General features: G+C 35.3%; 1 protein-coding gene across 1 annotated transcript; it reads right to left on the reverse strand.

Moving 5' to 3' along the window:
• Nucleotides 1–11,787: 11,787 nt before the first annotated feature.
• LOC143258153 (ileal sodium/bile acid cotransporter-like) lies at nt 11,788–40,166 on the reverse strand. Its single transcript, XM_076517167.1, has 6 exons — nt 39,933–40,166; nt 28,362–28,567; nt 22,405–22,609; nt 16,742–17,002; nt 13,178–13,334; nt 11,788–12,120 (listed from the first exon to the last, which is right to left on the reverse strand). Exons 1-6 carry the CDS (start codon nt 40,101–40,103, stop codon nt 12,059–12,061), a joined length of 1,062 nt encoding a protein of 353 aa, XP_076373282.1. The 5' UTR covers nt 40,104–40,166; the 3' UTR covers nt 11,788–12,058.
• Between the last annotated feature and the right edge of the window lie 31,923 nt (nt 40,167–72,089).

Below are 72,089 nucleotides of genomic sequence, written 5' to 3' on the forward strand. Positions count from 1 at the left end.
ACAATAAAGCTAACAATGTACTTACTCTTTAACATAATATTGCATAAATATATCTGTTGAATATTTAGTGTGCGGAGCATACTGGGTATTTCTTTTTAATTTAATTCAAACGTAGGAAGTTTGATTTTTGAGAGCTGATTTAGGTACAGGACCAACTTGCTCGTATTCTGGTTATCTGTTGTATTTAGGTATTCTCTTTCTGTGTCACTTGACCATCTCTTCAGTTGCTATAGCGATTTCATCTGTATGGTGGGTTTTCGTGAAACCTGAAATATTGCCCTTCCTTTTTTTATTTTTATTGAATGACCAGGAAAGATGGCACTGTTGTTTTCTGTACACTGTCATTAGCTCATGATGAAAGAAATCAAGTTCTGATTATGGCGATCTGTCCGTGAATTAAAGCAATTCTTTGATCAGGAAGACATACGTGCTTTGTAAAGCTAAGCTAAGCAGTAGGAATTACTTATAGAAATAAATATCGATGGACAGTAATGAAAGTCCCACATTTTTACCTTGTCGGTCCGTTCATTTCCAGGTATACAGACGAATAGTATCATTCCATCAGTTCGACAAAATCAATAGATAACACTGTATTCTACAACAAACCATAATAGTTACAGACCCCACGCGTATGTAACGAGGAGGAACCAGTTAATGAACCAGAAAAAAATAATGACTTGATAAAACGAAGAAAAAATATCAACTAACCAAGGTTATGCCAAAAAATGCTTACGAATAAAATATTAAAATGAACTCTGTTTTTGTTGTCTTTTGACATTTCTTTGAGGCGTACAGAGTAAAACTTTTTTTTATTTTGTTCACAACATTTCACAGGATTTATTTGGCATCATGAGGTGAAATACAAAAAAAATATTTTAAAGAAGCATTTCATTTACTATCAGAACTTGTAATGTGAGCTGCGCAATGAAAGAAAAAAAATTTTCTAAAAGCACTTTTTACGTTCACCATAATGTGTTAAAACACAGAAACGAGGCTTACCGAAGCACTAGCTAAGAGTACACGATACTCCAAGTTATTGTTCTCTTTATTTCTTAGGGTAAAGAAAACATAAAACACGATAGTAGAAAGTCATTGAGAGAAGCCATAAGTTGGTACACTTCAGAAGTATGTAGCTAACACTTTAACTTTTAAATTTATGACAACATCTTAAAGTTGAAAAAAAAAAAAAGATTATGAACAGACCTTGATGTCCCTTTATTTTGATCTTTATTTCATCATTTAACGTCACAAATGTAAATACAGCACTCATTAAAGCATAAATTTATGGATTTATCTGCCAAAACGTTGAATACGTGTGATTTGTATTTGTTTTCATTACGATAAACCTTAAAGAAATTTTGCGCACATCATTGGGGGAAGGATATAGACTTCAAATTGGCAATTGTCCCAAAACCTGGACTTCACTTAGTAAGCATTAAACCATAAACAAATTTCTTAGCTAAACTATAGGACATGTTATAAAAGATAATAGCATGTCACACTGAGAAAATTACGTTTAAAGTTTATTATTAAGTACAACACTACACAAGAGCGATCTGTGCTCTGCCCATCACGGGTATCAAAACCCAATGCTGGGTATAAAGACCCCTTCATGATTCAGAGACGTCCCATTGAACTAATCGAACGCCTCCATAATACCCATTACTTCTGTGGCTACACCAAAGAGAGGCCTGTATCCAAAAACAAACCCCAATAAGACTCCAGCCTCTGCTACCTCAGCGCAAACTCCATGTTTTGTCTTGCTAGGTTGTGAATGGAAACATGAGCGTAATTTCAAAGATGGCGTCCCTAGAATCTTACTTGGGTGTCAAGCACACAAAACTTAATTTAGTATTATTGTTTACAACCCTGAATGCCATTCCTTAGGTTCTATCATGTCTGCATGATATTTACGGACGCGTTGTAGCCTTCCACCTTTTACCATGAGGAGATAACTTTCCATGCGAACCTGAATTTACTTGTTGTGTTTGATGCTGCTATGTAACTCTGAAAGGAGCTCGCGGACATAAAGAAAAGACTTAAAGATGAGAGATAGACTCCTTTGAGAGCTGTATTTATATAATCGTTCTTGAATATTTCACACGTTTCTGAAACGTTTCTCTTTTTCTTTTAAAATAAATGTCCTGCTTTTGAATGGCATTTACCGAAGATTCATATGTATACTAATAAACCAGTATAATGATAATAATTGTATTTTCCTTAAATGTTTCTGATGTCTCTCAGATTAATAACCTCGATTAAACATTTTTTTCACGATTAACTAGCATCAAAAGACGTGTTAGACATATTTCAAAACAACACAACTAAGAAAAAGAATTATATTTAAAAATTGATTTTAATATAATGCAGATGAGTTCAACTAATTTCTAGGTTAATTGCAATTTATATCACGAAATGATGATTGCATATCAGATAAAGGTTTGTTTGTTTTGAATTTCGTACAAAGCTTCTCGAAGGCTATCTGCGCTAGCTGTCCCTAATTTACCAGTGTAAGACTAGAGGGAAGGCAGCTAGTCATCACCACCCACCGCCAACTCTTGGGCTACTCTTTTACCAACGAATAGTGGCATTGACCGTCACATTATAACGCCCATACGGCTGAAATGGCGAAAATTTGTTTTGTTTGACGGGGATTTGAACCCGCAACTTTCAGATGACAAGTTGAGCACTCTAACCACCTGGCAATGCCTGGACAGCTGTAAATGAAATGGAGCCAATGTGTATCGTAAAATCAACCGTAACAATAAATTACCACGAATATCAAAGATACAAATAATAATTGAATTACACCGACTACCGCAAAAAGAAGTATTTTACTAAAAATGTTAAGTACAGATTTGTTAATTATGTGCAATACACAAAATAACGCTGACTGACGAGTCGACGAGCTATGATAAGAACCACAGTTCGAACTGCTTACTGACAGAACGACGCCTGAGAAACTCAGACTGCAAATATAGATTAAAACTTCAATTAAAATTATTCACTCATAAAAAGCTGTTAGCTCAACGGAATATCAAAGAAACCTGAACATGAAAATCTGAAAGGAGTTGAATATAAAGTAAACTGTAAACCAAACATTTAGTTTCACTTCATACTGACGAGAGACGTAGAATATCACATTCGAATAAAAATCGAACCCTGTCTTAGGGAGTATTTTCATACATTTTTGTTTTTGTATTTGGAAAAGTGGATGTTATTTCTGCGATTTTTCCAAAAATATAAAAACACATAAACATTTCTGTATGTCATAATTAAAAGTATCCTGAGATTTATTAAACATTATCTGGATGATAAATTAATGTTTACGTCATTTCTGAGCGCAGTTTTGGTGATATCTTTATTTTTGTATTTTATAAATATATTTTTGGATACTACATCATGATTTTCTATTCACCAGTTTAAACTAAACAAAATAAATTGTCACAGTAAAAAAGAAAGAGTTATTTTAGCTTATTGTTGTAAATTTAGCAAATTAAAATATTCATCGGTATTTGTCTGATGATAGTGAATACGAAAAGTACATTTTCAAATTCTTTACACTGTACAAATGAACCTTTATAGTAATATCTTATACCCCAGTGTCACCGCTGTATGTCTGCAGACTTACAATGCCAGAAACTGGGTTTCAATATCCTTTGTGGCTACATCACAGATAGCTAGCTCGTTATGTAGGTTTGTACGAAACAACGAATAAATTTAAACGGAGGCCATTTGGAAAAACAAAGAGCACCGAGCGCTTAATTAGTTACTTGTTGTTGTATTAAATATTTTTCCTAAAGTATATTTGTAACAACACTTACAATTTGTAGTCAGAAGAAGTTACGATGAAGTACAGTTGCATATTCGTGTGGGTCTGAAGCTGACAACGATATTAGCAGCATAGCGCATATTTTCATTTTATTACTGACGGCTTTTTTCTTTCATCTTCATGCTGTTAAACACGTAATCTCCAACTTTTTATACGCCCCCCCTTGGCTCAGGGGTATGTCTGCGGACGTACAATGTTAAAAACCGGGTTTCGATACCCGTAGAGGGCAGAGCACAGATTGCCCATCGTGTAGCTTTGTGCTTAATTCAAAACAACAACCACCAACTTTTATTTCTATGGAACACATATTATATGAGAATTGTCATAAAAACAGCTGTTGGACCAACATTAAGGAGTTTTTTATTATTTTAAAAACTGTTCGTAACTAACTAGCATGCTTTTCTTGTGCCACTGATTCATCAAAATGTATGTGTGTTTTCTTATAGCAAAGCCACATCGGGCTGCCCGCTGAGCCCACCGAGGGGAATCGAACCCCTGATTTTAGCATTGTAGTTCCATAGATTTACTGATGAATCAAAAGGCAGTTCTATGAAATAAAACTGGTTGTATTTATTTTAGTATGGGAGTAATTAGAACCGTCTTAAATTGTTTGTTTGTTTTTGTATTTCGCGCAAAGCTAGTAGAGGGTTATCTGCGCTAGCCGTCCCTAATTTACCAATGTAAGACTAGAGGGAAGGCAGCTAGTTATTACCACCCACCGTCAATTCTTGAGCTACTCTTTTGCCAACAAATAGTGGGATTGACCGTCACATTATAACGCTCCCACGGTTGAAAAGGCGAACATGTTTGGTGTGACAGGGATGCGAACCCGCGACCCTCGGATTACAAGTCGCACGTCTTAACCTACCTGGCCATGCCGTGCCAACGTCTTAAATAAGCCACGATGTCACTACTCCATTTCCATATATCTTTATAGAAATTTCGGTTTGTTTTGAATTTCGTGCAAAGCTACACGAAGGCTATCTGAGCTAGCTTTCCCTAGTTTAACAGTGTAAGACTACCCACCGCCAACTCTTGAGCTACTCTTTTACCAACAAATTGTGGGATTGTGTGTGTGTGTGTTTTTCGTATAGCAAAACCACAAAGGGCTATCTGCTCAGCCCACCGAGGGGTATCGAACCCCTGATTTTAGCGTTGTATTGTGGGATTGACCGGACATTATCACCGCAGCTGAAAGGGCGAGCATGTTTGGTGTGACGGCGATTCGAACCCGCGACCCTCGGATAACGAGTCGAATGCCTTAATCACCTGGTCATGCCGAGCTAGACTTATTATGGAAATAACAAACACTTTGCGAAACAGGTGAACGTAAACCCACAGTAAAAACAAAGTATAAGTTGAAAAAGGGCTGATATTAAGAAACACATATTTTAAGTATGGCTCCCCGCTAGTACAGCGGTAAGTCAACGGATTTACAACGCTAAAATCAGGGGCTCCATTTTTCTTGCTGGGCTTAGAAGATAGCCCGATGTGACTTTGCTAAAAGAAAAAAAACACACACATTTTAATTATGCCCCACCCAAAGTGGCTTAGCAATAGGTATAGAGGCTTTTATAGTGCTAAAATTCGAGTTTCGAGTTTCGTAGTGAGCACAACACAAATAGCTCATGGTTTAGGTTTCTGTTTATCAACGAGAAGCAAACAATATCAACTTAAGAAAGAGTGCATGGAAGTAATTAGTACTACATATCTATAATACAGAGCTCAAGGGATGAAGCGCTTGGAGACATAAACTTCTTATAAAAATGTGAATTTGAGGTAGTGCTGAGGGTGTAAAATAGGTCGAAGGTAATGTAGATGTATAAGTCTATATCTGGTTTTAACTCTTACTACTTATTATTTGATGCACACACGTAAATATCTTATCAACACAACAGATAGAGCAACGTATTAATGGACACGTATTGTTTGTTTGTTTGTGAATTACTCGCAAAGCTACACGAGAGCTATTTGTGCTAGCTCTCCCTAATTTATCAGCGTAACTCAAGAGGGAAGGCAGCTAGTCATTACCACCCACCGCCAATTCTTGGGCTACTCTTTTATCAACGAATAGTGGAATTGACCGTAACATTATAACGCTCCCACGGCTGAAAGGGCGATCATGTTTGGTGCGGTGGGGATTCAAACACGAGACCCTCAGATTACGAGTCAAGCGCCCTAACCACCTGGCCAATTGGATAAAGACTCATTATTATTATTATTTTTGTTATATTTTGAAAATAATGGGACAAGAGGACACAAGATTAAGACTGGAAAATAAAAGACAGGTTGAACTGTAGTTAAAACTATTTTATTTTATTTTTTACAGGATTGTAGGCTAATGAAATACGATCCAGTCGGTAGTAGTGAAAACCATCAGTTTTCCACCTTAAATTACTAATACAAGTTTTGAACACATATCAGAACTTTTATTAATGAAAAGAAAAAGAAACGAGTTCTCTTAAATTGCGTTGGAACGTTTAAAATAACATTATAACGCCCCAATGCTGAAAGGGCGAGCATGTTTGGTGTGACAAGGATTTGAACCCGCGCCCTCATATTACGAGTCGAATGCCTTAACCTACCTGGAAATGAGGGTCGCAGGATCGAATCCCCGTCATACACACATAAACATATTCGCCCTTTCATCTGTGCGAGAATTATAATGTGACTCACATTACCACTATTCGTTGATAAATAAACAGCCCAAGAACTGGCGGTGGGTGGTAATGACTAGCTGCCTTCTCTTTAGTCATACGCTGCTAAATGAGGGACGCCTAACGTAAATAGTTCTCGTGTAGCTTTGCGCGAAATTAAAAACCACAAACCAACAAGAGAAGTATAATAAAAAGCTGTCCATCTATTTCATTATGTTACTTTTTACGAAATATTTTTGATAAAATAAATGAAGACAATGTGTAATATTCAATACTCATCTTCCTTTGTCGAATCATTAATTAAAAAAATACTTTCTTAGAAATTCTGATTTTTCTGTACAGAAGACTTATAACGTGTACTAAAAGCTTATCAAATTGCGTGTAGATACATGTATCGTATGGAATTGTATGAAAAATATATCGATACAATGGTATTACGCCTTCATGTTACGACAATCGTTTCGTACCGCTGAATCGCTACACCTTTAATATTTACAATGTTCGATATTTTAATATTTAACAGTTTGTACTTTCTTCACTAGATAGCACTAAAATGAGCAAAATATATAATTCAATTATTTGGAAACAATTATTGACCGATTTTCTTATGCACACGTACACTAATAGAAGTATTTGGATAACAGTGTGCAGACGAATTTGTTTCTAAAGCCAAACACATTGTTCAATAAAAATGTCTGAAGAAATAAGATATAGTACACATTTCATCCCAACATACCTTTTTCTATAAACTCACACTCAAATATATAGAGATATACAAACACATACACATATAGAGGTGAAAATGCATTGTCTTTTTATTTTAAAAATATAAACTTTAAGTATTCGATAAGTGAATCTTCAAAACATAAATACTGGTAATACGCTTTACTTGCTATAAGTGTATTTCTCTCCAAAGCTACTCACGTAATCTGTCTTCAAAGTATTCTTAAAAACGATTGGTGTGTGGTATCATTAATTTGTTTCATACTAGGAAAGCATGTTTAATACCTCTTTCATTATTTATACTTTGAACTATAAGGTACATCTTTCAAGCTTCGTTTATAATTGAAATTGTGCGCCTTATAGTCACTGTATCGTACTAACCAAGCAAGAAGCATAATACATAACACACGTGTTTTGTGGTTAATATTTGAGTTGCACTTTAGTTAGTTTCAATACCGGAACTACTACAGTTTGCTGAACACATTTCTCTGTTAGGGTAAAAGTAATCACAAAGACAGCCGATACTGTTAAAGGTTGTGTACCAGCTAAAGGTGTGGCAATACAGCAATACGTAAAGCCGTGACAAGATTGTATCGATACATCGTCCGATACAATACGAAATGATTTATCTACACGAAATTTGGCAGACTTTCAGAACATATTATAAATCTTTTGTACAGAAAGAAAGCAAGATTTCTAATAAGATATGTTTGCTAAATATTAATGATTTAATGAACAAAGACGAGTATTGAGTGTTACATGTTTTCGTATATTTTGTCAAAAAACATTACATGCAAAGTAACATAAATTAACATCAACAAGACAGATATTAACTATTTTACTTTCCCTGTCAGATGCTGTTTAGTTGATCAAGTCCGAGAATTTGAAAAAAACAACTGTAAAGTGTTACGTACTTAAGCAAGACAATGTTGTTAACATAGTTAAAATATTACAGACAAGACTGTAAAACTTCGTAACGAACAGTTTGTTTTAATTTCGCGCAAAGCTACACGAGGACTATCTGAGCTCGCCATCCCTGACTTTGTGGTGTCATATACCAACGAATAGGTGTATTGACCGTCACATTATAACACCCCAATGGCTAAAAGAAGCGATCATGTTTTATGCGACGGGGATTCGAACCCGCGACCCTCAGATTAAAAGTCGAGCTCCCTAATCACCTGGCCATACCGGGCCACATAACGAATACTTCCTAAAACTTCGATATCTAGATATACATGGTATCGACTACTAGGATACACACCACCAATGTGAACGTTTTGAATATCTGGCCTGGATCGAGGGCAAAGTCTCTCCGGACATGTCTCACTGTAGCAAAAAATTACAGAAATACATTAAATATTTGCTTGGGCGTTGGCCACGGCTCTCGTGCACAACTAGGGTTGATAGTACTGTCTCATCCCTTCTCAAACTCTCTACCGTCTTCCAAAATGATGAATGCTTGTAGCCAACAAATGCTCTGAAACCATTACTCCAGGTATCGCTGAAGTTGTTTGTGCAGTTTTCCCAGACAGTGTGACTGCATTAACATTCCATAGAGCATTATGGCAGGTACTTTGTTACAAAACTTTGACGTTACTTTGATAAAGCCTAAGAGGTTAAGCACTTGAAGTCTAATTATTAATTCGTCACTAGTGATGGAAAAACCACTAACCAGTTCAAGAAATGTAAGGAATAGCAAAAATATCTTCACAGTTTCTATTTCACTTGCATGCTAATCAGCTTATTTATATATGAAAGATAAACAAAGAACTACGTAATTATATAATCAAGCTACGTAAAGGAAATATAATTAGAAAACTAACGTAGTACTTCGTGCACTGTTTTACAATATTTAATTTTAAGATATATACTTTGCAATATAATTATAATCCCTCATAACATTATTTATAAATATACAGAACAAACCAAGAGATTAAAAAAAAAATTTATAGGCTCTAATGTACCGTTTAACGTTAACATTCTACTGGATGGATAAAAAAGGGAAAAAATATTTCCACTTGTCTAAGTTATTCTTAACATTTCCTTGTTTTAGTAATACAATTATAGCTTGTGTAACTTATAAACGAGGAATGAAATCAATTGCTGTGATAAAATCTATGAAAATTGTCAACAACATTACCCTTTTTAACTCACGTATCTCTCTTAAAACGTCTATAAAATTAAAACTACATCAAATTTTTAAATCGCTGGTTATACTTTACTTTCCCTTTTAAAAACGGAGGTTTTGTTAAGTTGTATCATTCAGTTCTGTCATTTAATATTTTAACCCATACAATCATTGGCTAATACTAATATTTTTACAACCAAAGGGTTTTTATGGCGTTGTAATAAAAAGTAGCTTATCATGAAAAAAAAACCTTCTCTTCTTCGAATAATAAAGTTAAAAAATTACTCAACAGAACATTAAATTATATATATATATATACATATATATATGTATACATACATACAGGGGTGTACATGTGTATTCTAAACAGTGTATGAAATTACTTAGAGAAAAGACTTTGCAGTTTTAGCACTTTTACTTTTGTATCAGTTCATTCAATAATGGAAATAGTATTTTATTAATAGACACTGCTTATTAATAAGAACATTATTTGAGCGATAATAGAATTTAACATATCTATGTTTATTGTATCACCTCTAATGAATGATCATACACAGCTGTTGCTGAACTGGTAATTAATAAACATACAATGAATGTTTAGATGATGAAAAAGGTATTTCATTCCATGTAGAAAAACCATTCAATAAAAATAGAACACAATAATAATTTTAACAATGAAACCATAATTCAGAACATCTACTGACAACAAATAGATATTCGTCAAAATTGTAAAAATCAATTTACTAACATCCAGAGCAGAAGAGGAAAATTTTCTTTTATTTCTAAATACAATCCTGCATTTTGTAGCCAAGTTAACAAAAATAACTTTATATCTTAGACACAGTACGTCATATTATCTTTCATTACACAGTAAATCATCAGAACATTAGGGACAAAACTTCAAGAACAGAGTATAGACTAAAGTAGCTCTATCCCTGCAGACTTATTTCTTTGGAACAGAATAAAGTTATTTTGTTGTTGTGTATCACAATTTGTATTCCATTACTTACATTGGCAACCACCAGCAACCGCTGGTGCTATACATTACCACATCTTTTCAAAGCTGTTATAAATGCAGTGAGATTTGTCGAGATCCGTCATTTGCATCTTTCAAGCTTTGTTGAACACGTTTTAAAACAGATTGCATTCACTTCAAAGTTATGGATTGCCTAAGTTTTCGAACTACTGCGAAACGTGGTGTAAAACCACATTTAAAAAGGTAGGGTCTGCTTTAAAAATCTGTCAATGTAAACAGAATGAACAGAATGTCAAAAATATTTCATGACATTTTAATGCTATTACAATTAAACCAACACAGTTAAAATAAGCCCATAGTATGGTATTGTTCAACCTGTATTCACACTAGGTCAGAAACACAAGTACCTAAAATGCTGTAACAGGTTCAAATTCAATCTATCCATTCAAAGCGACATTTGTTGTTCTGAGCGATGTTTAGTTTGTTGTTTTACGTCTAGCGCATCGTGAAAGTTAACGCGTTCCATGAAAGTCCAGAATGATAGATTTAAATCTAGCTCTACTGTTTAGATTCACTACACATTTCAAGATCGTATCATTGAAGAGAAACCAATTTTAGACGATTAAGTTGATAATCTGTATTGACCGATTCAGAGGCCTAAATTCCTAGGCATATTACCCAAGATAAGTCTTGGTATGAGTAACTGGTTTGAAATATCGTAGATAATCATATCAGTGTAATATCTAATAACCCTTCATATTTGAATGTTTAAAACGTCGACTGAAGCCCAAATGGTTGTCTGCGGCAGCTACTACCCTTTATAAGCTCTTCAATGTAGTACTTCGATGGATCTTTAGATTCCGAACATGTTTTTGGATTAACTGATGCAAGCCAGACATTGAAAAGATTCATTTGTTTCGATGCTGTGTTAACAATCCGTTCTCGCCCTATCTTCTACACTCCAACCTGCCTCGACTTTTCGTCTCTGCTTTTGCGTGCACCTACCTGCCTCAATATTTAAAAAAAGAAACAGCCTAATTAGGATCAGCCCACTTGGTTCGAATAGACCCTAATAACTCTCAGAAATCTCTAATAGTGTCGAGCAAATAAGATTGTTTAATCTTCGAACACCCTTTATAATTAATTATTTCTTTCGAATTAACTAATTTTACATCAGAACAACTGCCAGACGACGAAGAAGGTCATAATATTTCATGGAATTCAAATGCACATTCATTCCTAGATGAGGCTATCATATCCAATTACCCTTTAGTAACAACATATAAAACAGTCATGTTTGTGTTTAACACGAGAGCATTGTTTAAAAACGCCTAATTTCAAAGCATATATCGCTATTATACTTCCTAAATTCAAAAACTATATATTTTGCTTTTAATAAATCCTAGATAATTATATTGTAATGATAAGAGGAAGTGACAGTTTTAATAATATTCCTAAAATTCCTTAGAGTTGAATGGTGTGAAAAATGTTTAGATTTATTGAACTTGGAACTTTGAATATATTCTATAAATTCTTGCTGTTGCTTAATGCTAATGAATTTTAAGAAGTTCTATTCTCATGTTCTATTCTAAACTAAAGTTTAGTTTCCTAAACTAATAGGATAGTTGGTCGTCCCGCTTTATGTTCAATTTTTATTTTTATTTTTACACAACATATATATAACAACTACAACTAAAGTTGTTTGAATAATTATCAACGGATGGTGGTTACTTTAGTTCCTAAAGCATTTTTGATTCAACATTACAGTCTTCAATGTTGTTTTCTGTCTTTTCTGTAGTTTCTGAAAAAAAAGAGATAAAAAGATCTTAGTCGTGTAACATCGGAAACTTATCTCAGAGTTTTGAACGAGCTTTCTCAATGACTCAGCGGTAAGCTTGAAGGTTTATAACGCTAAAATTTGCGATTCGATCCAGGGATGGGAACAGCAGAGATTGTGCAGCTTTTTCCCTGAAACTAACAAATTTTCCTATAACCCATACTTGACAATACCTTTATTGATGAAACCGTGATCGTAGGTAAACGAACAGTTCTCTTGTTTTCCCTCAGTTCTGTAAACGAGCTTGCAGTGAAAGGAAAATGTAAACATCTTATTTAATTCTAACTTCCGATAGTTTCAACCTAATGAGGCCCGGCACAGCCAAGTGTGTTAAGGCGTTCGACTCATAATCCGAAGGTCGCGGATTCGAATCCCGGTCGCACCAAACATGCTCGCACTTTCAGCCGTGGGGGCATTATAATGTAACGGTCAATCCCACTATTCGTTGGTAAAAGAGTAGCCCAAGAGTTGGCGGTGAGTGGTGAAAACTAGCTGCCTTCCCTCTAGTCTTACACTGCTAAATTAGGGACGGCTAGCGCATATAGCCCTCGAGTAGCTTTGCGCAAAATTCAAAAAACAAACAATTCAACCTAATGTTTTTTCAGAAACATTTCTACAAAATAACCCTTATATTCAACTTCGGAATGATGAATATTCATCTTGTCATGAATAAAAACTGTTCCTTCGTTCCTAATTCCAACTGGAACACAACAAACAAAGTGGGGCACAAAGAGACAAAATATACACGTTAATATAAAACAATTTAACTTCCAACAACCTGGTGTGTAAATACATCGACTGTTTGTTTTATTTACTTGAAAATCAAAGCCGCACTGGGCAATCTGGTGAATACACCGCGAGGATTCGAACCACAGATTTTAACATTGTAATTTCGTAAAATTATCGCTGTCCCTTTCAAAAACACTTAAATATAACATAACAACCTGTAATAATTTATGAAAAACAGAACATTTCCTATTCCATTCTATTCTCATGATAATAATTTGTAGTGCACGCTCACCTAAATTCAATGTTTCTTCTAATGCTTCATCAGTAACATTTTTAGACTTCCGACGGGAGAATCGCTTATACATCTGAAAGAGTGCAACCATGAGGAAACCAACGAACGTCATGGAAAATCCGTATAATGCTGGAAATAGAAGGATGTCTCTTTGTAACTGTAAAAATTCAAATATGTGCTAATTAAATATAAGTTACAAGTAATAATTTCATCAGTGAAACAGTTTGTAGGCATTTTTCTGACAGAACTATGAAAATATCCATTTTAATTTCTCTTATTTTATTCATTTTATTAAATATAAATTATTTTTGTAAACATGTTAAAAATTACAAAATAATGGATAATTCAAAACCTGGTGTTCAGTCATGTCATCAAACGTTACATGAACTTTAGGTCCTTTTCACTAAAGAAGCACTAAATAAATAGCGAGAAAATAAGTTCATGATGGTCATGAAATTATATTCAGTCATGTCATTACGATAACCTCTCTCTAATGTTAGAGCTGCCATGGCCAGATGGTTAAGGCACTCGACTCATAATCCAAGAGTTGCAGGTTCGAATCCCCTGTTACACCAAACATGCTCGCACTTTCAGCCGTGGGAGCATTATAATGTGACAGTCAAGCCCACTATTCATTGGTAAAAATATAGCCTAAGAGTTGGCGGTGAGTGATGATGACTAGCTGCCTTCCCTCTCGTCTTACACTGCTAAATTAGGGACAGCTAACGCAGATTTCAACTTTACGCGAAATTCAAAAAACAAACAAAACAATCACAATTTTGCCGATATTGCTATCAGCGTTTATGAGCAAAAATGTAATATAAGACATCTTTAGGAGCACATAAATTACAATGACGTTTGTATCCTTAAGGCAAAGCTATATTGGGCTATCTGATGTGTGCACCGCGGAGATCCGAAACCCTAATGTTCCGTAGAATTAACGCTGCCCCACGTGAAGACATAATCTTACAAATAAGTGAAACTTGCAAAAATATCGCAATGTTTGATTTTTGTTTGTTTATTTTTTTTAATTGTCTAGCCATCCCTAATTTAGCAGTGTACGACTAGAAGGAAGGCCGCTAGTCAACACCACCTACTGCCAATTCTTGAGATATTCTTTTACCAATGGACATTGAGATTGACTGTCACATTATAACGCCCCCATGGCTAAAAGAGCGAATCCGTTTCGTGTGACGGGGATTCGAACTCGCAACCCTGAGATGACGGGTCGAGTGCTCTAACCACCTCGTTATGCCGGGCTGCGGCATTTGTGGGAATACAAGATTTGTTCTGCTGTGGCTCACAGATGTTCACTGGTCTCATTTGTCTAAATGATGCACGAAATCCAGTCTTTAATCAACTGAAACACCTGACATGGACTTCGATCCAAACTCCTTGCATAGACTCCGACCCAAACGTTTTTCGACAATCATAGCTGTACACTTTTGATTCCTGAACGTGTCGGATCTTCGAAAAACTTGGTTTCCGATTTTCAGCATTTGTTTCAACAGCTTAATACAGTTATTTCTTCTTGAATTTAGTGATTAACCGTTTAATTAAATTTTCTTCTTGAAGATATTTACACATTCCTCTAATACTCAATCCACACACCCAATACTATGATAAACCAGTACAGAACAGTGATTGGATAGTATAGTGTAGCTAAGATTGCAGCAGAGTGCAAAATCCTTCACATAATATAATCTACTACACTTTCTATTTCTTCTTCACCCCATCATGGCTAGGTGGTTAAGGCACTCAACTCATAATTTTATTAAAGGGTTATTTCGTTACGGCGGTATTTGAGTGACAAAGTTACGCTTGATTTCTCGGAGAGGGTGGTCGGGTGTTAACGTTAAGATTCACATATGCGAATTTGTTCTTCAAATTGTCATCTGTTTATGACTTTCCATTAGATGATTGTTCGGATGCCTGTAATGTGCTTTATTAAGATAAAATGTGTTGTTTTCTACAATTCAGTTTTCTTTTTTATCACAAGTGTTCCATTGTTTTCTTTGTTTTATTAATGTTTTTGGTGTATTTTGATTTTATACTTACCGCTAATTATTACTTCTATATTTTCTAACACATTTTATACCTTTTGTTGTAATTTTTTAACAAGGTGGTATCTTGTGATGTTTTCTTTCCATATGTTAATTATTTAACTAGTGTTTTATTTCATGTATTTTTGTTTATACCCCATCTTTGAGATGGGATGAATAAAGAGAAAAAAAAACAAACTCGACTCATAATCCGAGGGTCGCGGGTTCGAATCCCCATCACACCAAACATGCCTGCCTTTTCAGCCATAGGGGTGTTATAATGTGACGGTCAATCCCACTATTCGTTGGTAAAAGAGTAGTTCAAGAGTTAACGGTGAATGATGATGATGACTAGTTGTCTTTCCTGTTGTCTTACGCTGTTAAATTAGTGACGGCTAGCGCTGATTGTCTTCGTCTCGCTTTGCACGAAATTCGAAACAAACCAAACCTACTTCATCAGAGCCATCTAACGGCAGCAAAAGTTGTGCATAGTCCACATCTTGGGTGCTACCTCACTGTTGCCGGGATTTTACTGTTACAACTCCATTACAATGATTTACTGTTCCGAACTTAGCATTGTTCCTTTTACATTCACTGGCAGAATAGCTGTTGTTGATTTCATTTTGTGCTTATAGCTAAAATATATCTATCCTTGTTTAACTGGTATGTAAAAATGTGATTCTGCTATTTCAGAAACCAGTGGATGTTACATGATGACTTTAATATGATTCGTGTTGTTGTCTTACTTTAAAATAACCGAAACGACATTGATTTACCGAATTCATTGAAATAAAATAGCAAACAGCTTGTAACGGAAAACTTGCCACATTTGGAAAACCGAAAGAATATATATTAGTTAAACGAATTTCTTTTGCTTTCTATAATAAACGGCACATGTCTGTCTTAATCTTTTTTAAAAAAACTTTTCACGTACGTAGCGAAGCCACAAGAAATATTTCAAAGGATAGTTGGAAAAAATAAATAAATAAACCATTTAAACAGAAATGCTCACGAAGGATATCAGATATGATAATTAAAATTACATTTCTGTATGGAAGCAAAGCAAATTGGTTTTATTTTCAAATATCAGTAAAATATATTAATATTTTAGTGTTTTAGTGTTAAATATACTTATTCGCTTGTTTCGGTTATATTAACAAACTGCTGAAGTGTTATTGTTTAATGTCACTCCCGGTATAAAATATAAAACTTAATTTACTGTAACAGAAGAGCGTGGTAGAGAAATAGAAAAACCAAGATAAAACCACATCTCGGAGCAAAAATTCCTTCAATAACATAAAATTACAGAAGGTTAAGTAATCGCATATTTCGCTGAAAATCTGCAAAAAACACACAATAAAAATATTTCAAGGAATGTACAATCTTTAATAAAAACGGATTCATTCCAATATAAAAACAATGATAAAAAAGGATAAATCGGGATATGGTTAGAAAAAACAAGTGTCAACACAAGATTCAATGAATGAACACTTTATATTGATAGTAAAATGTATGATCTTACACTGAAAGGAAACGAAAGAGAAATCACAGTGAGAGCAGTTCCAATATTCTGGAATCCAGCTTCAATTCCAATAGTCCTACAAATATGCCATGGTTGGCGAAAGATCCGACCAAAGACGGCCCCAAGAAATATTCCTACGCTTGGCATGAGTAATTCAACTATATACAGTGTGATAGGAACGTCATCAAAGATGTCGGGGAAAATAAAGACTTCCATTATTTGAATGATAAGAATGACACCATATCCACTGTAACCTCCTAGCTAGAAGAATAAGAAATAAAAGATGTTTTAGGAAAATACTTTATACGTCTTGCCCTCTTAAGTTATTTTAAAGGCATTCTAATGCTTTACAAAATTTACACCCAACAGTAAACTAAGATTTCGGAATATAAATTTATATTCATGCGTAATCCATAAAAGGAAACGTGGTCATACTTAAATAAACGTTTTAGTCTGTAGTCACAGGTTAATGTGCATAAATATATTTGACATTTATTAACTTTAAAACAGGGTTTACTGCGTGATAACGTTTTTAAAAAATGACTACCTTTTGCACAAAAACAACTTGATTAAATATGCTACAGTAACACTTTTAAAAAAATGTACAAAACAAGAAATAACATCAATAACTTCAGTTGTTTGATTTATATTCAGGTGTATATAGGCTAATGAAATAGTTAATAGTTTTAAGTAACCTATTCCAGTGATTTAGTCGATTTCAGTAATAAATACACTTTAAGAGCTATACCGCGTAGAACGTGCATATAATTTGAAAAACAATGACTGATACGTGCATATTACTACATTATCACTAATAAATTGTTTGAATGAATGAAAAATAGTAATTTCCTTATAAATGTTATCACTAACGTGTTTTCCTCTTTTCCTTATTTACTGTGATAGCAGGGATGGAGTTGGAATTAACCAACTTTGAATGACAGGTGAGTATGGCTGATATTTCACTATAAAGATCGTATATTAAGTCTTTGACTTCAGTGATACCATACCTAGCCAACCTCAAATCACAGTCGCCAGTAGTTGCAGTAATACTGACTGACCCCCACTCAGTCTTCAAACTGACCGTCGGGTGAATATTGTTTAAAAATTTGGTACCATGTCCACCTGAATTATTTAGCTTCTGTTGTTTTCGTTTCGTTTATTGTTAAGTACGGATATCTTCATTAATTAACATTTTGTACATTAACTGATACAACAAGTCGACATTTGCTTATTTTTTTCACAGTAACTTGAACATTTTTCAACTCATCATATTTATATTCATTTTCCCTTATTTTTCACGATGAATTTATAAATGGGATTACATCTGAATTGCGGATAGAATGTTAGCATTTTTAGATATATTTCTTGGACATATTCATAGTATAATTCTTCAGACTTTTTTCAAAATATTTCTCTTGGACACCAGCATGTGAGTTTTGTATTTTTAGAGGTTATTTTGGTTCTAATATTATCATATAGTGCCTATAAATACATGGACGACCGGAAACGTTTAGTAAAAGTTCATTGATAAACTATTATTACTCTTACAATTAGAATTATTATTACTATTCAGATCATCATCAGAGACATCACTTCCTTTCAAACTATTACTACTACATCGTCAGTGGTACCGACTTTCTTGGAAGTAATTCACCAAAGATTATTCTTCTTGTGGAATCATTGCACTGTTATGTGTCCTTCTCAGTGGATGTTTCTTCTTCCATTTTCATCAGCTTTTATTATCTTTCACAGTGAAATGTACGAGCAAAGTAGTTTTTCATACTATAAAATTTCATAGTATTATAAAAAGGTGTTTGTTTGCTTAGACCAATATTAAATTACCAAATAAATATATATATATCCCTCTTATAGCTTTTCTTTTAATAAAACCATAAGGGACACAGGGAAAAAATAATAATAAATGAGAATAATGTGTTGAGTGAAAACAGTTCAGTTGAAAGAAGCGTCTCTGATGAAAATACAATATTACTAAAGATTCACCACTAATGATAAAGATGCCATGACTGATAATATTTCAAAAGAATGTCAAAGCCCTCGTGAACATGATTATTACGTTCTTAGTGATAATATATCTACAGAAAGATAAAACCCTCGCTAATATGATTATTACGTTATAAGTGTAATATTTCTACAGAAAGTGAAAGCCATTTTGTACATAACAATTACGTTCTAAGTAATAATATTTAAACAGAAATTGAAAGCTCTCTTCACATAATGATTACGTTTTAAGTGGTAATATTTCTACAGAAAGTGAAAGCCCTTTTGTACATAACAATTACGTTCTAAGTAATAATATTTAAACAGAAATTGAAAGCTCTCTTCACATAATGATTACGTTTTAAGTGGTAATATTTCTACAAAAAGTGAAAGCTCTCTTGAACATGATGAATATGTTCTGATTAATAATATATCTACAGAAATTGAAACCCCTATTGAACATAATGATTACGTTCTCAAGTGATAATATTTCTACAGAAAGCGAAGTCTCTGTTGAACATGAATTTTACTTTCTAGATGATAATATTTCTACCGAGACTGAAAGCAATCCTGAACATGATTATTACAATCTAAGTGATAACATTTCTACAGAAAGTGAAAACTCTCTTGAACATTAAGATTATGATCTGAATGATAATATATCTACAGAAAGTAAAAGCCCTCTTCAACATACTTATTGAATTCTAACTGATCATATTTCTAGAGAAATTGAAAGCCCTCTCCAGCATGATTATTACGTTCTTAGAGATAATATTTCTATAGAATGTGAAAGCTCTCTCCAACGTGATTATTACATTCTACGTTATAATATATCTACAGAAAGTGAAAGCCCTCTTGAACATGATTATTATGTTCTAAGTGATAATATTTCTACAGAAAGTGAAAGCCCTTTTGAACATAATTATCACGTTCTAATTGATAATATATCTGCAGAAAGTGAAAGCTCTCTTCAACAAAATGATTACATTCTAAATGATAATATTTCTACAGAAAGCAAATACCCTGTTGAACATAAATTTTACGTTCTAAATGATAATATTTATACAGATAGTGAAAGCCTCTTGAACATGATTATTACGTTCTAAGTGATAATATTTCTACAGAAAGTAAAAGCTCCATAAGCATGGTTATTATGTTCTAAATGATAATATTTCTACACAAAGCAAAGGCCCGGTTGAACATGAATTTTACGTTCTAAGTTATAATATTTCTACAGAAAGTGAAAGCTCTCTTGAACATAATGATTATGTTCTTCGTGAAAATAAATGTATGTAAAGTGAAAAACCCCAAAACATGATTATTACGTTCTAAATAATACTATCTCTACAGAAAGTAAAAGCCCTCCTGAACATGATTATTATGTTCAAAGTGATAATATTTCTACAGAAAGTGAAAGCCGTCTTGAACATGATAATTATGTTCTAAGTGATAATATTTGTACATAAAGTCAAAGCCCTTTTGAACATAATTATTACACTCTAAGTTATAACATTTCTACATAATGATTACGTACTAAATGATAATATTTCTACAGAAAGCGAAGGCCCTGTTGAACATGAATTTTAAGTTCTAAATTATAATATTTCTAAAGAACGTTAAAGCCCTCCTGAACATGATTATTACGTTCTAAGTGATAATATTTCTACAGAAAGTGAAAGCTCTTTTCAACATAATGATTATGTTCTAAGTAATTATGTATGTAAAGAAATGAAAGCTCCCTAAACATGGTTATTACGTTTTAAGTGATAATATTTCTAAAGAAAGTGATAGCTCTCTTGAACATAATGATTACGTTCTCAGTGATAATATTTCCACAGAAAGCTATATCTCCCTTGAACATGATAATATAGATTATGAAATTTATAACAATTGCAAAAAATAGTGAAGACTCGTGGCGTCCTTTCCAAAAACCACCTGAGGATTTAAAATGTAAGAAACCAAAAAACTGACAATCTGTTATCCAATAGACAGAGCTGAAAAATAGCGAATGAATTGTATTGTTGCAGATGATGTACTATTGAAAACATTTCTGCAGAAAAATATATAATGTTATTAACATTTTGTAAGGAACTCGGGCATAATTTCAATGAAAACACATTATTTAGTCTATATGAACATTAATGGATGAAAAATGTACAATGAGCCAGAAACTGTACGTGTTGAAGTACTGAAAAATAGCGATTTCTTAAACTAACTATTGGACCAACAATTCGATTAATGATACACAAGCAATAACAAATTCAACGTAAAATAATGCATAACTACATTAAGTGATAATATTTCTACAGAAAGTGAAAGCCGTCTTGAACATGATAATTTTAAGAAAGCCTCTTAATTAATAAATCATTATTAATCGGAATAATGTAGTAAATTAACCGTACCTCTACTTATAATAACTCATAAAGAATAATAAATGTACAAATAAAAAAAAAGCAAAAAGAACACAGAATAGTAAAACCAAAATCTAAGACAAGTTATATGTTTTTGATAACCATTTTTTTAATTATTTAAAAACAAACTAATAATAAAAACATTATAACGTTAACTTTGTAGGGGTAAATTTTTCTATCGTTTGAAAAGCCAGTTAAAGCTACAAGCTGAGAGTGCCCTAGTGAGGATAAACTCTCTTATAAAACCCTTTGTATGGATAGTTCATTTTCCTGTACTTTGATTATCATTGTCTATTTCAGGTCTCTTCACTGACAAAATCAAACGAAACAACAATACCCTAATCTGGTAGAATTCCTATAAATTAAACGAATCCTATGATCATGAAAGATATTTATCTACATTAATAAAAACAATGTAGTTTCAGCAGAAGTCATTCTATCTTGGGTAATGTATGACTAATGATTAATCTTTCATTAATCAGACGTGAAATGTTGAAAAAATCTGGAAAGGAAATAACACTGCGTTGGACGAATTCCTAGATTGGTTATAATTTATATTATTACGTTATACAAAGCTATATATATATGTAAAATATGAGGCCAAGTTATTTGGAAAATCTTTCGTTGATTATAAGACAATCATTAAATGTTGTTAATTAAGAGATGTGCCGATTATCAGATAATTATTGATCAAAATGTAAATTGCTTGAATCTCCAACATTAAGAGAGGACAATATACCAAATCATTTCCTGACCTCAGAGGGTTATATCCTTAGTAAATAAGATTGTGCAGAACCATGTTGTCGTCAATAGGCAGGTCAGAAATTACTTCGTCACCTGAGTGTTCTTTACAACAAAACTACTATAAGCTATTTGGGGTCTTTCCATTGATATAAGTATGTAAGCTTATTGCTGTCCCAGTAGAGGTCCCAGTGCTTCTGAGGAATATGACTGAACCACAAAATATTGTCATTTCTCAACATGAATAAGCCCACTGAAGGGCGACATATTCCAATGTGGCCTAACTCAGAATTTTGCCACTTTAAGGTCATTTAAAAATTATGTTTGAGGAGTTAAAGTGTTTGCCAACTCGTACGGTTCAAAGATCAGTCACCATGTCTACCTAGAAATACAAAATAATTTATCACTTGTCATAACACAACCTTAACATTCCAGTTCATTAGTTATAATTATCTTAATTTTCACTTGATATTGCTTAAAATAATTAAAACTTAATCACTGTAGAAATCTTACCTTAGTAAATATTGGAGCCACTTTTGGTAACTTTACTTTCAATATCATTCCAAAAGCAAGAGGCAACACGATAATTACCAGAGAGACTGCCATCTTCCAGTAAGGAATTATAACAGTTCCTGTATCAATTCCGTGTGAATAAATCCACAAGTTCAAAGGCATCATTCCTAGAGCGATAATTGTTGACCACGTTGTCATAGCGACACTGAAGTAAAAAATATAAATGACTATTTAGTTAAAGGAGACTTATAAAACAAAATAACACTACAACTTCTTGAGGTTTGCTTTAAAGTGTGTCGATATGCAGTATTAAATATTGATTTTGTTTGTTTATAACATAAAGTTACACAATGGGACATATGTACTGTGATCATTGTATGTATTGAAGACCTCAGTGACATGTCTGCAGATTTACTGCATTAAAAACCGGGTTTTGATTATCGTGGTGGGCACAACACAGTTAGCCCATTGCACAGCTTTGTGCTTAACTACAAACTAAAAAAGCGTGAATTAAACCTGAATTTTTCGCACGATAACCCTCAGGCTTCCAGGTGAGCCATGGAGGCACACAGCTTTTGTAAAAAAGGAAATAAAGTATTCCTTGTGACTAATACAAATTTAGATTATTACACTGGGGAACACTTTTTCAGTAACTTTGAGTTGCATTCAATATTCGATATATGCAATTTGAGGTTAATGAAATTGTACAAATGTGAACTTGCGTAAACCATGTATAAGCATTTTCACGTCCATATATATAGATAGCTTCTAATATTTTGATCATTCTTCTTTTGTTTCAGATCAAACATGGCTTCCAAAAATAGATATCATTGGAGAAACAAGCCTGATGCCTTCTGCTACATATGTGGATGCTACACACTCAATCGTCAGAGACGTAACATATCCTCGTTCGTCAAGCGTGCCTACAAGGCATATTTTGAAGTTCATCTTGGTGATCAAGACAAGCAATGGGCTCCTCATGTTGTGTGCCACAATTGTGAGGAAATGCTTCGAGACTGGACCAAAGGAAAACGCAATGGTCTGCCTTTTGGTGTTCCAATGATTTGGCGCGAACCCACCAACCATGTAACTGACTGTTATTTCTGCATGGTAAACACAACGGGTGTCGGGAAGAAAAACCGACATAAGATTACGTATCCGAACATTCCCTCAGCTATTCGGCCTGCTCCGCACTCTGAAGAAGTTCCTGTTCCAGTTTTCAAAGGGTTGCTTTCATTGGACGATAAAGACATTGGACATGATACAAGCGAACAAGACAGTTGTGACAGTGAATTATCAGAAAAGTGTACACAATCGGAGAACTGTTCTTCAGACACTGAACCTTTCCCCGTCCCCAAGCCTCTTCCTCAGGCTGAACTGAATGATTTAGTGCGGAATTTAGGTCTTTCAAAGAAAGCAGCAGAGCTTTTGGCATCAAGATTACAAGGCAAAAATCTTGTTGATCACTCTGTTAAAGTATCATATTTCAGAAAGCGTGACCAGCTTTTAGTGACCTTCTTTTCAGAAGACAGACAATTTGTTTACTGTCATGACATCCAAGGGCTTCTCAAAGAACTGGGAGTAACTTACTATAGTTCTGCTGAATGGAGACTCTTTTTAGACAGTTCAAAACGCAGTCTAAAGTGTGTTCTTTTACATAATGGGAATGTTTATGGAGCAGTACCTGTCGGCCACTCAGTGCATTTGCGGGAAGACTATGATGATATGAGAATGGTCATGGACTTATTAAAATATCATGAGCACAATTGGATCATTTGTGTAGACTTAAAGATGGTCAACTTTCTTCTTGGACAACAGAAAGGTTTCACCAAGTTTCCATGATTCCTCTGTATGTGTGACAGCCGAGCACGAGACAGACATTGGGTACAGAAGGACTGGCCTATTCGTAACACCCTTGAAGCAGGCATGCCAAATATCATACAAGACCCAATTGTAAGCAGAGATAAGATCATCTTTCCTCCTCTTCACATCAAATTAGGTTTTATGAAGCAATTTGTCAAGGCACTGGAAACCGAAGGTGAATGTTTCCAACACATCATCACAGCTTTACCAGGGTTATCATTTGAGAAGATCAAAGCAGGCGTGTTTGATGGCCCACAGATTCGAACCCTAATTCGTGATGATCAGTTTGTTGCTAAGATGACCGCTTTAGAAAAGGCAGCATGGTTATCCTTTGTGGCAGTCGTTCAGAACTTCCTTGGAAACAATAAGGCGGAGAACTACAGTGAACAGAATGCTCCTCGCTTTTCGTGATCTCGGGTGCAACATGAGCATCAAGCTTCATTTTTTTGAACAGTCGCCTTGATAAGTTCCCTGACAACCTGGGGGCTGTGAGTGACGAACAAGGAGAACGATTCCACCAAGACCTAAAGGTCATGGAAGAACGCTACCAAGGGCGCTGGGACAAAAGTATGATGGCTGACTACTGCTGGAGCATTAAACGAGATTGTCCAGATGAAGTGTACAAACGCAAAAGTTACAAACGCAAATTCCTACCTGAATAAAATACACAAACAAATTGATAAGCTATTCCTATAATTTCCTATAATAACGAAAAATTAAAAAATAAATAAAAATGTCAAATTGCATAAAATATGTAGCTTGCAGACAAAAACCGACTTCAGATTTGAAATCAACACACTCAAATTGACTATAGAAAGGTCTTTTTTTAAATGCAACAAAATGAGTGTTCCCCAGTGTTATTGTTATAAACAAAAAATAAGTCGAACAATTTCCCTATAAAATATATAAATATTTGTAAGTAATATAAAAAAACTATAGTAAGAAAATGCTCTCTTTTCATAAAATAAAATTTATTACTTGTTATTGCGCTGATTATGATTTATTTTACAGAATGCACATTCGGTTCCTCAATGGTTTATCTAAGGACTTATAACGCTAACAATCAGATTTCGACAGCTGCAATATACAGAGCACAGACAGTCCATTGTGCAGCTTTGCGCTTAACAAGAAAAAAACACCTATGAAATCCCCAGTAATGTCAATACACTCAAGAATCTGTCACCCGCTGGTACAGCACTAAGTATACGGATATACAACGCTAAAATCGTGGGTTCGATTCACCTCGGTGGACTCAGCAGATAAACCAATGTGGCTTTGCTATAAGAAAAAAACACACAAACACACACACACTCAGGAAACATATGAGCCATACTTTCCACAGTGCTAAGTAAGTTTCTGGTTACCTTCCGTCTTACAAACCTATTTACTAAACCACATCCAGAAAGAAACATCAAAAATGCAAAGATTAAGCAGTACAGATTATGTTAGGTTGCAGTTCGCTCACAAATGTAAATCTCGACAAACATAAGAATTAAAGACAACTCATCAACCTTATTCATTATCCTACTGCTGACCAAAATATTCAGAAACAATATATTCAACTATACTGAACTCAAAGAAACCCTATTACATCATGATTACACCCTGAAATAAAGCTGAAACAGTTCAAAACTTCCCTTGTAACTAATTCTAAATTCGCTCTAAGGTCTATTCCTTGGTCTGCATAAAATTTCGCAAGAAAATCCTAATAAGTTCTTTTAACGTGATAATTGCAGAACTTCTTCCCCTAACAGAAACAGTCCTCATTGTGTTTAATAACGACCATAGGACACATGTGTACCTTTCAAATGAATTTAATTTGGCAATTAATGTCATTTGGTTTGTTTCGAATTTCGCGAGAGAAGGCAGCTAGTTATCATCATCCAAAGCCGACTCTTTTACCAACGAATTGTGGGATTAAACGTCACATTATAACGCACTCACGGCTGAAAAGGTGAGCATGTTTGGTGTGACGGGGGGATTCAAACCAGCGATCCTCGGATTACGAGTCGAATGCCTTAACCACTTGGCCATGCCGGGCCAGTTAGTGTCGTCAGTAAAAGGTGGCCACATAGCGACTTTGTAAGCGTATAACTGAAATATTCGAAAAAATGAAGATCACTGATACTTTCTCGGCCAGAGAAACGATTACAATATCTGGAATTTTATGTAAAGCTACACGAGGACTATCTGTGACACCGTCCCTAATTCAAGAGTGAAAAATTATAGGAAAGGCAGTTAGTCATCACTATCCATCACCACCTACTTGGTGAAATGGCCGTCACATTATAGCGCTCCCACAAATAATAGGGTAAACACATTGGGTAAAACAGGGATTCAAACTCGCGCCCCTCCTATTGTGGATCGAGCGTCCTAACCATCTGGCTACGGAAACGATTTAAGACAAGGTACTTGCAGATGTAATCTAAGAGAGACGAACAGAGAAAAACTTGCCTTCATGGTGTTGGAAAAACTCGTAGGTTCAAAAAAACCTGATAAATTCGAAACAAAACTCTATGACCCGAGTGCTTTTGAAAAATGGACCTTTCTTCTTCAGTAACAAAAAGAGAGAGAAAGCAAGACGCCATCCATGGAGACAGAAAGCAATCCTTTATAAAATGATATTTAAAAAACCAATAAACTCTCATAGTATAAACACAAACATCCACTTTCACTGATATACAAACATAAGTAAATGTACTGTTAATTTAACATATCTTTACCTCGGATGATTTTTCTATAAATTTCGCACCTCTGGATCAAAAACGAGAAAATAGAACATTCATATAAATAAAAGTATATTACAAGAGAAACACACACTGAAACAGCAAGAGCTGCAATGATAAGGAAAGGATGACAATGCTGAAGCTACAGGTGTTTGGATAATCCTTCGTTTGCGGCTTGTGTAAATCTGCCTACAACACCATGTGCAAAAAATTCGCAAATTTTTGTGGCAGGCTATTTAAAATATTGCGCACAAAATTTTTGCATCATATGATATCGATCATAGTCGTCCGCGCTAATATTGAATGATGTCAACCGAAGTTAAAGGGTTAAAAAAGTAAGTTATCAGAAAAAACTTTTAATAATTACTAAAGTTTACAAGAATCACGGATAGCTGAAACTATGTAATCTCAAAAATTAAAATTGTTGAAGGAAGTTTCGATAGTTTCTAAGGTTTACAGTTGAACAAAACTAATAGAAGAAGAAAGCACTTATATAATTACCAAGTACGTATTTAATAAAGCAAATCCCACGCTGCGACAACGACAAGTTGTCATATTTACAATACTATAATCAGAAGTTCAATTCCTCTCAGTAGACATGTCAAGTAATTCAATTTGGATTTGCAATAAGAAAACACACACACACACTTTATGCGACATATGGATGTTGCGTCACTTCTATAATCAAATCTCGTGATATTATAATAATTGGAAGACAGGGAGAATTCCTATATATTAAAAAACATGTTAACAAATAAAATACGTGCATTAAAGTTGTGATTTCAGGAGTAATAAGGCAAGTAACCGAGATAAAAAACTAAATAGGTCGACAACATAACGAAATATAAACCTAATTTGGCTCATTAATCACATAAATTTGTTTTTATTTTCTTAAATTAAATAATGAACACGAGTATATAGTGACATTCTCAGATTGCGTGTTTAATATATATTATTTACTTGTCACCGTTACTATATTTCAAACTAATATGCACGCATTATTTTTCTTTCAGTTAAATCTAACTCTGCCATTATCTTTTGGAGTAACAGTTGGATACTTTAGGTGAATGAAGTTCAAATAAAGTTTAAATACATTTGAAAAATATTCTTGCAGTTTATGCTAAATCTTTAATGGTATAATAAAGCAAGATATTTCTTATTTTGTTATTCACCTTATTACGATGGCACAAATATCAAGCGCAAAAATTATAAAACAGTAACACGAAAAGTTAGATAACCTTGCTTTCACGATTCCTTACTTTCAATATATGTTTTAAGTAAACAGCATATTACGTGTAAATGTTTGAACCCGCAAACATGCTACATAGTTACCTTAAAGAAAACAAATGACACTAAAACTAAACCAACCTTAAAGAAACATCTCCTCCACAGAAATAGGTAATCACATTAGATGTACTTCCTCCAGGACAACATGATAAAATCATTATTCCTGTTGCGTATAAAGCACCCATTCCACAGATCTTAACAAAAGAAAATGCCAGAAGAGGAATAAGAAAAAACTGACTGGCCATACCTATAACCAAACCTATAGGTTTCTTCAGGTGACTCCAGATCTGCAAAAAGAAAAATCATGTTAGATTTACAAAACATGCATCTATACACTGTACTGTTTTTTATAGCTCTGTACTCTTACATATATTCAAGAATCACAGCTTTGTTGTGGGTAACCACTAATATGAGAGCTTAAGAAGAAAGAATGGTATTTCTCTCATGAAGCCCAATGTTATACGCTTGACAAAACAGGCATTCTCTGAAAATGGTAGAATAGAGGAGCAGCAAAACAAAACCGCTTTACTGAAAGATTTGTTTGTTTTAAGTTTTGCTCAGAGCTACTCAAGAGCTAATCAGACGGCTCCTTTTTCAAATACTTTTAACTTTAAATCTATTCTTAATCAACTAAATCATTAAACCTTAATGGCCCAATTTTGGTGTAATCTCCCTCTTTACAGTAGTCCCAACATCTGTAGCCTGCAAGATAGCTTGAGAACTTTATATCCAAGACCCTAACCCATTAATACACATCCACAGCAACCAATTAGCAACCCTTAGAGAATTCACTACCACAAAAACTAACTCTATGTCCAATGACCAAACCTACCTACAAATAATCGGCCGAAGAACGGCCAATCTCGTGTCACCAGTTCTAGCCAACATTTTTATACACACATTGAATGTCAAGCAATCTATTCAACCTTACACCCACTACTATACTGGTAATGATGTGCTGACAATACAATTACTGGATTCACATCCACAGAACACACACTTAGTTTTTTTCAACCACGTTAACTTTACACACCCCAAAATTAAATTCACCTGTGAACAGGAAAAACTAACCAAATAGCATTTCTCAACCTCAATATCACAAGAACCGATGTACAATTCAAACCAGAAACCTACAGAAAAATCACCCGTACTGGACTATACATTCCCTGGAACTCAGGGCATGAAACAAACAAAAATCAGTATATTAATAAACCAAATAAACACAACCTCAAAACTATGCTCTCCCGATAAAATTAACAATGAAATAAACAAAATGAAACAACATTTCTCAACATCAACAAGTTTTCTCCAAAAACTGTGAAAACAATTATATGCACACACCTAAAACCAGTGGCCCCCCCAACAGTGTTACCTACATATATTCATAAAATATGGAAAACACAATCGTCGTTGTTGCTTTACAATTAACATCAAATGGACATAGATCTGTAGGACTCAACGTCTTCATTAAGACGGAAGTATGTGCCATGCGTCCCATAGTAAGGTACCGAATGCACTGAAACTCATGCGCTGTATTGCCTCTCCCTGTGTAATGCCATTCTATCTTGAGCTTTGACGAAGATTAGACAACCACGTTGATTTCAAGTTAAAACAGATCATCAGGGATTTTACTTGATAAACCAAAGGTTTCACAGGTATTTACCCATTAATTTCATTTATCTTTATTGAAAAGTAAAACATAGCATGCATGTATAAGTGTACTGTGTATAGGTAAAAACTATGAAGCATTTAGCCGGTGTTGTGTCCTCTGTGAGATCATTTTCCATTGTGTATCAGCCATCTAAAATTGTACTGATGATTGTGGCATACACTTAAAATTGTGACTTAAAATCCAATTAATGTTATACTTATGATTAGATAATAACCTTACATGTTAACTGACCAAATAATATTTTTAAACAATTCTAGAATGAATTTTGAAATTGTCATTGGGCTATTTAGAAGTGCCGAATTTAAAGTAATGTTTGTTTGTTTGTTTTTGAATTTCGCACAAAGTTACTCGAAGGCTATCTGTGCTAGCCGTCCCTAATTTAGCAGTGTACGACTAGAGGGAAGGCAGCTAGTCATCACCACCCACCGCCAACTCTGGGGCTACTCTTTTACCAACGAATAGTGGGATTGACCGTAACATTGTAATGCCCCCACGGCTGAAAAGGCGAGCATGTTTGGTGTGACAGGGATGCGACCCTCAGATTACGAGTCGCACGCCTTAACACGCTTGGCCATGCCGGGCCTTAAAGTAATGTAGTAGTTATATTATTGTAACAGGTGCTTTTTACACTTATGATAATAAGAACAATATCACAATCGCAGTCTGGCCTATATGAATAATGTGAACTTATGAAGAAACCAGCCTTTCTGTGAAAGTCAATTTAGACATTTTGTTTTGGTGCTCCTATGACCATTCAATATCCAGGTCGCGGGTTTGCTTTGTTCGAGCGCGCGATTCCCGCCTCGAACGCCTTAAGCGTATGATCACCGAGCCGCTGTCCATGGTGTACGCTCTACGTACGGCTAACGATTGGCTCAGCCCGATCGAGATCCACATGTCAGCCACACACTACACACACACACCCGTTCACAGTTTTACAACATGCCCTATCAAAGCTGTGTTTGTGTTCCCTAATTAGCCCTGTAATTTTACATTATCACTACCCTCTAATTAAGTACTTGTGCTATATGGTTAAAGATAAACACTTTCTCTAACAGTATTTCACGGATATGTTCTGAATTTTCATGTGCTATTAATATAATTTGGTGATTTCAATGCTACAGAGCAGTTGTTCGTAATGTTGAACTATGTTTAGTTGTTATTTGTTCCTTATTCATGAAATGACCTAATAGTATGTATGTTATATCTTTTTTCCTTAGATTTCGATGTTTAAAATGAATATCCTTTGTAAGCCCTAATGCCAATATGAGGAGATAAATTCCCATTCGTTTCATATAAACTAACATAACTTGGAAGTAAGAAGTGGTACTAGCATTCAGCCGACTCGTGGGTCACTTTGACGTTCGCGCGCTCTGTATAAAAGGGAGTTATGTTTGTTTACGCGGCTCTTGCTCTCTCTGGTACTCGGCCTCACACTGGAACACACACTCAGTATGGATTAATAAAAATAAATCAAAATCAGCGATTCCTTTTCAAACAAGGACACCAACACACACGACAAGTCAGACATCACCCACCAAAACATAAACCGATCATACTACACATAGGGTTGATTATGCAACACTACCTGCTACCCAAGAAGAGGCAGTGAGTAGATGGTCCTACAAACACGTGGTGCAAGTGAGAAGAACAGTGGTGATCGTGATGGTAAGAATGCGGACACGACTAGTACGGGACCCCAGCCGCAAGAGGGCACCACACACACCCAGGATGAAAAAACTACAACCAGGACCCAAGGACCTGAGCCAGCTTCCAGATAGTGGTCCTACCTGTCCAGACTTGAAGAGATACCCGGCCACAGAATACAGTGGACAGTCAAGGTCATTCAACAAGAATTGTCGTGATCAGCACTCGTGGTTGGAGTACTCTGTGACCCAAGATGCTGCATTCTGCTTCGCATGTGGTCTTTTCAGTCACACATACTTCAGTAAAACTGAGAAGTCCTTCACCCATGAAGGCTTCCGGAACTGGTAGAAGGCGACCACATCACTGAAGTCCCATGATAACTCTGCAGGACACAAGTTTGCCAAGCAAGCTTGGGCAGAATTAAAATTGAAGAAAACAAAGGGTGCAAGGATCCAACATGCTCTCGATGCAAGCCATGCTAAAACTGTGGAGGAAAACGGACAATGCATAAGAGCCATGATAGATGCACTGATCTACACAGCCTGCCAGAATGAAGCCCAGAGAGGTCACAGGGAAGGTAGTCAGTCACATAACAGGGGCAGTTTCCTGGAACTTCTTGACATGATTTCCAGGTATGATGAAATCGTGAAGAAGAAGCTGAGTGGTCCTGGCAATGCCAAGTACATGCACCATGATATCCAAAACGAACCGCTTGACATCATAGCTGGAATGATCAGGAAGGATATCAGTTAAGAGGTCATGGAAGCTGAGCATTTTGCTCTAATAGTGGATGAAACAAAGGATGTGAGCAAACAAGAACAGCTGTCCATTATGGTAAGGTACCTCCACCAACAGAGCCTTCATGAGGAGTTCCTGGACTTCACAGCTGCTGAGGATCTGGATGCAGATTCATTGCTCAAGAAAATCATGAAGACTCTGGCTAAATGTGGTATTGACTATAATGTCTGCATTGGCCAGTGCTATGACGGAGCTGCAGTCATGTCAGGGCACATTCAGTGGCGTACAGGAGAGTGGTGTCTCAGGCTGTGTATGTCCACTTCTGTGCACACAAGCTCAACCTTGTGCTAGTTAATTGTGTGCACAACGTCCAGGCTGCAACAGAGTTCTTTGTGACGATTCAGAAGCTGTACAAATTCTTCTCTACATCGGTTGTGCATGAAGAATTTCTGAAGGTATAGAAGGAGCTTGAACCCGTGAACCAGCACATAGAGTTGAAGCGACTGTCAGACACAAGAATAGACCTGCCAACATGCTGCTTGTCTGGCTGTAAAAAGAACCCTCCCTGCCATTGTGACAACCCTAAAGCGTCTTGTGGAGGAAGACAATGTCCACAGAGCCAATGAATCAAAGGGTCTGTGCATCCTCCTAGATTAGCAGTTTGTAACCAGTCTAGTGGCTATAGAAAAACTACTGCTGATGACAAAACAGCTATCAGACAACCTCCAGTCACCTGATCTGCAGCTGGCCTCTGTAAAGGACCTAGTACAATCTGTCATCACTGGTCTTTCAGAAATGAGAATTGAAGCAGCATGGAAAAACTTGAAAGAGACTGCTGCGGATATATGTAAGAAAGTGGGAATACGCACTGAGACGGTACGTCAAAGTGGAAAGCGATCTGCCCCCAGACACCTGGACGAATTCATAATCACATCTAGTACTGGCCAAAGAGATGAAACAACACCAGATGCCAGGAGACATGCCTTCTATGCCATCATAGACAGGATACTCAACAAGCTGAATAGAAGATTCTCCTCTGATGCCTGAAGTGTTTTGATGGGTGCAGCTGCATTGAACCCCAAACACTCCACATTTCTAGACAAGCAAGTACTCTTAGGAATGGCAGCAAACTATGATGTGGCAGAGGATGATCTCGCAGTGGAGGTTCACCAGTTGAACCGGCTGATTGCCAGGAAGAAAGACAAGGGGCAGGAAGTATCCACACCATTGAAGCCTGCAACGATGCTGGAGCCATACAAGGATGCCTTCATGGATCTCTACAAACTTGTATGCATCGCTGTGACCCTGCCTGTCACTTCAGCTGCCTGTAAGAGAAATTTTTCATGTCTGAAGCTTCTCAAGACATACTTGCGCAACAGCAGTGGTAACAACCGCACCAGCAACCTTGCTGTCATATCAGTAAACTCCAGGAGGGCAAAACAACTTGATATTGATACTGTTATAGACACATTTCTGCCAATCACCAAAACAGGCGCATTGTTTTGAAGTAATATCGACTATAAACATAACATGATGAAAGATAGTTAGCCTGATAGTGACCTTACTTTTCCTCAGAGTGTATTAACTTCACATGGGATAATTCATTTCTGCTATGTGAACTATGTCTTTATGTAATATTTCTTTTAATTTGTAGCTTTACTCTTAATGGTATATTAAATATTCAATCTAAGCTAATTTTGATTTTCTTTATTATTATGTATTACCTTGGGTGGAATTTAGGTGAGCGTCCTCTTTTACATATACGCATATTTTCATAAACAGACTATTTCTAATTTGTAATAATGAATTATTAATCAGAGTATGAGTTTCCAATGAAAACTGCATTGAAAACGCAGTTCAAATAGAACACCTTTCTGAAATGTACCTTGGTATTTACATTATTATAATTTACCATCTATACTTCATATTGATGGCATTTTGGGAAGTCCATCTACATTTTACCTCATCCCCCCAACGAAAATATCCTGACGCCGCCACTGCCTAGAACAGCAACAAACAAACAACAATAAATCCCAAGATACAACAAACTACAAAACCTAACAATGCTGCATATGTTCCCGATATCAGTGAAAAAATAACTAACATTTGGAAAAACTTATAAGGTCCGGCATGGCCAGGTGGGTAAGGAACTCGACTTTTAATCTGAGGGTCATGGGTTCGAATACCCCCTCGTACTGAACATGTTCGCCCTTTCAGCTATGTAAGCATTATAATGTGACAGTATATTCGGTGGCAAAAGAGTAATCCAATTAGGGACGGCTAGTGCAGATAGCCCTCTTGTAGCTTTGCGCGAAATTCGAAACAAACCAAAACTTATAAGAAAACACAAAATACCAGTAAACTCCAGTTTATTTTCAAAAGCTAGGTACAAAACTAAAGCAATCCATCAATACTATGCAAAAACTACACTGACAAACACAATACCAACATTATTTATAAAATACAATGCAATAACTGCCACAACTTCTATATTGGAGAAAAGAGCAGAAAAACAAAAACCTTCACGTTTTTTAACACTGCAAATCAAATAAACATAGCATAACCATAGAAAACACCCAGCTAAGTAGGGAAACAAATGTAAACAAACACAAAATCAAAGAATCCCGACTTATACAACATCTAAAACGAAAATTAAACCAATATACAATCTCATACCGGTTTACACTCTCGTCCTCAATACATGTCCCCGGCAACGGTCAGTCGCAAACTCTCTCTTTGTTAACCTGAAGATGATCTGAGAAAGTCCAAACGTTCTTCTGTACTTATTTTAATTAAAGTACTAATACCCATACTAGCCGTATTGAGAATATATTAATGCCACATGTTATACATACAACACTTCTGAACACTTTGTTAAAATGGCTGACGCACTTCTTAAGGAAAGAGAACTGACAGAATCAAATAGTTTAATGTTTAAAGAAATTAATTTTGATCAGGAATTTCTGAACTACTCTTGAGAGATCTGTCGTACCCACTCGTATAAAACCATATAGTAAAAATGCCTTATTTGTATAACAGTGACCAAGGATAACTCAAAATCCTAACACTAGTTTAATTACTGGACATCGAAACCAGTTTTTTCTTACTCCATACTCATTTGCCCCCCGGTGATACAGCAGTAAGTCTGCGGACTTACAACGCTAGATAAATGGGTTTCAATATCCGTGTTGGTCAGAGCAAAGATAGCCTATTGTGTAACTTTGTGCTTATATTGTTGTGACTTTACTGCAGCCTTTCAGATTCTGATTCTATGTAAGTGTGATATTCGCCTGATCTGGGGTTACTATTGTGTAACTTTGTGCTTAATTACAAACTATCAGTTTTAAACTAGTTAAATCAACAATCCCTCCACCACTCAAACTACAATTGCAGTCATGAAAGAGTACAATATTAAGCGACTTTTCAATTTTTCCTTGTTCGTGTGAAGCTTTCAGTCTGGCTTTGGATGAAAGCACTGTGTTTAAGCACATTTTAGTTGTAAGCCATTGCATTATTCACCAAGAGAGCTCTGGATTTTGCATGATAATTTTAAATAATCTCAACAAGTGAAACATTTTGTTTTACAGTGCAACTTGCCTAATAATGAATTATATTAACCCTTTCAGTTACATAATCATCTAATACAGTATCTTCTATATCAATTCATTCAAGATCCAACGTACCCATAAATCAAATCATCTGCACAACAATGCCATCCATCTGACATGTTTATCCAACAAGCCTAAGCGTAGTATATCGGTTAACATGTCCAGACTTTGAATTGGAGGTTTATTGTTCTTGTCTAGCTGCTGCAGAAAATTTGCTCCTCACTTTATGGGACCGTAGGTGAGTTAGAAAAGTGATAATTAAATCTCACTTCAAAATTAAGGACGACTTTGCGGAGACAAAATTTGGTTGAAGTTTTAAACAAACAGTTATTTTGGATGACAACTCCATTGTTTTCCAATCAATAAATTGATCATTCAGAACATAATATTGATAGCTAAAAGGTACTTATAAGTATTTTAATTAAATGACAAATTTTCTCTTTCGCTACACCAACAAATATTTTGCTTTACAGGGTTCTTTGGAGTTCATTAGTAATTTGCTCTCATCCTTTTCCAAATCGCGATTACGACAAATCCTGTTTCCGTTATTTAATTGTCATTACGCCAGTTGTTATTGCTTTTAATTCTGTACTAACCCTAACATTTATAACTTCTAAACCAGATATGATCATCTTTATTTATCGTCCAATGGCAAAATAGAAATATAAGCTTCAAACCTGTATATTTTCAAGACGTAGACTCTACAATAATTTTTTTACTTTATGTCATGCAGTTGAGAACATAGAGATTCGTACTAGTTCTGGTTATAGGAAAACAATATAGAGTATGTGAAATTTGTCACTATCGATTTTCGATCATAATAATTAACACCTCATGCAGCTGTAAGTTAAGCATAACACACAAATTGTAAACTTAATCGCGTTTTCTTTTGTTCGTTAGTTTTGTGGCAATTTTCTTTCTTCTATGTAGTTTAAAAGGCTTGTTCTACGGTTCTGGCATACTACCAGAATATGCGTCTTCTTTTACAGTGTGAAACGTCAACAGCTTACCACTGACGAACTAGGAGGCTCATTCGCAAGAACAGATGTAACGCATAAAACACTTCAATAAAACTACACCACGTTTATATTTTCCATGGACCAAAACAGAGTTGTTCGGCCGAAACGATGTATAGTTTTGTCATTTGTGTGCGCGCACCTGCGTGTTGCCAATTGTTACCACCTTTCTGCATTCAGCATAAATTTTATTTTCCTCGTTCCACGCTGTTTGCATCTTGCAAAAAGCAACCACAATTTATAAAAGTTAATAAGTTTTTTATCTATTTGAATACAGGGCTTATAGAAGCCAAAACAGGAGACTGATATTTGAATAATGAGCGTTATTTAAACCTATTAAACCGAAAACTTGAAACAAATTAAATAAAAGTTCTGTCCTTTAATAGTAAAATAGCAAAATTTCAAAATTTTCAGAAACATATCCTTGAACGCTTTCATAATCTGTTTCTTTTTGCTTATTATTTGATCGGGATTTCTTGACTGCGGTGACCACTCTCAGGATGATTTGAATGAATGTCTATTCTAATTGAAATGTATACTAACCAGTTTTAAAATTCACTATTATGACACTAAAATGAAATAATTTATTCACATAAAAAAACGAGTAACCAGTAACGTTCCAATTGTACACCTTACAGTAAGTCCGAAGGCTTACAAACCTCTAAACGTGTTTCGATACCCGTTGTGCAAACGAAGCAACTGGTAAGCACAGGAAGGTACCAGATTCTGTATAGTTGCAATTTACTACGAGCAAACCAGTTTTACGAATTATCTACTATAAGAGATACATAAATATACTTACGCGAATAAAATAAAGAGTAGAGAAATTGCAACATTCCTTTGTAACTATGCCACAAACAAGTATATTTGTTTGTTTGTTTTTGGAATTTCGCACAAAGTTACTCGAGGGCTATCTGTGCTAGCCGTCCCAAATTTAGCAGTGTAAGACTAGAGGGAAGGGGCAGCTAGTCATCACCACCAACTCTTGGGCTACTCTTTTACCAACGAATAGTGGGATTGACCGTCACATTATACGCCCCCACGGCTGGGAGGGCGAGCATGTTTAGCGCGACTCGGGCGCGAACCCGCGACCCTCGGATTACGAGTCGCATGCCTTACGCGCTTGGCCATGCCAGGCCTTTACAAGTATATAACTTCAGTAGTATTACAGTACATACTATTGCTGAATGGATGTTTTGCATCATAGATGGTATCCTGTATAGCTTTAAACTGACACATTTCTATTAAAAGTTTCTTCTTGTACACTATTTATAAAAACATCCATTACGATTTCCTGTTAAATCTGAAAATATAGTTTCAATTCTATGTTGGATATTTAAATTGGTCAACTGATCTTTCTGGCAAGTTATATTTGTGTTCTAGCAATAACTCAACTGCACTTTTGATTATCATGTTGCACGTAGTTTGTAAGATCGTTAAAGTACTGAGAAAGGCTTACTTTTGTTTCTTTTAATGTTGTAGAAGGCTATTGAAATTAGGTCAAACATGTTCACGTGATAACTGAATTATAGTTGTCTTTACAAACATCATTACTTATAAAATAAAAACTGAAAAAAAATCATGTGTCTCACAAAAACCTTGAAGTCAAATTTCAGAGAGTGGATTAATTTACTTATGAAATTTAGCCCAAAACTACAAACAACTTTCTTGTAATCGTTAATTTTAGACAGATTGACCAGAAAAACGTATTCACAGCTCATAAATGGCACGTGACTCTTTTGTTTAGGTAGTCTATTCTGTATAACATTTTTGAGCCAGTGAGAATAATGGTTTGTAACAGATATCGTATTTGAGGAGACTGTTTTTTGTTCACGACAGGTGTTTAAGAGGGTTTACCCAGCAAGCAGTCAGATATGATCAATCTCTTCTTTGTTTTGTTTTTGAATTTCGCGCAAATCTTTACGAAGGCGATCTGCGCTAGTCTTCCTTAATTTAGCAATGTAAGACTAGATAGAAGACAGCTAGTTACCACCACCCACCGCCAACTCTTGGGCTACTCTTTTACCAACTAATAGTGGGATTCACCGTCACATTATAACTCACCTATAACTGAAAGTGCAAGCATGTTTGGTGCGACGAGATTTCGAATCCTCGACCCTCAGATTACGAGTAGATCGCCTTGACCACCTGGCCATGCAGCTATCTCTTCCTACCCTAAGCCTTCACAAATCTCTCGCATCGCCAGTTCTTGGCCTACTTTCATTGAATATTGAAAGTTGGCCATCGTTCGTATTACGTCCCAATGGTACCAAAGAGACGTTTCGAGTTTTTATAGTAATAGGGCGCTAATTTGAAACCCTAGAATCCCCATTCCAATACGCTGACAATTATGTTACACCTGCCTCAAACATTCAGAAAAACAAATATAAATAATATTAAAGTAAGATTTAAAAGGTGCCAAAAGAGAATATGCTGTTTGATTTAGGTTCAATCAAACATACAAGCTAAACTATTAACACTATTGGAAGTTTGTTTTATTAATCATTTATTCTAATATGGATATATTGGTTTTAAATAATCGGATGTACTATAAGCACATTTAAGGTAAAGATCATAATTATGTTGAATAAGCTCTTACGTTAAGAAAAAATATGTAAATTTTGAACCTTATATTTTGCTAAATGATTTATAATTGATAAACCACGGTAAGTAATGAAAATGCTTTTCTGTTTCATATTTTGTTCGCATTACGTTTTGCAATCTATCAGAGCACAGATAGCCCTCGAGTAGCTTTGTGCGAAATTCAAAAACAAACAATCTATCATTTCAATAGTATGAGCATGGTAACTACTATCTAAGCGTCATCCTCGTACATTAGGTAGATCATGGAAAGACTGCAAGAAGTAATGGTGTGCTTTGGATATGTCAGACTTACAACAGACCCCTTTGGTTACGAATGAGTCGTTTTTTCATTCTATGAATAAAAGTTGGAAACATAGATTAAACTTACCTCGGACAGTGTGATGTGACATCCCATTCCAAACATGATGAAAAGAAGAATAAATACAATTAGAATGTCGTGAGCCCGTTTAAGAGGAGGTGCGTGTTTTTCTTCAAACTCCGTAACATTCTCGTTATTAATGAGCGAAGCATTGGAGAAGTTGCTATAGTCAGTATCCATGACAAAGTTGTTGTTCAGTGTGATACAAAAGTCAGGTTTAAATACCAGTTTAATTGCACGTATGGTGTACGTGTTCGCGTACTAGACACCTGCAACTTCGACGTGTTATAAGGCTGTGACGCCCTTAAATGAGGAAATATATTAAAAAAATTTTAGAACTCAGCAAATCAAATGACAACCATTCCCTTAAAAAAGTTGCGATGGAAATGCTTCTAATATGGTCATATTTTGATACTGCTTGGGTGTACCAAGGTAGTGTGGTTCCACTTAAAACCGATAGCTTCTGTAGATATTACGTAAAAGTAAAATATTCACACACAAAGTTCATAAAGAAGGGTTCAAATTGATAGTTTAGAATTTACATGACAGAGAGATTCCTTTATTTAATAGAATATTGGTCATCTTGGGACACCAATCATCGAGAAAGATTCAAAAAAAAAAACGTGGTAAACAAAGTGCAGTATCTTCTGATACGAAAGAATCCACAAACACAATTGTAAACATCAAAAACCATCCACGTGTCCCTGACAACAGTACGTAACGTAATCAATAAAGAAAAACGACACAATTTACATGTTCATAAATTGTTTCCACGACATTTCCACCAATTATCGTACACCTTGAGCACTTGGAAAAAAGGAAAGAAGAGCTATTTCTTCACGAATACATATTAGTGAAGTCGTCGGACTTAACAACTGTGGACTTATTTGTGATCGAACTATTTGAAGCGTACGCTTGGAAAATGTTGTTATTGTACACTAGACAGATTACGGAAAGGTTTTAGGAATAAACGTTGTGCTCAAGATATTACAGTCTGAGGATAAAATTTCCCATGGAAAGTAAAGAAATTGCAACATTCATTTATAACTAACTGTCCCACAAACAAGTATACAACTTTAGGAATATTACAGTACATACTGTTACTACACAGAAGTTTTATTTTCTAATGGTATCCTGCATAGTTTTACGATGATATATTTCCGTCAAAACATTTTTCTTGTACACAATTTATAAACCATGCATAACGTTTTCCTGTTAAATTTGAAAACACTATTTGAATTCTGTGTTAGGTGTTTAAATTGGTCAGTTGGTCTTTTTGGCTAGTTATATTTGTATTCTAGCAAGAAACCAACTAAAATTTTGATTACCTTGTTGTACACAGTTATTAACATCTTTAAAGTACTGAGAAAAGCTCACTTTTGTTTCGTTTACTTTTATAGAGGGATAATAAATTAAGAGTCAAGCATAATCATGTGAATAATAATCATTTGTACGATTCACATTACTTAATATAAAAACATTGAAAAAAATCACGTGTCTCACAAAAACCTTGAAGCCAAATTTCAGAGAATGGATAAGTTTGTTTACGAACTTTAGCCCAAAGCTACAAACAGCTTCCTTGAAACCGATAATTTTAAACTGATTGACCAGAGGATAATATTCATAGCCCATAATTGGCGCGTGACTTTTTTGTTCAGGTAGGTTATTTTGTCACAGATACTGTATAACATTTTTCGAGCTAGTGAGAATAATGGTCTGTAACAGATTTCGTATTTAAGGAGATTGTTGTTTGTTCACTACAGGTGTTCAAGATGGTTTGCCCAATAAACAGTTAGAAATGATCTATTTCTTCTTACCCTGAGCCATTGATGGCGAATCTATGACGCGCATGCCGAAATTAGCACGCAAAAAAATTTTGCTGGCACGTGGCATGCACTGCCGCCTCTTGATTCTTTAAACTCTAAAATTAACCAAGAAGAAATAAATATATATATAATGGTTATCATTATTGACGATTGCAGCAGCGAATGATTTTTTCCAACCCATGAGCAGTGAGAACTGTTCATAGGGGACGTATTACACACTCTTACGCTCAATCAAATACAAAAGCTAAACTATTAATACTATTGCAAGTTTATTTTGTTCGTCATTCTATCTAATACGAATATATTGGTAATATATAATCGGATGTTTTATAAGCACATTTAAGGTAAAGACCATAATTATGCTGGATAAACTCTTACATAAAGAAAAAATATGTAAGTTTTGAAACTTCTATTTTATTAACTAAGTTAAAATTGCTAAACCACGGTAAGTAGTGAAAATACTTTTCTATTTCATATTTTGTACGCATTATGTTTTGCAATCTATCATTTCAATAGTATGAGCATGATAACTACTATCTAAGCGTCATTCTCGTACATTAGATAGATCATGGAAAGGCTGCAATAAGTAATGGTGTGCTTTGGATATGTCAGACTTACAAAAGACCCCTTTGGTTACGAATTTGCTGTAAGTAGTGGAGCAAAACGAAAGTGAAGAGGTCACGCGCAGATTCGACGTTTATGGGGTTATAAAGCGATGAATAGCGTCAGTAACAGTTCTGTATTTATCAGTTTTTTTTTAAGTATCTACCGAGTATTCAAGCGAAACACTGTCATTTGTGGCTAGAAATTGATAAAATCTTGGAATAATGTTATTGAAGGGTGCTATTTGTTTACAAACAAGCAGAGGTATAGATATGACGTCACGAATACGTCAACGCGGATCTAATTATTTTTCACGAAACATAGAGTTACAAAGCGATGAATAGCGTCACTATCATTAATTAGCATGTTGCCGATGCACGTTGCTAAGTAAATGTCTTTGGCATGTTTTTATCTTTGGACAAGAAAAAAATTCAACAAAGGTTACTCTAGAAGGCTACAATTCGCTCACAGCCACAGTGCACTGTCATTCCTACCAATTGTTGGTGTCGCAAGTGAGCATTGGTGTCACGGGAAATCGGTTAAGGTAACATTTTTAATAACTAAAAACGACACAATTCACATGTACATAAATTGTTTCCACGACATTCCCATCAATCATCGCATACCTTAGCACTTGGAAAGAAAATAACTATCCATTTCCATACGAATACATATTGGTGAAGTCGTCGGACATAGCAACTGTGGATTTCTTTGTGATCGAACTCTTTAAAGCAGACGTTGGGAAACTGGTGTTCTTGTACATTAGATGGATTATGGAAAGTCTTTACGAATGAATGTTGTGCTTTAGACATTACAGGTTTAGGATGAAATTTCCTATACTGCAGGGCTAGTGCAAGTTGTACGATCGTTAGATAAAATACAAGCAAGCATGAACTCTTACAACGTGTTGAAGCTAAGCAATCATTTTTGTATAATGTTCCCAACCTGTGTATACAAGTACATCAATTTTAGTGATATGAACTATCTTTGAGACATCACAGAGTGTCATAGTTTTTTTTTCCTTTAAAGATGCAACACTTATCACTTAGGTCGATACTTACCTGACTAGCAGATGTGAATTCGGCCCGGCATGGCTAAGTGGTTAGGGTGCTCGACTCGCAATCTTGGGGTCACGGGTTCAAATCCCCGTTACACCAAACATGCTCGCCCTTTCAGCCGTGGAAGCGTTATAATGTAACAGTGAATCCCACTATTCGTTGGTAAAAGAGTAGATGGTGATGACCAGCTGCTTTCCCTCTACTCTTAGACTGCTAAATTAGGGACAGTTAGCGCAGATAGCCCTCGTGTAGCTTTGCATGAAATTCAAAAAAGAAACAATCCTTTGCAGTTTACCCGGCTACTTGTACAGCAAATAATGGAAGAAAGCTTGCATTCAGGAACCAGTTCATAAGCAGCATCTAAATTATAGGAAAGCTTAGTTTGTCACTGGCCAAAGTTTATATTTTTACATCACACATGATTGTTTGTTTATAATTTAGCACAAAGCTACACTATATGCTATCCGAGTTCCATCCACTACGACTGTCGGTACACGGTTCTAGCGTGGTAAGCCCAAAGACATATCGCTCTGTCACTGGGGATCAGGCCACATGAACCAGCCAAGCTTTTTTTTAGTACCGAGCTTAGAATGTTTCAACAGAACGGGGTCATTACAGAAACCGATGACTTAAGATTATTTCGACAGATCTCGAGAAATGAAAGTCGGTACAACTTCTAAAATTAAAATAAACTAAATACTAATGAAAGTATGGCATGATAAAATCTATATGGAATATACTAATATAGTGCCATATTGACCATAATATCATTCTTCTTATATTTACTTTTCATTGCAGAAATGGGGACCCGGCATGGCCAAGCGCGTAAGGCGTGCGACTCGTAATCCGAGGGTCGCGGGTTCGAGCCCGCGTCGCGCTAAACATGCTCGCCCTCCCAGCCGTGGGGGCGTATAATGTGACGGTCAATCCCACTATTCGTTGGTAAAAAAGTAGCCCAATAGTTGGCGGTGGGTGGTGATGACTAGCTGCCTTCCCTCTAGTCTTACACTGCTAAATTAGGGACGGCTATCACAGACAGCCCTCGAGTAGCTTTGTGCGAAATTCAAAAAAAACAAACAAAAGCAGAAATGGTATTTTTAAGTTGATAATAATTAAGGAAATCTTCACGCGTCCACTTCATCTTCAACATTACATATCGTACAGTTAATAAAATATTGAAACTAATGATATCCTTCATTTTCAACATAACGATACTATTCTGCCCGTTTACGTTTCGCTGTCACTGCAGTAATCAAGTGACCAATCTATGATTCAGCTGGTATGTCACATAGATTGGGATATCTTCGAGTATGTTCTCCCTTAATTCGTTCTGAAATTAGGTTTAGCTTAATCGCTATACTTAAACCATCACATTCACAACCACATATAGAGCATTTCAAACATGTTTTATTACTAATTTGTTTTACTTTAAATTTACAATTAACTTCTCGATGTTGGCTCTCATGGTTTGCTTGTTTTGAATTTCGAGCAAAGCTACACGAGAGCTATCTGTATTATCTGTCTCTAATTTAGCAGTGTAAGACTACAGGGAAAGCAGCTCGTCATACTCACCCACCGCCAACTCTTGGGCTACACTTTTACCAAAAAATAGAGGGATTGACTGTCCCAACATAACGGCTGAAAGAGCGAGTATATTTGGGGTGTAGAGTATTCGAATCCACGAATCTCAAATTACAAATCGAACGCTCTAACCACCTGCCAATGTCGAGCCCAGCTCTCATGGTCTAAAGTCAGTTCATGGGTCTGGTCGAGATCTCAAAAACAGTGCCAAACGTTTTCTTTTCGTCTAATCAAAACAATCCAAATCTTTCCGCAATGACTCGTTTATTTTGTATCTTGATGCTGGGCTGGCTCATGTGGCAGGTGTTAATATAATTTCAACGGATAACTACACCGTATACACTTAAAGCAAGTTTAAGCGTACCTATGACGCTCACTGACGTTATATTCAGATCATAAGTAAACCGTACATCAAAAAAGCACTTTTATGTAAAAGTCTCTTACTAATAAACTAAAATAATAGTTCAGCTACGAATTGCGCTTGTTCTCTACGAAAAACAACGTGCAAGTACTGAGTTATTGAAAGTAAAGATAGAACATTTAACCACACAATTAACTTTCACTAACGCTTAACTTCTCACATAAATAGTTAACCTAAATATCCTAACAATTAACGAGATTAACTTTTTCTATAATCAGTTAAAATCCAAACATACACTTACTTTCCACAAACTAATCCGCATAATTTCTTACACAATCAATCTCTCAACAATTAATTTACTTAAGTTCTTATAACATCAATACATTTAACAGTTAATCCATGTAATTGATTATCCAGTTATTCAACTGTACAGTTAATTCTAATATTATCCTACGATGAACCCGTGTGATGTCTGACGTATCAGAGTAATTTTTCACATTAAAGTCCCGCACAATTAACACGGACAACTGCTCACATATTTAAATCGTTTCACTTTCCATTCAACTAATCGACTTAACCTCTCACTCGATTAAACCACTTATCTTCTCATACAGTTAGCGTACTTTACATCTCACGCAACTAATCTGCAAAACTTATTCATGCGATTGCATCACATTAGTTCTTCTATTCAATTAATTCGTGTAACTTTCTAACTGAACAGTACAATCAGTTTCTCTCGCAATTAAGCGGTTTAACTTCTCAGTTAGTCCTAGTCACAGGTAGAATTATAAAAGTACAACAAATATTGAGTAAACTGTATAGGATTACCGAACATAGACATAAAACAGCAAAATTCAAACCTTTGAAAACTAGTATTTAACACTTCTAACAGTGCAGATAAGAGAATGAAACATGACATTCCCCCACACATAGTGTGTGGATGTCCTTCACCCTAATCGTGGGTTCGAAACCCTGTTACACCAAACATGCTAATCTTTTCAACCGTGGGGGCGTTATAATGTATAGATCAATCCCACTATTCGTTGGTAAAAGAGTAGCCCAAGAGTTGGCAGTGGGTGGTGATGACTAACTGCCTTTCCTCTAGTCTTACACAGCTAAATTATGGATGGCTAGCGTAGATAACCCTCGTGTAGCTTTGCGCGAAATTTAAAAACAAACATAAGTGAATTCTGTTACACCAATATAATTCAAACAAATTGCACATTTCCGTTTGAAAATTACTATTGTTCATAATTTTCAAACATGCTATTGCATGGTGGCTAAGAACCTTGAACTCTTCTTGTTTCAATTTCTTTACTTCCATCAAGTACCACAAATTTTATGGCTATAATATCATTGTGACAGTACTTTAGCCTTGAGTAAACATATGTGGTGAGTTTCTCAGAGACAATGGATATCCTTGATGTTGCTTTGTATACATATTTTTTAGACCACACAATTTTAGATAGATTCTCTCTACTAACAAATGCTTGTAGAAGTGCCCAACAATAGATTACTTTCACGATTTTATGCCTAGCTCACCTGGTAAGACCACAAAAACAAAAAAGGACTACTTTCACATAATACATAGAAGGTCAGAGCCTCCATCATTCCCAATGTCAAAGTTGAAGGTTCTATCTTATATTAAGTTGATTTTTTTTTGTAAACGTGCAAAAAGTTAAAAAGAGAAAGAATAAATCAATTAGTCTGAGTTATGTATGGTGCTTTACAGATGATGAACCTAAAAAACAATTGTACGTTGATGTTTAACATACACTCGAAGTTTTACAAGATTACAGACTAGCATGAAGAACAACTCGCGTTTATATACTGGACTTTATACACAATAACTGGAAAATTCTGAACATTATTAACGTTTGTTGACAGAACTGTGTGAATGTTTAATTTGGAGAACAAAACAAGTCACGAATACGGCAAAAGTACACTGTGACTCGGGAATTACCGTTGTCGTAAAGAAGAAACTTTAATTTACAATTATTGTATAACGAAATATAGCTACCTACATCGTTTCTTTTTATATACCTCGATAATTTTCATGGCAGAGATTATTGAACTACAGAAATGAAAACAAAAAAACTGCCTATCGTATACGTACGTTTGCAGGTTCGCTTCACAATAGAGTGGAAAGCACAGGTCGTACTGATCTATATATATATATATATTCTGATTGTCAGTTTGGTAAGTTTCCTCCCTGCTGATTAATTTCTCTAGTTCGAAGGGCAATAGGTTTTGTTGAAATGATTTAAAATTGTCTAACACTTTCTAGTGTTGTAAGAAAAATAACACAGTGTTTGTGTGTTTTTCTTATAACAAAGCCACATCGAGCTATCTTTTGTGTCCACTAAGAAGAATCGAACCACTGTTTTAGTGTTGCAAATCCAAAATAACACAGTACAGTCTGTAACAGTTAAAAATTATTAAAAATAAACCAACAAAACAAGAAATGGAACAAGACAGATTGAAACTGAAGAGTGCGTGTCTGTATGTTTTCTTATAGCAAAACCATATCACGCTATCTGCTGAATCCACCGAGGGGAATCCAACCCCGTTGTAAATCCGTAGACTTACAGTTCTACTAGCGGGTAACGAAACCTACTTATCTTTCGTATGTTTTGGCTGTTTGTTTGTTTGTTTTTTTAATTAAGCACAAAGCTACACAATGAGCTATCTGTGCTCTGCCCACCACGGGTATAAAAACCCGGTTATTAGTGTTGTAGGTCCACAGACATACCGCTGAGTCACTGGGGATGCCTACACACGTACAGGTTAGTTATCGTATATTATCCACATATCCCAAGTTTATACACGTAAAGGTTAATTATCTTATATTATCCATATATCCCAAGTTCGTATACGTACAGTGCTATCTATTAAAATAAAGAATACATTTGGTAATTATGGCATGCAAGATGTACAAAAGTGAGAAGATAACTTCAGCATTTATCTCCTCATATCAAAAGGTAAATCCAGAGTACATAAGTTATTAAAACACTGGCAACATGTAAGTAATACAAAACAATTGTTTTCCACTTCGATCCTCTTCTCGGTCCAGACATAATTAACCATTAACAGGTTTATTCATAAATAGACAAGCAGTTAAGAACGACAACAATACAATCGAAGTACGGATTACATGTATTAGGTAACATTCGATACAATCTGCTTATAATCTGTTATATGAGCGTGTGACGAATGAAGTTAAGGAATGGTGATGAAGCCTTGTAAGAAATACAAATATGGCGTTTAAGATGGAAAAGTTTCCTTCACGTCACCAAGAATCGCCAACAGCAAGTATTCTTGTGCTATTCTAACTACTTTCTATCTCTTTTACACAAGGCTCAGTTTTTCATTTATAAATTTATCATAGTGGGTTTTGTTCAGCGTTCAGAGAAACGAGTTTGATAATTGCCACGTGTAACTCGACATACCGTTATTTCTGTGTATACGACAATGTACATGATATTTTCGAACAGCTGGCGTTGGTAATGCTCCGAGATGGTTCAGAAAACGTACATTGGTGCGGTTGGCAAATATCAGTAAAATTAGAAATAACGTTGTGCCGATTTTGTAACGAGAGTTTTATAGAAAGGACGTAAAAGTGACTCGCCACGATGTCTATAATAACTCGCCATCCTAATACATCAATTTATGATATAGAAAAACACTATGTTTTCCGCGCTACATAATGTTAAATTATGATGATGAAAGAAAACAAGAGAAAAACTCTGTCAATTATTTTTCTAAAAGAAAGAAAAATGGTAAACTGTGTTATTATATTTATCTCCAAGGGACTGCGTAAAGCCCACCAACATCAAACCATAAGATAATTCGCTTAAAATGTACTCAAGAAAAGTTATACACTCTATACGTAGAGTGTATTTTTCATTTGAAAGCGGGTCAAATTTTGTCCGAGGGGTTCAAGTCGCTTTCATACAAAACAGTGATGAAATGTGATCTTATTTTGTTTCTTTTACGTTCAGTAATAAAGATTACAAAACCAATAACAGAAAATTTCTATTTTTGTTTTCGTATTTATTAAGGTTATAAACAGATTTCAATACTCCTGGTGAGCATATTCAAATAGCTTATTGTGTGTTTTTGCCCTTAACTATAAACAAACCAGTTGCACGAATTATTTACTATATTAGATGTATTAATATATTTATTTGAATCAAATAAAGAATAAAGAAATTGTGACATTGATTTGTAATTGCGACACAAACAAGTACCCAACTTCAGTAATATTCTGTTATATACTATTCATGTATAGAAGTTTTGTTTCATAGATCGGATCCTGCATAGCTTTAAAATAACACATTTTTGTTAAAAACGTCTACTTGTACACTAATTATAAAAACATCCATAAAGATTTCCTGTCAAATTTGAAAACATTCTTTAACTTCTGTGTTGGATGTTTAAATTGGTCATATGGTCGTTGTGTTCAGTTATAATTCCATTCTGGCCAGAATCCAACTAAATTTTGATTATCATGTTGCACACAGCTTTTAACGTCATTAAAGTTCCGAGAAAGGTTTAGTTTTGTTTCTTTTCTTGTTGAAGAGGGCTATTAAAATTGGGTCAAGCATGTTCAAAATGATATCTCAGTTATGGTTATTTAAAAGGACTTCATTGTTTCAGAATCTAGTCATTTAGAATCACGAAGTAAATAACAAAATTCATTATAAAGAAACAAACAAATAACTCACGTATCTTACTACAGCCTTAAAGACAACTTTCGAAGATTGCATTGGTTTATTTTTTATATTCACTCAAAGCTGTATATGCAAAGATATATATATATATATAGCACAAAAACTTGTGTGTCAGTCTGTTTGTCCTTTATCTAACTACTCCTGGGACGCTGGGCTAGTCTCAAATAAACTTTGTGATATAACAGTTTGGTACAAGAGGCTTGTTATTGGAAGATCAATAACCCATCCACTCCCATTATTACTCATGTTGAGTATTCATTGCCTTTGACGTAAATAAACTTAATCATATTCATAGGTGGCAGCACGTCATTTCAAAATTTATTTGAGTTTTTTTTTCAAGTATGAGCTTTTAGCTCATTGTTGCGTCATCTCCTTCAATGGCATGGTCAAGTGATAAGGGCACTTGATTCGCAATGTGCGTAAAATTCGAAACAAAACAAAGTTCCAAGCTTTTCGATTAATCAACTTGACCACGCCTAATGTCTCATATGTTAATTTATTCTAATTTCGGATGAAATACTTTCAATTTCCTGGTATGCTGGTAGAGATCCTGATGATTAATAAAATTGAATCGAGTGTACGCACACCCCAACTTTGGTATTGCCGACGCATAAAACTTTTATTTGTTTGAATTTCGCTTAAAGCTACACGAGGGCTATCTGCGCTAGCTGTCCCTAATTTAGCAGTGTAAGAGTGGAAAGAAGACAATTAGTCTTCACCACCCACCGCCAACTCTTTTCCCAACGAATAATTGGATTGACCGTTATATTATAATTCCCCTACTGCTGAAAAGGCGAGGATGTTTGATGCGATGGGCATTCGAATTCGCAACCCTCAGATTACGAGTCGAGAGCTCTAACTACCTGGTCATGCTGAGCCGAGAAAAAAGTTTATTGATTGATTAGAATTAAGCACAAAACTACATAATGGGCTGTCTATGCTCTGCCCACTACTGGTATCAAAACCTGGTTTCTAACAGTGCGAGTCCACAGACATACCGCTGTACCACTGTGGAACTCATACAAATATAGTTAATAAAAAGTGAAACACGGGTCTCATAGAATAATCCTTTAATCCTGCCTAAAAAATTCCAAGTACCGCGATTATTGAGGATTCCCTATTACTTTGAGTTGTTGAGGTTAGTTATTTGTAAAAATATTTTATTTTTAGAGGTTTGTCCACGGAAGGTGCTCAAATGGGTTTGACACTCAGAATGTTAGAGAAGAATTATCTCTCTTCATCCATTTGGAGGCTAAGCCTTCTCAAGTTTATTATACACTCATACCATCGCCAATGTTTGGTGTACTTTAATCAAATCGTGCAACTTAATTAATGCTCTAAAAACGCGCCTGCGATCCAAACAGCGGATCGCGTTTTGACAATAACGGGACCCAAACAAGAACCCCTGTGTCCACACTCTTGTGTACTAACTGTTAAATAACTCCTGACCCAAACATTTGGAGAAACAATAATGACATCTGATCAGCGTAATTACAATGCATAATTTAAAGAGTACCAAAATGATATATACAGAGCAATGTGCACCCAATCAAGTAGGTAAGCTTCGTTCTCAACAATGGAGGATTGTTTTATTCATCATTGTATCTAACATGGATATATTGGTTATAAATAATCGAATGTTTTATCAACACATTTAAGGTAAATATAACAATTAAGCTGTACACGTTCTAAGGTACAAAATATGTAACTCTTCAAACTTATATGTTAATAAATAAAATTACTAATAAACCACTAAAATATGTAAAAAATGTTTTCTTTTTCTCATATTATATATGCATCATGCTTTGCTATTTCCTTGGCATGAATACCGTCACCACTATTTAACCGCTATCTTCCTACATTACTTAGATCATGGAAAGGCTGCATGCAAGAATGGTGTGATTTGGACACGTCAGACCTACAGACCCATTGGGTAACGAATGAGTCGTTTTCGTTATTTTATGAAAAGTTGGAAACAAAAAGTAAACTTTCCTCGAACAGCGTGATGTGACATCCCATTCCAAACATGATAAAAAGAAGAATAAAAACAATTAGAATGTCGTGAGGCCGTTGAGGAGGAGGTGCGTCTTTTTCTTCAAACTCCGTAACATTCTCCTTATTAATGTGAGAAGCATTGGAGAAGTTCCTATTGTCAGTATCCATGACGAAGTTGTTGTTCAGTGTGATGCAAAAATCACGTTTAAATAGATATATAACGTTCGTGTTCGCGTGTTAAATATCGACATTTTCGACGTTTTACAAAGCTGTAACGTTGACGTCATTAAACAGGTTAATTCAGTGAGTTATGTTAAAACGATTTTATATATGCATTTCGCTAAATACGACAATAACAGTCAATATAAAGTTGTGCTGGAAGTGCTTGTATCAGAACTACATTTTGACATTTTTTGGAGATAACTAAACAATGTTCTATCACCTGAAACTGATTCCTTTGGAGTAAAAGGTCATTCCAACGCAAAATATTTACTCAACTATCATAAAAATGTGCTTTAATTGGTGGTTTAAAAATTCCAAGACGGGTATTTCCCTTGCATTTAACGGAATATGACCAACTTTAGGCACTCAGACAATCCACAAAGAAATCTACAATAGGACATTTCCTAACTACGGTAAATGCAGTTTGCGTTTATTAAGAGGTGCAAATCCAAAAACGCAAAGGTAAACGCTAAGAAAAACCATCCACGAGCCTTTGGCAACATCACATAACATAATCAAAAACGATCTCTGTCTGGAAAAGTGACACAAGTCGTGTATACACAAACTGTTTCGACGACACATTCATTCAATCGTTGTATGCATTAACCATTTGGAGAATGAAACAGATCACTATTTCCATTCGAAAACATAGAGATGAAGTCGCCGGATGCGCTGTTTGTGATTTTCTATGTAATCGGACTTTTAAAATAGTCACTGTGAAGTTGTTGTTCTTGAATATTAGATGAGTTGTGGAAAGACTGTGGGGAGAATTGACGAGCTTTGGACGTGACAGTCATACGACGGAACCTTTTTCCATGAAAGCTAAATAAGCTGCAGGACTGTTGTCAAGATGACTGGAATTAGAAACATGAGTTGTAATGATGTGGTGACGCTTAAAATTTCTTTTAATATAACATTCTCAGCCTCTGTATACACGTATGTATGCCTTAGTCATTTCAAGCGTATTTTCCTGAAATATCAGAAAGTCTAAAAAAGCATAGATTTTGTTGTTTAAAATATAGTTTCTTACTCGAGTTATATCTTTATCTGTCTGACTAGCAGGAGTCAATTGTTTCAGCCTATATAGCACAAACAATTTGTACACTAATAGTTAGGATCATCTTAAGGGTCAAAATGATGTCGCCGCCTCAGGGTTGAATAACTATTCCGTAATATGCAAATCATACAGACACCTGAGGATTATATAACTATTAAGCAATATTCAAATTAAAATGTCTCAGTATGAGATAACATCATTAATGTGTAGATTTAATTATACGTCATAATAAGTCACAAGTAAAACCAGTATTTTAATGAGACAACTATTATAACATTTTGTATGAAGTCAGTTTTCATGACACTTACTATCTTAATTCAACCATTATTTGAGAGAGAAAAATGTTATAGCATAGCCAGTAATTTCGTTTATGTCCTTTTACAATTCTCTGTACCGAAAAGATTTTATCACACCTATGCCTTTCATTTTCATAATTGCGCAAGAAGCTGGTGGTATAGTTGATTGTTTTTAACGTACCGGTTTAATACGTTAAATATCTTGCATAACATACTTATCCATTTTGTGACGCTTAATAAGTTAAACACACATTAATATCGCTTTGTTTGTTTGTTTCTAATCAAGCACAAAGCTACACAATGGGCTATCTGTGCTCAACCCACCACGGGTATTAAAATCCGGATTCTAGCGTTTTAAGCCCCCCAGATATACCACTGTGCCACTGGAGAGAATTTAATTTTGGTAATTTATTTGTTCTGTATTATAGTTTTCATTTATTTAATTCATATATTGTATGACATCTGAAAAGGGCATTTATCTAAATCTCAAAAAAACTTAATTTTCATGTTTAGCTTGTCTCCCAATGACACAGAGATATGTCAGCGGACTCACTGCTAAAAATCGGATGGACAGTGCAGAGATAGCCATCTAAGTAGCTTTGTGCTTATAAACCAGTGGTGCACAAAGTCCGACCCGTAACGAGTCGCCGAGTGGCCCGCGATGTCCAATGGGAAAGTCAAATATAGAGAATTCGCGCATAGAGTTCGCACCTGCACGAAGATTAAGCGCTATAGAAGAATATGCATCAGATTAAATACTGGATGGTTCCATATTTGTGTCGAGTAATAACGAAAATTTAATAAGCAAATCTCGTTAATACATAGGCATTTAATCATGGGCGCAATGACGTAATATTTCTGTAATTACGAAATCTCACGCGTTCCAATTGTTCTTCGAGATTTACTTACGAGCCCTATTTTGATATTATTTCGTAAAAAATATGGCAGCTAATAATAAGGGAAGAGATGACGACGAAAGCCGGCAGTTTCATGATGATTGGACTGCGCAATACTGTTTTGTTCAACAACAGAAGAACGTGATTTGTCTGCTGTGTCATTCGACAGTAGCAGTAGCGAAGGTATCCAATATAAAGCGTCATTATGAGTCGAAGCATAAAGATTTCCACAACGTTGTCGTTGATGAACGAACAACTCGAACTGAATCTCTGCGGCGGTCGCTGAATCACCGGCAGAACGTTTTCTCAGAGCAGTTGTCCTGGCATGGCCAAGCGTGTTAAGGCGTGCGACTCGTAATCTGACGGTCGCGGGTTTGCATCCCGGTTGCACCAAAATGCTCGCCATTTCAGCTGTGGGGGTGTTATAATGTGACGTTGAATCCCACTATTCGTTGGTAAAAGAGTAGCCCAAGAGTTGGCGGTGGGTGGTGATGACTAGCTATCTTCCCTCTAGTCTTACACCACTAAATTGGGGACGGCTAGCGCAAATAGCCCTCGAGTAGCTCTGTGAGAAATTCAAAAACAAACACTCAAAGCAGTCAGCAGATTTAGGTCAGTTACGACATTCTGGCCGACCATTCACTGATGATGATTTTGTCAAGCAATGTATGATTACAGCATCGGAAAAGTTGTGTCCAGAAGCAGCTCAAAGCTACAAACAGTGGCTTTGAATTGTATGATAGTTCAACGAAGAATTTCACACCCCTCAGCAGACGTGACAAGGCAGCTTACAGATAAAGCAGCCAACTTTGTCTACTTCTCTTTGGCAGCAGACGAGTCGACTGACATCAGTTCAACAGCACAGCTACTAGTTTTTGTTCGTGGTGTGTCGTCATCGTTTGATATCACAGAAGAATTAATCGGCATGGGTTCCATGAAGGGTCAGACAACTCAGTCTGCTCTATTCGAGGAGACAGTACGACTGTGTAGTAGTGTTTCATTGGATTTCACGAAACTGGTAAGTGTAACAACTGATGGAGCATCAGCCATGACTGGAGAAAGCAGCGGACTGGTAGCACTGTTGATGAAGCATCGAGGAAACAGAACAGACAGTTGGTGAAGTTGCACTGTATTGTTCACCAAAAAAACCTGTGCAGTAATGAATTTGGTTTTCAGGCACTGATGGCATTAGTGACGAAAACCATTAATTTCATCAAATCACGAGGGATCAATCACCGTCAGTTTCGAAGTCTTCTTGAAGAAATTGATTCAGACTATGGTGACCTTGTGTATCACTGTCAAGTACGCTGGCTGAGTCGAGGAAAGATGCAGAGAAGATTCTGGGAGTTGATTGATGAGGTGTTAGAATTCCTCAGAAGCAAAAACAAAGACACAGAAGTGATTTCCATAACTTATCCAGCATGGCAAGCTGATTTGACCTTCCTGGTCGACATGACACAACACTTGAATGATCTGAATTTGAAATTGCAAGGCAAAAATCAGCTTGTCTCTCAGCTTGCAAATCACGTCTCAGTTTTCAGGACAAATTTGCAGTTCTTCTGGCAGCAAGCAGCATCAGGCAACTTCGGGCACTTTCTCACTTTTCAGTCACAGCTACAGACGAATCAGGACATTGACACACAAGTTTATGTTGGGAATCTAGAAACCTTGATTCAATCCTTCAACTCACGGTTTCATGACTTTGACCAATGCAGATTGTTGATGAAACTTTTTGCTGATCCTTTCAGTGTGCCAGTGGATGACTTATTAGCAGAATATCAGCTCGAACTTATTGATCTCCAGGCATCTGCCACGTGACACAGACGAAAATCACCAGATCCGCCCAACATTAAAACAGAACTACCAAGTTTTATGCTGTGTTAAGTGCTACTTGTCTACCACCCCCTCAAAAACTAGTAAAACGTTTAGAAGTTAATGTTTTTTAAAATATCAAAGATAACGGAAACACAGAAACTTAACTTCTATTCCACTATCAACTGGTATCATCCTATTCTAAGTTTCTTTGATGTTAGGCACAAAGCTACACAATGAGCTATCTCTTCTCTGCCCACCACAAGTATCGAAACTCGGTTTCTGGCGTAGGAAGTCCAACAGAAATTCCTCTGTGTCGCTAGGGTCCTCAATTCCAAATTATTAAAGTTACATAATGTGCAATTAAGAGTACTACCTTATTTCAATGATTTTCTGGTAAATTTATCCAACCAAACCAAACGTTTTAACAAACAGTAATAAAAGAAACATCAGAGAAACAGCTGCATTTAAACAGATATTTCTCTCATGTAATGTTTCTTCTAATTTATTTATTTATTTATTTATTTATAATTCTTAATATACATGTTATAATTCAATACTATTTAAACATGTGAATTATTAAATGGCATTTGAAACTAAATATAATTCTTTTTTTATTGAGCATTTTAACCACCTGGCTATGCAAGGCCCTGTATTAAGATTTCAAATAGCTGAAAATTTTAATTTAAATTCAGAAGTTCATATGTATCAAATTTGTGACATTTGCCAACTAGATAAATACACACATTTTCTTCTAAACACACAAGTATTTTAATATACAAAAAATAAAACAATCTATAATAACGGTTATTACAAATAGGTAGTACAAATAATTATTCATACACAAACAGTTTACAAACTCACAAACAATATTCACTCTTCTATCTGGTCTGTAACTGAATATTTTATCAATGATCCAGGTTCAGGACGAACAAATTAATTATAAGTTGATATTGTTACACTTCACCTAAGCTAGTGCTGTCTTTTCTTGGCTTACATCACACCACTTACAAGCCGACTTTTTTCCGGCAAAGATATCTAACGTCCTTGTAAAAATAATAAGGTTAGAAGTAATTCACTGAAGTTGAAAGATTTTTAATGTTCGAAATCTGGTCAAATTCTTTAGCTGACCAATAATACATTCTACTGTCTCTCATATAGTTGCTTTTATACGAATCACGTGAGATATTCGAACGTTCAACAATGTTCGGAAACACGCTAGCGTTTTTGTAAAACAAATATTGTTGATTCTTACTCCCGTAATCGTAAGAGTGAATGTTGAATATTTTTGTTTGTTTTTGAATTTCGCGCAAAGTCATCCTTAATTTAGCAGTGTAAGACTAGAGGGAAGGCAACTAGTCATCACTACCCACCACTACTTCTGGAGACACTCTCTTACCAACGAATAGTGGGCTTGATCGTTATATTATAATATCCCCACAGCTAAAAGGGAGAGCATATTTGGTGTAACGGGGATTGGAACTCTCGACCGTCAGATTGCAAGTCAAGCGCTCTTACCATCAGAGATGTATTTTATTGTGATGTAAAGTTCAGTGCCCAAACTCGCCTTCATCTCGATGATTCAGCTGTAAGTCTATGAGCTTATACTAACATACATTTACTTTTCCTAGTACGCTGAAAATATCGCTATCTGGAGTGTATCGCGCAACCCACTAATAACAAGCAACAGAGCACAAAAATCACCAAATGCTATCCTTAATTGGTGTAATAACCGGAAACTCCTTCTAATTCCCTCTTTAAAAAAGTATTTCATTTAGACGCTGTTTAGACCAACACCATAGAAACCTTTAAAAAAGTAAAACCTAAACTATGTTCGGCTTTTTTTTAATTTCGCGCAAAGCTACACAAAGACCACTACAATAGCCGTCCCTAGTTTAGCAGTGTAAAGCTAGAGGAAAGGTAACTAGTCATCACCACCCACCGCCAACTCTTGGGCTACTCTTTTACCAACGAATAGTGGGATTGACCATAACATTATAACACCCCACCAGCTGAAAGGGCGAACATGTTTGGTGTGACAGGTATTCGAACACACGACCTTCAGATTACGAGTCGAGTGCCTTAACCACTTGGCCATGCCGGGCCACAACTAGCTTGGGATCAAATACAGCTGAGCCTGTATGCAAATTTTTTTGAATAGCATGACTCTTTTGGGCGAAGCATTTCAAAAACATAAGTAATCGACCAGCAAAAGAATTGACCGTTTAAGACTAAAAACAGGAAGTAATAAAGGAATTAAATATAATACTGTTATTAAAACCTGTCAAGCGAATATTCGTTCCCTCATAGAATACGGCACCCAAATCACCTACAATATGCCAAAAACATCGCCAAAACACTACAACTACAACAAAACAGAGTTCTAAGACAAGCCCTAAAATTACCAAAATTCATCCTTATCAGTTACATACATAAAGGTTCCAACATTCCATTACTCAAAGATAAATAAACAACACTAGCTCTCAAATACGCAAATACTACCAACGAGCAGAAATAAGAAATACGTAAATACTAAGCTATACACCTTAACTAATGGTCCACACAAAACAATATATCTATACAACATATACATGGCCTCCAAAGCATCATAAATCAGCATTTAACAAAAATTTAAATGTACGTACTAATCGTCACTTGTGTTCTTTATGTCAGCTCTGGGCACAGGACAGATAGAACATTTAGCACCTATCTGATGAAAGTGTGTCTTCTCGGGCGAGTCCCCTTTTCCCCCACAGCAAATTCAAAGGCACTTGGAATTATTCATCCAAGTCGTGTCATTGTATCCACTGATCCCAGTTACCCCGTGACCGTGACCATGGGAAGTTTGTCGAATGTTTGTCACCTTCCTTCCTCTCTGTAACGTTACATCATCCACCTTGATCCTCTTCTCTGTCTTGGAACCGATCAGACTTTACCCTATTTCATTCACTTCTTCAAAATACCACTGATTTAAAGCATGACCACACACCCCAATAAAACTTCAAAATCACGAATTTTACCGCGAGAGGAATGAAGGGGGATATTAATATCCCTGACCACACCTAGTTGAGAAAAGTCTACTTTTCTTTAAAAACTAAATTTCTAGCACGAAATATTTGTTATTGTTTTTTATACCCAGTAAGTAATTATATCTTATAATTAATTAATTATAGCATAAAAAATATGTAGAAATAAAAATTTTGAGTGTTTAAAGATATTCCAAATGAAACATTACAACAAGATTCAATAATTTAATAATAACTGTGCATAACACTTTGAAGTGATTGAAGTAGAAAACCGAAATTTTCCAAAAGCGGTGTTGAATATCTCAGGGTTCGTTCTTCATGAGGTAAACAATGTTTGAGTATAGATCTTGCCAACGACTTTGGTTTAGATTATTTTTTGAACGTTACCATTAGAACAGTAAGATACACTTAAAACAATGTGATGTTAAAGAACGTTTAGATGATTGAAAACTGCTGCTTTAAAGAGTTAACCAAATCGAAAAGGTTAAGATTGGAATCAGACCTACAACAGTTGAATTTACAACGCTTGTGACGTTTGTTTTAAAACATGAATCTAAGTGAAGCATGTTTGGAAGGGGGATCAGTACAAGTTCGGGACTTCATCTCAGTCAACAATGTCGATGATCTACAAACAATTGATAGCACTCTCACTGATGGCTAGTACAGGCAGATTATGCATAATCCATCTTGTTATTTTCTCAGGAAGATGATTCATCAGGATTCATCTCGCAGCTGAACAATGATCCCAAGCATACGTCAAATCCAGTAACACAATACTTTGGTAGTGAAGAGTCTGTGTGTTGTGTGTTTATCTTATAGCAGAGCCAAATCGGGCTATCTGCCGTGTCCAATCGAACCCCTGATTTTTAGCGTTATAAATCCGAAGACTTACCGCTGTGCCAGAGGGGACGGAAGTGAAAAGACCACTGAAACACTTGCAAAAATATATAGTATAAACAAAAATTTGTATTTCTGTTAAGAAGAAAAACCAAATGAGATGTCTGATAACTTCAGGAAATTTATGTAACAGTGATAAAATAAAGGTTACAAAAATGCTTTAGTTTATTATTATTTCTTCGTTCAAGATATTTAGGAAATGCTATCATCATAGTAAAGGAACACTGACTTTGTGAAGAAAAATTTACAATAAATCCTCTTTTAATAAATGTTTAAAACTTATTTTCTCTGAAATGGTTTATTTATACTTAGAACACAGCGAATGTCGCATTACATAAAATTATGCCAAAAAGCTATACGAAATAACAACAATCATGTTTAACGTTTCATTAATATCAATCCAAAGATTTTAATTTATATACCAAAAAAATAATACACATAATTATAAAAAACGTATTGAGCCCAGAAGAAAGTACCCACAAACTTCATCCAAGCCATATCAATAGCATTATCATTCCTGTATCATAGAAATAAGCTAAAACACAGATCTTGACCAAGGAGATTACTGGAAAATTATTAGTATAAATTGACAAGGATATCAGGTAAACTCAGTTCTGTAAAGAAACATATATCGTACGTTAAAACTGTTTCGGGTGATACAAAGTATGGAACAAAAATATTCAAGTAAAAACTGAAGTTAATCTATAAATTTACATTATTTCGTAGGCTTTATAAAAGTTAATTGAGTCGAACGCTTAGTTTCACTCAGGACTAAAGCTCTGAGCTGGTTATTATACCGCCTACAGCAAAACGTATTGCATTAAGCATTTTAGTCATAATACGAACCGATCAACAATAAAATAAGGTAAATCTACATTTTTATTTTTTAAGTTATTTCACACTTTAAAATATGAATAATAGTGTGATTCATTCCTGACAGCTCAGTGTAGAATATCCTGTGCGCAGCTTTTTAAACGAAGTGCGGGAAACGGCGATTGTAAACAGAAATAATGGAACGCTCGGGCAGATATCATGGTTCGCAGCATATGTATTAAAGATATACTAGAGGGACAGCAAGTAGTGTACATTACTAACAACCAATTCATGGGCTATTATTTTACTAACGAAAAGTAGGATGACCGTCGCGTCATAACGCACTCACGGTTAAAAAGGCAAACATATTCGAAGTTGTAATATAGAGAGCAAAGAATTTTATGGAAACTAAATAGATCTGTCAATCTGACAAACGCTAAACTCCTATGCTAGATTCCTCGCAGTGGGCAGAGCGTAAACAAGACTATTGTGTTACTTTGCGCTACAACAACTAAAATAAGCTAAAACCATGACAGTAGTTCTGTAAATAAGATATGAAACACTTTTTTATAAAATGACTTGGTGTAAATACACAGAGAACTCGGTCCGTTGTGGCCAGTTCCTGTTGTAGTGCGATGCGGTGTCCCAGTTGTCCCAAAGCAAAGATAACAGGGAAACTTGGTAAAACCTACTTGGAGACCCATCGGAAATGCCACCATTTTGAAGTGTCCGATAACCTCCCACCTATGCTCATCATACTTCAAGGCTTATAGCAAGTTCTTGATGTTGTTGTGTTCCACTTTGAGGTGCACCGAAAGATATTAAATTTTAAAAGGTCTAAAATTTGTATAATATAAAATCTTACTATTGAAGCAAGCAAAAATTGTCTGTCTTTGCTTCTACAGTTTTTTGCAGTTCTTGCAGGTAAAATGAGGTGCCCAAGGTTTGTTTTGATCCCCGACAGATATACTGAAATATGTCTTGTAGGCTTCACACATTTTATCAGATGCTGTCACAGAGTACTTTTTCGTTCTTGTCTTGATAAATTGGCCACATACATAGCAGAATGGGTCTGGAGAATGCTTGCAGCTTCTTGATGCCATCTCTGATAAAGTCAGATAGGTCATTGTGTTTACTTGGGCAGCTAAACTAAACTGAAGTGGTGAGTGGTGAACCTCTGTATATATATATCATTCGTATCTCAAAATCTAAGCTTTTTAACATAAATGCCATCACACAGATACAAGCGACCTAAGTACATCTTTTGGAATTAGTAAGCGCATATGTTATAGTGATAAAACTGTCCGGCGATGGTTTTATTGTCCTGAAAGTTTTATACGTTCTACGTAATTCTTGTACGCTTAATCTAAAAATGATAACCATTTTCTCCATCGCATACAGTTTGCTCATAAAACGTCATATGTACTTTTACACAAATGAACCATTCCTTGAAATCGGGTTACATTTTGTCATGCCTAAAATCTTTACAACTATCAGCTACAAATTTATATTCATCAGTCGTGACGTGAGGGTCTTATCGATTCTTCTAGAACCCCAGCATAGCAATAATAATGTTCATTCTAGTAAAGAATCCAATAATTCGATCTAAGTAAGAGTTCTTTTTCTCTTTCCGATTTGTAAAAAACTCTAACGTGATAGAAAAAATTCAATATTATTTTTGAAATCTGAGTAGCTGAATTATGGAAACTTTGTTATTAAAATGAAATCTTAAAATAATGCTACAAATTTCATGAAGCTTAAAGAATCAATTTTCTTTATCTTGTAATAATATACTATTAAGTATCACATCATTAACCATTAAGGTGTTGGAGTTTCTTAACCCTTTAAACTATAAATTTCTAATTAGAAATACATTCTGAGAAAGTTATTGTTAATGTAAATTAACACAAAATTTCATTAATTTTATCAGTTTCTTTAAGGCTAACATAAGCATTTTGCAATTACTGCTTTATTCGTTTAGCTTCAAAATTCAGGTTTGTTGTTTATTTGTTGGCTTCTCACACAAAGCTATTTGTGGGCTACTTGTACTAACTGTTACTAATTGTAGAGTGATAAAATGCAATAATACCAACTATTTAATTCCCCTATCTCTTGGGGTACTATTTTCAGATCGAATAGTGAGATTTTGCCGCCATTTTAATAAATGTTCTCTTGCTACCTTTGGACCATACTTTGCTCATATTTTAAAGAAACAGGAACGTTTATAATTACGAATTACTGTTACGGCTGGTGAATTAACCTGTTGGTAACAAAGCCGACTTCATTAAAATTGAACTTTTAGGAAGGCTGATCGTGGCTTGGTGTTTAGCGTGTTCGACAGTTTTATCTTAATCAAGTTCACTCATTTATTAGATTTAAAGTTGAATGAGAAGAAAAAGACAAACTTCCTTTCTTGAATGTTTCGATAACCAGAAAAACACAGAACCAGTTCTCTCTGTATACCACAAACCGACAAATTCTTTATGTTCACTTCTTTTCATGTCACGGCAAACAAGTCAAAACACTTATTTCTTATTTTCTTAGAGGATATAGAATATGCCACCCGACAACGCTTGAACATATAATCAAAATATTTCTTATATTTTCAAACAACGACATTTTCCAGCACATTCGTTACAAACTGCCATCTCAATGCATGAAAAACCTTGTTCCAAGACGATAAAGATCAATTAACTTTACATTGGCTTGAACACTAGCATCGAACCTCTTGAGAAAATATTAAGGAAGAATTACCTTAGAATCATGTACAAATATCCGAATCACCATAACCTAAATTCAAACAAAAAGTATCTGAAGATAAAAAACAACAGTTTATATTATGCCATGCCAGTCCTATAAGATAAAAAACAACAATTTATATTATGCCATGCCAGTCCTATAAGAAAGGTTATGTAGGTGAAACTGGAAAAATTGTTCAACATCAAAAAGACATAAAATATAAAAACCACAAAAATGCCCTTTTTTCTTCATATGAGCGATTTTAGCTAACGACAAGAATTTTATACAAAATGGATAATTACATAAAAAGAAGAATCGTTGAAACAAAACTTGCTTGATAAAAACCTTTCAACGTCTTTCAAGGTCACTTTGAACTTAACAACTTCTTGACCTCCTGTGTCCTCAAGGGAATTTCAAGATCAGGGTTCAAATAGGCATTTTTGACCAGTTTACCCCGACCAGAAGAATAAAGAGGACGCACAAATGTGCCGAAACTAGTTTCTCTTATGTCAGGCTTCTGATGACCTGGCATGGCCAGATGCTCAACGTGCTCGACTCGCTATTGAGGGTCAAGGATTCAAATCTCCATCAAACCAAACATGCTGCCCTTTCAGCCGTGGGAGCGTTATAATGTGACAGTCAGTCCTATTATTCGTTGATAAAAGAGTATCCCAGGTTTGCGGTAAGTGGTGATGACTAACTACCTTCCCTCTAGCCTTACATTGCTAAATTAGGGACGGCAGATAGCCCTCGTGTAGCTTTGCGCAAAGTTCAAACCAAACAAGCCGATCAGACTTCTGACACTTTGTTCCGTTTACACTAGTTTTTCATTAGATCTGAACTCCTTGGGATATCTGTATTCCGAATTGCCCACCAGTGGAGTCGAATTCATACTACTTTTTAGGCTTTCTTATTTTCACAAAAAGAACACAGTTCCGCTAGCCCCTAAATTCCTCTTATTCGTGGCCTAACGCTACTAATAAATGTTTTTTATTTATAGTAAAGAGTTCTGTAAGGTTAATACATTTATTCCTTAACAGATGTGCATTTCTTTTTTTTGGTTCTAATCTTAATACCAGAAACCATGATGTTCCTCTGTGTCCCAATTAATATCCCGTATTCGGTCTTACTGTTTCCCAATCTGCATTGGCTCCTAGAAATCTCAGAAAAGCTCCTGTTCTCAGACAGTATTTTTGCTGGAACTCCAGAGTCCATGGAATCTCAAGTATACGTGTCTGTCTACATTCTACACTTTTTATATTGACTTCTTAACTGTGACAAAGTTCTTCTATAGTTCTTTTGTTTGAATTTTCAGACCTACTGTTTAAACACCAAAATTCATTGGAATATAAGCTGGATTTTGAGAATACCAATTCTATGTTATATTTCTAATATGTTCTTGAAGTTTTAAACACAACAAAGAAATGAAGTTGCTACTCTGAAACCTATTTTCTAAGGTCTATTAATATCAAATAATTTAATAATGATTCATGGTCTGCAAGGAACGATTTATGGCATTTTATTTAAATAGAATTGAAATTTAGAAACTCAACTTTACCAAACTAATCCACTCCATCCATCCGGTTATTGTTAAGAACAAAACTACATAAAAGTCGAATTGTGCTCTGCCCACTACGGGTATCGAAATCCAGTTCTTTATGGTCACAAACATACAGGTTTTCTGCTGAAATTTTAAAAAGCTAGTAGTTAAGAACAGATAAGTATCAAAGTGTAAAAAGAACAGAAAGCGCGTATGAATCATTAGAAACAATTGAAAAACAGGTACAATAAACATTGTGTTTAACTTAAAAGTTATACACAAAACTCTTTATTGGAGATTCCACGCACAGAAAACCCATTTTATTTGAGCTCACTATCATTTCATTGATATGAGAAATAATGCAAATGAAATTATATTCATTATTTTCAAGCTAGATTTTTCTAGAATTCTCGCGCAAAACTTCAACAAGCTCTCCTTAATTTTGAACCGATAGACTAGAGGGAAGGAAGCTAGTCAATAGCACTAACCACCAACTCTTAAGTTGCACTTTTCCGATCGAATAATGAAGATTGATTGTCACTCTTATAATGCACCCACGGCCTCCAAATGCGGAGAGTGTTTTTTGCGCAAGTAAATGGGACGTAAGCTAAAACCCTCGAATAAACATCTAGAAAACCTAACCATTAAACTATCTTCAGTCAATTCAATCGTGGTAAGTAGACAAGTATAAATTTTCTACATATGTTTCATGTTCCCTTCGTGTAAAAATGTCACTCAATGACCCAATGATAAGTATATAGGCTTATGACGCCATAAGCCAAGTTTTGATACCAGTGATGAGCAGAGTACAGATAGCCAATTATGTAATTTTGACCATGACAACAAACAAACAAAATAAAAAATAGTACTATTGTTTTATTTATTTATATATCACCCTTCTCCCCAGATAGCTCAGCAGTCTGAGGAATTTTTACGTTAAAAATTGGGTTTTGATACTCACGATAGCGAGATAGCTCATTGTAAAGCTTTACGCTTAGGAAGAAATCAAATCTCTCCTTCATATTTAATGTTCTTTAAAAAAGGTTAAATATGAATGGCATTCTTTGCATGTAAAGTAAAATTCACGAGCACGCCTAATCACTGAACATGAATATTTCATAATAACGTTAACTGTAAATACACACACCAACCATTCTGTGCAGTGACAAATAAAATAATTCCAAAAGGTACGTACGTCTCTCTCCAGTACAGTCTACGGATTTACAACGTAAAAACTCACTCAGTCCAAAAGGTTCATTTATTTACTTAATCCTTAAAGCACACGAAAGAAAGAGGAATTAGAAACATTAAGAATATTTTTAACAGCTATTTGTGAATATCAAACAACATCTATATTATGTTTTTTTGTTATTAATTATAAAGTCACAGAAAAGGTTATCTGTAATGTGCCCATCGCAGTTTTCGAAACCTATGTTTTGGTGTCCTAAGCTCTTAATCACACCGTTGAACCACTGGGGGTCAAACTTTTCTGAACACGAAAAGTTTAGAAATAAAATCATCACAAAAGAATAACAATAACTATGCAAGCTCATTTTATTTAAATTTTGTCACAAATGTGAAACTATCGAACTATTTATTTTTAAGCTTACAGTCTCAAACATGATCCAAGGAAACAAATATTTCAGCAAATTTGACTTGCATGGTTTGATGTATGTATAAAGCATAAAAACACAATTAATATATTAAAACATAGCTTGATACTCTGGCCCGGCATGGCCAGTTGGGTTACGGCGTTCGACTCGTAATCTGAGAGTCGGGAATTCGAATCCCCGTCGCACCAAACATGCTCGCCCTTTCATCTGTGGGGGCGTTATAATGTCAATCCCACTATTCGTTGGTAAAAGAGAAGCCCAAGAGTTAGTTTTTGGTGGCGCGAAATTTTAATTTAGATGTTAATTGATTTGGTTTGAATTTTGATCAAAGCTACACGAGGCTATCTGAGCTAGCCATCCATTATTTAATAGTGTAAGACTAGAGGAAAGGCAGCTAGTCATCACCACCCACCGCCAAATCTTGGGCTACTCTTTTACCAACGAATAGTGGGATTGATCATTACATTATAACGTCCCCACAGCTGAAAAGGCGAGCATGTTTGGTGTGACGGGGATTCGAACCCGCAACCGTCAGATTACGAGTCCAGTGCCTCAACCACCTGGCCAAGCCGATGTCAAGTGAATGTCGATATGTATAAAATTTATTATATTTGCCAACAAGATTCATACACCCAACTTTCTTTCTTGACACAAATGTATTTTAATATACAAACAACCATACAATTTTAATAATGGTTATTATAAATAATGATTTCTTACAAAAATTTTACAAACTCACAAACAATATTCAGTCTCCTATCTGGTCTGGAACTGAATATTTTATCGACGATCCAGGTCCACGACGAGCAAATTAATGCTCGCTAGCTGTTTGTTCTTAGTTGGCCTTACCCCACTTACAAGCTGACTTTTTGCCGACGAAGATATTTATTGTACTCGTAGAGATACTAACGTCCTCAGTTAATTCAATGAAGTTAAACGGTTTGTAATGTATGAAATATATAAACATTCCTGGTCAAAAATCTGCAATTCTTCAATTAAGCGTTTATTACAATTATAGCTTCGGAGAATTATAGTATGCTCATTATAACGACACAACTATACATCAAGCTGGCTCTTGATACATATATTAAAAAAAAATTCAAGGTAAATTTCTAGAAAGTTCAATTGGCCTAACAATACTGGTATTTACACAGATATATACATTGTTGATTCTTACGCTCGAGAATCTTCTACAATTTAGAGAACAGGCAGGACTTTCGCAATATACATGTATATTTTAAATAAATAAATAAACTGAATGAATTAAAAGAGTAAAATAATTATAAAATACTAAATCCATTACAAGTTAAGTACGCAGAAATATAACAGATAAAACGGGAAATATTAACTTTACAATATGTGAAGTTTCAGAACAATTCTTTCTAATTACATACACTTGGGTGTGAAGTTAAATTTTACCTGTGGTTTAAAATGTTTTAATCGTTTGTGAGCTTAGAAGCTGTGTATTATAGGGTTACTAATATTACTTTTATTTTATATATTCAATTTACAACTTGACTAACGTCTGAAACTAGAAATTACAAAAACAAGGAAAAGTATTTGTAGCTCGATTAACATACCTTATTTAAGATATTAATAGTTTATTATTATATGTCTAATATTTATAATCACTGTATAATTTAACACGCTCAAAATGTGTTGTTACGTTTCTAAACATTCACTTAAGGAAGCAAATACAAATTTTTTTTATGCACATCCACTTTATATGTGCGTTTGTGTTTTTATTATAGCAAAGCCACATCAGGCTATCTGTTGAGCTCACCGAGAGAAATCGAACCCCTGATTTTAACGTTGTAAATCCCTAGATTTATCGCTGTACTAGCGGGGGCCTTATATGTGAGAAGAAAGGTTTCTTTCCTCCTCCTCCACCATTTTGTTTAACAGCTTTCGAGTCTAATCGGGTAGTAGTTAAGTAGAGTATTCGGTGTTTTACCAATGAAAATGTTTGGTTTATTTCAAGGAACTCCCATTTCCATCAACACCAAGATCTTCGTTTTGGATGTTTAGATCTCTCTCCGCCAAGGCCAGTTGTTAGAAGCCCATAAGTAGAAGAAAACAAACTATACAATAAGAAGAACTACGGAAAGCCTTGGATTCACATAAACTTAAATCTGCTTTCTATTTCTACCTCGATCAGGTTGTCTTCTGATTCTTATATCGGAAGAATTTAATTTAAATCAAAATTCCTGCCAGTAGTACTTCTTGTCTTTGTAGCTGTTTGTTCTGTCAGAAAGGTAAGATGTTGCCTTCTAGTCAGTGTGCTGGACTATGGATTAGAAGATCTTAAGATTCATTCGCGATATGCTGATGAACACGTTCCACACGTGGTTTAGTTGATAACGTTCTGGACTGTGCATCAGCAGATCCAAGATGAAAAGACGTTCGGCTTTTCTGGTATAGTCTCCCCTTTTTTGTTCTTAGTTTGTCCCAGTGTCTCGAGAAAAGCTCTCTGTACGCAAGAAATGTCTTTATCATAAAATTGTCAGTCCGAACGAACAATATATGTAATAGGCCTAAATGAGTTTTTCATTTTTGTAACACGTACTCTGCTGCCGCCAAACTCGAAAGTTCCACCTGGCCACAGTGAAAAACCAAGGTCTACGCAGATTTTAATGTGAAGACAAGTTAAGGCATTGCTATTTATCAAAACACACTTCGTATAGATAGGTACTGAATTTTATGATTATTTAATAATAAAAAACACCTGCATTCTATTCATTCTTCACAAAAAATGTGTCTAAAGAGTTCAAGGTAATGCTAAATCCTAAAAGTAGTTATAGATTTGAAACAGTTGGATTCATAAATAAATCTGGGTATGAAGTATTGCATTTTAAGATGAATTGGATAAAGTGAATAATTAAAGATTTCTTAGATGTATAGATGCACTATTTTTGCTCGTTCATTTTGTGTATTACCAAAATAGTAGTTGAAATTATTTTAAAAAATGACAGTTTTATTATATTTAGAAATATTTTGGAAAAATAAAGAAATTTAAATCGTTTCCAATTCGTAATAACCTTTTTGAATTTAGGGACAAGAGCTGGACAGTCCAGATTTTTAGGTTTGGAAAAGTGGTGACCCTAGTGAGGGTTCGAACCACGATATAATGCTCAACATGGTAAGAACTTTTAACTGTTCACTAGTTACAACTGTGGCATTCAATCTCGCTATTCTATTGAGCTCAATAGCAACGTAGACCGTTTGTGCTACTAATTGGTTCACCTTTTACTACTCAGAAGCTATAAAATAGAAATGTCTATTTTTAGAACTTAGGAATCCCTGATCTAACCGCTTAAGCCTACTTTTTCCCCAATACCATACCAAAACTTAGTTTTGAACTGCAAAACAATAGGAGATGGTTTATAAATATTTACGACAGAAAGTGCACACTGCATTAACGAACAAGAGGCTGTTGCTAAAAGAATGTCCTTCTCCCCCTCCAAAAATGAACAACCCAAGAAACCAATAACTGAACAAACTTTTAGTCAGTATTTCTTTATTTTTACCACCAGCATTTTCAATTATTTCTTAGCGAGAGTTAAATGATTTTAACAATGAAATAAACTTCTCGCGTTTCATAGCTCTACAGGCTACTATGATGTTACTATGATGAGGAATGCAACTTGCTGCGGATTATGCTGTAGAAGGAATAAACTGGCCTGAGGTGGTCTCCTTTGTCACTGAATGATGGGCGATGGTAAAAGGAGAACGGAACAGGGAAAAGTATCGTTGGTTTAATAAAGCATTTACAGAATTAGATAACACATGATTGACAGGCAGCTTGAGCTAGAAGGTCGAAAACGTTGAAGAACGCTTGGTGGCTTAGTACTGTCGTTGATGGATTCGATAAGCTCCAGCTTTTCCAGGTTTTGGGCGACTTATTTCCTCTTACGCGGTTTCGTTTGGGTAAACTAAGTAGTTGTGGTAGCAGTGTCAATTAAAATACAAACATCTCGTGCTTTATTTAGACAAATACGTTTGAGTTCTTTGATCCTTGGTTAAAGCTTGGCTTCGGTATTCGATTAGGGTAATTCATAAAAGTAGCGAGGTAGCTGTTTTTGGAACATATGTTCAGATAGAGGATACAGAGGATATGCAACTCTTCCACAGGAGAGTAACGAATGTGACGCCATTTTATGTGAAATTCTGAAACATCCTGCAAGGAAAATATAACCTCTGAGATGTCGCCACTGGAGATACAAGGAAATTTATATCGAGGTTAAACTACCTTAGAATGTCTATCAAAATATAATTACGTCTGATTGAAATCTCAAATCCATAAACAACTGTACTTTTTTACAGAAATATTAATGAAACATTCTCTGACAGATCCAAAATTTGATCACGCCAGCGTCATTTACAGGCACTCTGACTGACGAGACAACAATGTTCCATTGACTGTAAAGTAATATGAAAATTCATTCAAATGCCTTTCACCCCCAAGTGGTTCAGCGGTATGTCTGCGGACTTGCAACGCTAAAAAGCGGGTTTCGATACCCGTGGTGGGCAGAGCACGGATAGCCCATGGTGTAGCTTTGTGCTTAATTCAAAACAACGATCTAATATCTTTATGTCTCTGAAATAAAATGTAAAAATTAGGAGTACAATAAATATAGTGATATATAGTTCATTTTATCTATTCTTTCATTATTCTGTTTTTTTGTACAATATTATATAAGGTACATGCGAATGCAATATTTATTTTGTTACTTTTTATATTTTTACGGGATCTGTTAGGTTCTGACTTCACTTTTACAATTATTTGTTGTATCGGATCATGATATTTTTGGTTATAGCTGTAGCTTGCATTAAAATGTGACTTATACAAACTCGTAAAAGTACAAACATTTTAAAAGCAATGTAATTTATTATAATTTATATAATGGAACTAGTATTTCTTGTTAAAATCAGCATCACCATGTTGTACAATGAGATGTAACGGCTAACAATACATTGAGTAAGAACTTAGAGAACTTTATTTTCGAAATTACGGGGTAAATTCTGTGAAAATATTTCAATGATTTTCGACCCCCCAATAGCACAGCGGTAAATATGAAGGCTCATAAAGGTGGAAATC

Source organism: Tachypleus tridentatus, chromosome 7 (assembly GCF_004210375.1).
Source record: "Tachypleus tridentatus isolate NWPU-2018 chromosome 7, ASM421037v1, whole genome shotgun sequence".
Lineage (NCBI taxonomy): Eukaryota > Metazoa > Arthropoda > Merostomata > Xiphosura > Limulidae > Tachypleus > Tachypleus tridentatus.

Excerpts from the sequence above, each read along its gene's own strand:
- LOC143258153 (XM_076517167.1), bottom strand. The coding sequence starts at position 40,103 with ATGGATACTGACTATAGCAACTTCTCCAATGCTTCGCTCATTAATAAC. Across the intron at positions 28,568-39,932 it reads GTCACATCACACTGTCCGAG|ATCTGGAGTCACCTGAAGAA; the intron begins GTAAGTTTAATC and ends TTCTTTTTGCAG. Across the intron at positions 13,335-16,741 it reads CTCTTTCGTTTCCTTTCAGT|TTACAAAGAGACATCCTTCT; the intron begins GTAAGATCATAC and ends GAATTTTTACAG.